The sequence below is a fragment of the Prosopis cineraria genome, unplaced genomic scaffold, assembly GCF_029017545.1.
Source record: "Prosopis cineraria cultivar Desert tree isolate PC_DT_omini unplaced genomic scaffold, ASM2901754v1 PC4, whole genome shotgun sequence".
NCBI lineage: Eukaryota > Viridiplantae > Streptophyta > Magnoliopsida > Fabales > Fabaceae > Prosopis > Prosopis cineraria.
The window spans coordinates 10,964,205-11,034,169 of record NW_026555335.1 but is presented as its reverse complement, the minus strand read 5'-3'; the positions used below and the strand labels follow the sequence as shown (position 1 = coordinate 11,034,169).

Below are 69,965 nucleotides of genomic sequence, written 5' to 3'. Positions count from 1 at the left end.
CATTTTACCGGTCCTCGTGATCTTGGAGAGCACGCCGAAGAAGTCGAAGATCACCCTTCCTTAAAGCTTGTACGATGTTACTGTACTGTCCAAAAGTTGAAAAGAGTAACTGTATAAACACTTGTACGGCACATAAATTTGCCAATACTAAAAATTTCAACTACCGGATGGGATCCACCATAATGGATTTCAATTTGGTTTGGTTCTTTTGATTTAGCTCACCAATCAAGCATATCAACTGGGTTGGCCTATGAACTTTACTTTCACACTAACAAAAACAATATAAAGAAGAATCCTCACTAGGTCAAACATACCTCAGGTAGGTTGTACTTCTCCAAGAGCCAATCTCTAGGTAAAATGCCAAGCGAAAGCTTCACAGGAATTAGATATTTAAGAATCATCCTATGTTCAAAGAAAAGAAAAGAAAAGAAAAAATTATGAGGCACACAGCGTGGAACAGTGGAAATATAATAATTCAGGAAAATCATATGTCAAGGTATTCACAAGTCTTTGATGCAGCAAGGCTATCTAGACAAAGTAGTGATCATCATATTACTCCTTAAAAAATCAAATAAAACAGCAAGATGCATCTCAAAATGATCTATCATTATGAATTCAAGGTGAACGTTTATTTACACCCATTTAAACCTCTCACATCTGACATTCCATAATTATCTGTCAATATTCATCTATTTATTTTTTGCCAACAATTAACTGTAATTATTAATAATTAATTTAATTATATTAAACCAATGGTGATAAACAGTCATACAAGTAAGGTGCAGAATAAGTGGTGTTGAACATTGCAGTCAAATCAACTGGCAATCTGGCAACCGGTAAGTATATTTCCTATTTATGAATTGTAAGATTCAAGAACAAATTGAAAAATAGCCTGAGACATATAATGTAAAATCTGTCTACATATGGCATAGCGAGATATCCTAAATGTTTCGCTTATAGATTTAACATGAATAATTAACAGAAAGCCTTAAATTAGTCTCCACTTTTCTCCTGGGGCTAAATCTGGTGGCAAAGGGTGTGGTGGGGTAAGTTATAAATAGTGATCAAGGGTTCAAACTTTTTTGACATGCCAAAAACCATAGCATTGAAATCCAAGTTAACTTAGCTGGCTAAACAATAAACCATTGAATTAATGTCTTGATCAGTTTAATGAAAGGTTTTGCTCATAACCGGTTAAACTATGGTTTGACTACGATTTTGACTTTTAATTTTTGAACTAGTTCCTTGATTGGTTTGGATTTGAGTACCTTGCCAAAAACAATACTCACAACTTTGAAGTTGAAAGTCAAAATTTTAAAACAAAAAGGATTTCAGGATTGCAAATGTATCTAATCCTAAGCATGATTAGAGCAAAAAAAGAAAAAAAAAAAAAACAATTCAGTTCACCCAACCTATCTGTATTTCAGGAGGTAAAAGAACTGTCACATATCGAGCACTGCTATTTTATAAAATTTCAGGAGGTAAAAGAATTTTTGTACAATTTAATTACTGATGGGCTTTAATTAATAGCTACTCACCTTCCGAAAGGTTAACCAATCTAACTATCTAACTAATAATTTTGTTTTACTAGGCTGAAAAGAATAGCAAAATTTAAGAATAAACAAATATTTGTAATGCATCACCGATGGCCATATTTAAAAATCTAGCACACATCAAACTAATCAAGCTTTACCCTATCCACAAAATATGCATAGCTACTGTCCCATGGATGCATTATTGCAAGCAAAGTGCATTGCAATTTGACCACTAAAAATCCCCCACATGCAAATGCCATATACCCAGTTAGCACACCAGGTCCAAACCTGATATTGGCTTCACTCTGAGGGTTGCAATGCTCCAAGGCATACGATAACTTATGATCAGCCTGTCAAGTCATTTATGTAAAATACAAATAAAGATCTAAAAAAGTTGAAGTATATCGTTAATGCTCTTTCAACTGCACAATATAGCTAAAGTAGGATTCAGTTGAAAATGGAGATGAAACATTGATTAGGTAAATTAATAAAATTTAAGCAATACATTGATCCAATATAGCTCACAGCAATGGTACAGTATTCCATTGAAAATAGTATTGCCTAGATATGGGCATAGTGCTGTAAGGTAAAAATATACTGAAATTAGTAGATATCTAGCATGCAGATGATGTACCAGACTCAACATGCAAGTAGCTCATAATGATTTAGAGGAAATTGAAAAAACTTACAGCAGGGAAATTTTCATTGAAAACTTCAAGGCGACCAGTATAGTACATGTAGGTGACCTGGAGCCAACCAAAAAGGTAAGCACATCTAGAAACACATACATTTATTGATTGAATTACAACACTAACCTTGTCTCTTTTAGGAAATTCTTCAAAGTCAAATATGCGTGCAGTTTCAATGCTTCGTATTACACTGCGGCACAGGTGAACTGTACCAAGCTGTACGGCAATTATAAAAAAAAATATATATGTATATATCTCAGCATTAACTTCAATAACAGATATCATTCCAGTCCTAAACCCCACCCTTACTTGAACCCAGCTAACATGTCACAAATTTCATAGGCTCAGGTAACACCAAGTTCAGTTCAGACTGGTGTCATTACATGTCAGCATGATAGATCAAGCTGACTTTCAATAACCGTTAATGACTAATATTGAAGCAAAATGCACATTAAATTTTACCTTAAAGTAAATCTTGAATAACTGACAAGTTACATATAATGCTCCAACACGCTTTGGTCCTTTCCCCTAGAACACAAGAAAAGCTATGAAAGAGTAAGCAGAGCTGCTAAATATCAAACTCCACATAAACACCTTGACGCGTTGCAGCATAGAAGTAATTTCCTCTTGTTTTGGTGACACAAAGAGTAGAAGTATATGTTATACAAAGTTGACTATAAATGAGAAGAAGTGTTAGACCATGCTCTGGGAAACACTAAATATTTCTTAAGAAGTGGCTAATAAACAGGATTAATAAATTAAGAAGTTAATCTGCTACCTGAAACAGGAGAAATTAAGGCATGTCATGTTACGTTGTGTTAAGTAATAAAATGGCATCAATAGGTAGCACCATCGTTAATTTTCAAAGGACTATTGTGCCTGCCCACTCATTGTTGGGTTTTGAAAAATAAAGGATCAACGATTAAAATGACTGGATTAAGGTATGAAAAAGATTAACATGTAGAAGGAGTAACACATGATACAACAACAACAAGCCTTTATCCCACTAGGTGGGGTCGGCTACATGGATTGCAAGACGCCATTGTGCTCTATCATTTATTAAGCTTTTAGAAATATTATTAATTAAGAGATCACGTTCAACAACTTCCAAGAGTGTTCTCTTAGGCCTTCCTCTACCTCTCTTAATCGGACTCAAAGTTATATGTTCCACTCTTCTCACTGGTGCCTCCCTTGGTCTTCTTTGTACATGCCCAAACCATCTCAACCGATTTTCTACCATTTTTTCCTCAATAGGTGCCACCCTCACTTTTTCACGTATGTGCTCATTTCGAATTTTATCTTTACGTGTATGTCCGCACATCCATCGTAACATTCTCATCTCTGCTACTCCAACTTTATGCTCTTGCTGTCCCGTTAGAGCCCAGCATTCACTACTATATAACATTGCCGGTCTGATAGCAGTACGATAAAACTTTCCTTTAAGTTTATTAGGCACCCTACGGTCACAAATAACTCCTTTAGCTTTTCTCCAATTAAACCACCCAGCTTGAATTCTATGTGAAATATCTCCACTGATTTCGCCATCATTTTGAATAATGGCTCCCAAATATCTAAACTTTTCCACTTGAGGTATAATTTGATCTCCCAATTTCACTTCGAAATTATTTTCGAATAGTCCTTTACCAAATTTACAATATAAATATTCCGTCTTACTTCTACTCAGACGAAAACCTTTCGACTCCAATGTCCTCCTCCATAACTCAAGTTTGCAATTAACCTCTTCTCTTGTCTCTGCTATAAGAACTATATCATCCGCAAAGAGCATACATTTCGACTCCAATGTCCTCCTCCATAACACATAATGTAGTGTTAAATTATAAGATAGCAGCAGTAAGAAGCATCATCCTTAACTTTCAAATAGAGCATCGAGCTTATAATCATAGCTGGGTTTTAAAAACTCAAAGCATCAACTATTAAATAGATCGAAATAAAATACGAAACCTAAAGGTGAAATTAGATTTCAAAAAACAATACGTTAATGCCAAGAAAAATTAGTACTATTAGCAACATACATTACTAAGCATCTACATCTGCAATAGGAAACATACCGCAAGTACACCAAAAACTTTCATAAGGAACGAACCAGCTCCTTTCAACTTCTCGGGAGATTTCCCATTTGAAGCCAGTTCCTTGTCAGCCTGAAAAGGGAAACAAAATAAAAATCTTGGCACGTCATCTACGCAGCATAAAGTCTGTGAACTTCAAATCAGAGAAACCCACAAGTGAATCTTTCAGAATCATACAACTAAATTCCATATCATACCTTCTCTGCAAGAACCCTAATTTCGTAAACAATCGCGTACAACGCTTCCAAGGCCCAGGCGGATTCCCAATTGCGAAATTCCTGGATGAAAGCACTGAATTCCAGCAATTACAACAACCGTTTTAAAGTTAGGATTTTTTTTTTCCTGAACAACATATGAGAATCAATGCAGAAAAGAGATGGGGAGTAGAAATACTTGGCAGATTTTTCAAACGATTGATAAGATTCAACCAAATTGCCCTGCTTATAACTTTGCAAGGAACGGAAAAAAGTAACAAGGATTTCTGCGTACTGATAGTACTTCTCGGACTGTTTGATCAACCTATTAGCATCCTAAACAAAAACCCAAACATTGTCCGATAGATTAATAATTCCCTTGGTACCTCCATCAATAAGCTAAATTCACAAGAGAAAAGGAGAGAGGAGAGGAAGAGACCTGGAAGAGATTGAGGGCGTCAGCCACAGAGAGAAGGAAGGGGGAGTTAGAGGAGAGAGAGAAGAGAGACTTCAAGTAAGCTCCGTCTTGAGAAGATATGGAATCGCAGAAGTGATCGAGATAGTCCGTTATCCTTCTGTGTGCTTCTCCCATGCTCATGTAAGCCATGGCTGCTTGCTTGCTTCTTCCACCCTCTTCAAATTTCGATTCAAACCAGCTTCGATCGGTGTATCATGCTTCATGACCATTTTCCGAGAACTCTCCTTGGACTTCCAGACGACATCGTTTCGAGCGTCGACATGGAAAGTTGGGCTTGCTTATATAGGCCCAACATTTATTAGGCCCGAATGCTTTGAAGTCTCCAAAAAGCTGAATGTTGCTTTGTCTCGCTGAGTTTCATCGCACGCACATCGCTGCGGAAGCCATACCATTGCTGAGAGGACAGACTGGAGAGGGGAGCAGGGGACTGAGCAGCAAGGTTAAGGGGCCCTTTCGGAGGCGGAGCTTCTGTTTCTTCGACGTTTAACGTGGTATGCAGAAGTTCATAGAGTTTTATTCTATTCGCACTTCCACATGTTATGACTACGGCGGCGTCAATTTCTTCTTGCTCTTCTTTCTTTCCTTTTTCTCATCTTTCGTGGTTGATATTTGAGCTATATTTCTTTGTGTTCTTTAAATATTGGATGTGTTTTGGTTTTGTTTCGTTCCATCTATTTATTGGTATGAACCCCTCTTTCCACTGCAGATTGTTATGGAGGGTGAAGATAATGTTTTAGATGTCATTGACGAAGAGGAGAGGTTTGACAATGTTGATGACGATGTTGAGATGCTTGATGTTGAAGAAGGAGAGCTGCTGGACCATGATTCAAAGACCGATATGGGGCAAGGCAGTAGTGTAGATATCAATGTAACAAATCAAGAATCTCAGAGTAAGAATCGCAAGCATAGAGCTAATAAGAAGAAGAATAAGAAGAAGAGGAAGGGTTCAGGATCCATCGACATAAACAGGTATACCTACTTCCTAATAGGAACACACACACACTAAAGTTTTCTTGAATTGCAGAGTCAATTGAAAATAAAATAATTGGTCGTACCTCAATGCCAAAGTGTTGTTCATATAGGAAGGCTGGACCCAGTTATTTATTTATTATTTTTATGCCCAATTTCACTTACTTAGATTCTTAGTCATACATACAGGCAAACATTAAAAACTACATTCAATAGAGTGTTATGGAATTACTTCTCAACCTGCACGTTACACTTCTTAGTGACGTAAGCCCCACGACTTGGGTTATATGGAGTTCGGAGGAGAAGGGAAGGGAGTAAAGGGGAGGATATGGTGAAATGAGGATTCCTTTTGCTCATGTTTGAGGAAAGTTTCTTCGCTAAAATCCCCCAAATTGGGGACCTTGAAATAAAGAAGGAGGAGGACTTTGGAGGATTTGGGAGGCTTAGTTGAAAAGCCATTTCCATACCACCAGTTATTCCATTTTTAGGGTTTATTTGGGATTCGGGATGGGAAAGACTCTAAAGAAACAGAAAGGGTAGAGAAGGGAGGGGAAGGAATGGTTAACTTTTCTTCTGCTTGACTGGATGTTTAAAATTACAAGGTAATATACTAAATAGCTTCAATCAAAGAAAATGGGAACTTGGAATTATATAAAGAAGGGAGGATTTTTGAGTGTTCATTAAAAGTAATTCATTCTCGCTTTCTCCTTGTGAAACACTCCCAAACAAGTGAAAGTTTTCAACAAAACATTCCATTCGCTGTTATTACCGTCCATTATAGATGATAAGTGAACCAGGCTGCCATTGCAATTCAATAGTTTTTAAAATTCTATTAATAGAATTATTAGGCATTAGTGATTTTATATTCCTTGCTTCCCTTTTGTTTTGTTATTAAAAGAAGCATAAGTGACTGCTATTTTCTTATCGTTACTTTTAAATAATCCCCTAATCCAACTACGAGGGAGAGGTATTTTCAAATTTGTTGGCCATCCTTTCCATATTGTTGAATTCTAATAAATTATCTGCTTTTCAGGTTTGTGTTAGATACATGTCGGCGGTTGAAAGAGAAGAAGTCATACATGGTATACACAGCTGTGGGTTGCCTTGGGGTCGCAGCATTAAGCGACTTCATCAAAGAGGTATTAGAACCTTTTATTTTCTGCTATCTTGGTTTTGGTTTTGGCTTTGTGAAATATTTTCTGGTATTTTGCTTTCATATTGAAAGCTCATTTCCTTAATCAGTTTGCCTAATAAAGTAGGGCTTTCTGTGAAAACATAATGCCAATTTGGAAGTTGGAAGTTGAAAAAAAACCTTAAGAACCATGTACAGAGCAATATATTTCAAGGCTCTAACAATATGCACCACTGTGCTTAATGAAAAGCTGGGAGAGGCTTTGTTTCTGATTCATATCTGTCTAGTTGAAGATATAGTGTTCTTAATTTCCCTTTTTCTACCCAAAATTAGAAGTTTTACTTTTGATGTTGATTTTGGTAACCAAGTACTAAAATGTTGATGTTACCTAAATGTCTCGTCTAAATTTTCCAATCCTTCTCTGTGTTTCTTACACAGAATCACCAATTTCTCAATTCTAAATCCTTTTATGTCCTTGTAGTTCTATGGAGGCTTTTGTTGCTTGGGTTGATTGGCCACTATAAGTTTGCTGTAACAACTCTGTTTCATTCTTTTTTCTTTTTTAAGACCCACGCACACACGCACAACTTTGATCCTTGATGTATTAGTGTCTGCAGCATGCACAGTTGTAAATGTTATTTTTTTTAATTTTCTGGTTCTTCTTATATCTAGCACTTGAACATCTTAGAGTATTGTTTCTACAACCATAGATCCAACCTAACAAGAGTTGCTGGGTTCTGTTGTATCGTCCTATAGCTGCTATCTGGATATTCTTCAGCTTCACTTACTGGGTCTTCTATTAGTTAGTAGTTAAAATGTGCTTTGCATTTTTATTAAATAAAAAAGATTCCTTTTGCAATTAGTTTTTGTTTTCTTCTGCTTCTTTCTCTTTCTCAATGGGCGCATGCTTTGTACTAGGAGCAGACGCAGTTAACCTGCTTTTTCTAAGGAAAGGTGAGAAATTAGGTTCTACCTGATTTGGACAAGCCTAGAGCTGATGATGCTCATCCACTCTTCTATAGAACCACTCAACCTTTCATAATTTCTGATGCACAATTTTGTGTCCCTAACCTTGCAGATTTTTTCTTCCAGAAGCTTGTTTGCCCCTTCCACATCTATGCTTGAGACCTGAGGTTCCTGGCTGAACCACTTCATCATTTGTTAATTGTAAAGGTTGATTTTCATTCTTTACTTCATCTTGCCGGGCACGGTGCACATGTAAAAACTGTTTTAACTCGAAGAATTGAATATACTGGCTGTAACTAAGTGATGTTTGCTCAATTAACATAGCCAGCCACTGATGTTCAAGCCAAAGTTGGATAACATCGCATACTATCTTATCGTCCTTTCACTGATGACAGGATATCTGTTGTATGAATTTGTTACTTTTTTCTTGTGCAATTTTTAATTATAATTTTTTGCTTGGACAAATCCCCTACAATATGTACCATACTCTGCTTGCATATTGGTGGTTTTCATCATCATTGTCATTGTCATTGCAGACATTTCAAAAGTTTTTGTTGTTGGTTTTGGTTCTTTTTTGTGTCCAATTTGATACGTCCCAAACTTGTATGATGACATGTTCAAGCCACAGGTTGATGCTATCCAAACTTGCGGGGGCCAGATGACTGCTGATGGTAGCCGCTTCCGGAATGGTGGTGGTATATTGTGGAATATCATTAAAGCTCGAGAACCAAAAGCCTACAAAGAGATAATGAAGAAAGCAAAGGACTTTGAGGTGTGATTATTTTTTTCTAATGCTGAGTAACTGTTCAATTTCTAGATTCACCTGGTAATTTAGGCAGGGAGGGTTTTAGATGATGGTGATGATAATAATGATGATTTTGTTTTGTTTTAATGTTTCTCCAATATTAGCGAATTGTTTGGAGCAACCTCTTTCACCAACCGTACTATATGCAGCTTTTGATTTGTTATGTGTGTGGTTTAGCTTAGAAGTTTACATGTTCCATTATGAATAACCATGCCTATGCATTATCTTAATTGAAGCATAGATGCTAACTTGCTTAGTCATGATAAGTAGTTCGTATTGCTTATTCAATGATGCAGAGGCAATTCAGACGGCCAATTGCTGAGAGACCATTCGAGCAAAAGAAAGTGGATGCTCCACAACAGGTGACATTTTCATTTGCTAAAGGAACGGACGACAATGTTTCAGACAGCACTTTTGTTGCATCCCCTGAGCAAACTCAAAATGAAGCATCTGCTCCTGAAGGGAAACGCAACTCTCTGCATGATAGATTGAGGATACCTGTTTCGTATGATGATGACCTGCTCGCAGAGAGTGCAAATGATAATAATGCAGCTTGATTGTGGAACCAAACAGCCATTCATCCATTAATATTTTCCCAGAGATGGAGGCCCACCAATGCATTTTTCACATTTTATTTCATTCACTGAAAGGGCTAGAGTATTTTTTTTTTTTTGGAAGGATGTTGCTGTTCCTTTTTTGTTTTTTTTCTTTCGGTAAGAATAGAGGTGCCTATTTGCTTTTCGGAAATCAAATTACAAAAGCTTCTTTGTGAACATGGATGGGGCATATATCTATTTTCTTTTCAATAGTGGATTTTCGTTTGGTTGGAATATTATGTTGAGCTCCAGAGGATTACATAATTTTTAATTTGAAAAAATTATGATTGTGTTCTTACGGCTGTAAGAGTAGAAATTATCAATGTTCTATTAAAATTTATTAAATGATTAAGTTAATTGTGCACTATCATAATGTTAAATGTGCATGATTCATGTCAATTTAATAAATGTTCACAAGGACTCATGCCTTGGGCTCTGCGATGGGAATTACTCTAAGCAGATCACAGTATCACACACACACAAGTATAAAATGTAAACAAGCGTTGTTGTAGTTGTTCGCACCTTTTTTATTTATTTATTTATTTTTTTGTGTGTGTTTAAGTCTCCAGTAATAGGCTGGCCACATAAAGAGGGTACAATAATAAGGGTAATAGTTACACGAGTTTGTTTTTAAATAGAACGACATTTTTAGATCCTTACATATTTTGATATTAATAATATAGATATTAGTTTATTTGATATTAATAATATAGATATTAGTTTATAGTATAATTTTCAAAATATAACATATTTTGGGTCATCTAAAGTGCAATTAATAAGATATCAAAAATATCTTAAATTAGTGGTGTAATTAATAATTTTTATTGAGATAATCTATTAAATAAGAGTAAACATGAAGAGAGTATAATTTTAAAGACAATTAAGTAAATTGTTAGAAATTTATTTTATTTTTGAATATAAGGGGTATCATAATATTGATAAGGGGTAATGTTGTATTATTATCCTTGAAGTATTTTCTGAGGAGCACCTAATACCTTAAAATATTTATTAGAACATTTTCACTCATAAAGTAATTAAATTAGAACATCATCTACTTTGCTGTCAAATTTTCAAAAACACTTGTTAAATTAGAGTTCAATCCAACTTAGTTTTTCCTAACGAACTTTTATCAGGATTTAATGACAAGGTAGAAGATGCTCCAATTTAATTACTTTAGGGGCAAAAATGTTCTAACAAATAGTGTAGGGTATTGAGTGCTTCTTGAAGAATATTTCAAGTCAAAAATGCACTTTTACCTTATTTTTGAGTAATTAGATAATTTTGTCTTGTTTTGAAAGTGGGAGAGAATATTAGTTGTGTACTTTATTGCTCATCACTACAATATTAATTGTGACATTATTGGAGGTAAAACTAAAAAATTGTTATAATTTTATGTGCTTTCAATTAAATAATAAATTTTTAATGATTTGTGGAATTGAGTTAAAACACCTTATATAGGGAGGGAGAAGAGTTTGAACTATGAGTTGGGTTATATGAGTTGGCTTAAATAATCGATTATGAAAGTTGAATTGGGTTGACAAAAATTGGCTCAACTAAAAAAAAAAATTCTAACCTGAACCATATAACCCATGAATTACATAGGTTAACCTTGAAAGGTTAGGGTAGCCTATTTAACCCGTATTATTTTCAAAAATAAAAAAATAAAAAAGGAAAAAAGGTGGAAATTTTGCCACCAAAGAGGGATTTAAACTATAAGGGAATTTTCTTATTTAACTAGCTTAATTCATATATTTTATACAAACATTATAGGTTAAAATATTTTTTTTTGAACAAGAACATGTATCCAAATACCAAAAGGTATAATAGTTAATTAGTATCTAAAGAGAAGATTCTCTCGTCATCCACCACCTTAATATAATAAGAAAATAGTTGATCAAAAGTAGCAAAATAACCTATCATTTTCCCTGCATTCCTAGCGAGATTGTAAGCACAAAATTTAGCCTCCCTAAGCGAAAATTGGATAGATATATTCCAATTCCTAAACAATAAGAACCTGACATGATCAATCACATCTTTAAAAGGATGACAACCAATATCACTTCTGTATATGAGGTTAATGGCCTCTGCACAATCAATGTAAATTTTGATATTCCTATAGCCTCAATCCCAACAAGTACAAAACCTTTAATGATACCGATCAATTATGTTAAAGTAACAAAAAAGGTGCCAACACAGGCATTAAAACTAGTTACCCAATTTGCATTGCAGTCTCTAATAACCCCTCCACATTTTCCAATACTGTTGCATAATGATCCCTCAACATCTAATCAAACTTCACCCGCTTGTGGTCTAATCAATTTCTCATAACTTCGCTTTGCCTTTCTTCCCAAGACGTATTACATCTATAGTGTGTTCAAGTCTGGCTTTGCTTTTTGGAGAGTAGCAAAGCCATACCCTGTCCACTTCTTCTTGCTTGAATAATATCTTGCACCTGCTGCACCATATGTCCCAGCAGACATATCCAAGCAGAATGTTCCAAGGTACTTGTTTTGTGAAATCCTGTCCAGCTTCATGTTTTAGGTTCCGTGCCAACTAATCATCTCTGTTCCTGGATTTGAAGAGATCCCGGTGTTCAGGTTTCTCCAGCCAGCTCCACCAGACCTGCGCATGATTGCAATCTCGAAGAAGATGCATCACATCTTCACTTGTGTTGCAACCAAGAGGGCACATGTCTGAATAGAGTAATCCTCTCCTAGCTCTTAACTCTGTTGTGTGCATTCTGTTGTTGGTAGCTAGCCAAAGTAGTACTTCGATTTTCTTAGGTCCATTCGATCTCCAGATCTTGCTCCATATTCCTCCTGTAGGACTTGCTGTACTTGTGACAAGAAAGTAATATGCAGATTGGATATTAAAGTCTCCATCATGTGATGGTTTCCAGACAAACACATTCCCTACTCTCTCAACTCTCGGAATTGGGGTACAATCTATTTTATGAATAACATGACTAGGCAGCCACTGTTCCATACAGTTCACATCCCACCCCCACTCCTTGTTAAGAAATTTGCCATACAGGCTTTAGGATCATACGAATTGTTAAAAACCACAGGAGACTAGTTTTCTGTCCAAAACTTTATATTAAGTCCATTTCCAATCTGCCTTCCAATTCCTTCCACAAAACGACCCCAGCATTTGTGGATGCCTTGTCACGTCAATGAAGAAGTAGCTCTCCTTCTCACCTCTAGAATACAGTTAGTATCACATTTATACTTTGATTTTAGAACTTGAATCCACAAAGCATTCTCATACTGTAGTAACTTCCAGCACAACTTATAGATAAAAGATCTATTTTGTTTATCCAAATTCTTGATGCCCTAGCCTCAATTTTTTTTATTACAAAGACTTTACTTATTAAAGAATATTATATTAAAACTCATCGTTTAAATATATATTTTAAAAAAATTATGAAAAAAGTAAATGAATTGATAGGTTATCTCTTTAACCTACCAAATTGCCAATCCTGAGAAATTAGGTTAGATTGAGATTTTTTAATTCATTAATGAGTTGAATTTAACCCACTCCATGTTTCAAATGGAGGGAGGAAGCTTAAGTAATATAAATATAAATAAATAATAAAAATTATGGTTCCTATTTCGATGTCAGGAGCCGCAGTAGAAAACATCTAATGGCCTTCCATCCAAAGCCTGTTCCGTTGGTTCGGTTCAGAACACGGTGCCTGACCTTGTCCAGCACTGCAACACGAGAATGGCCTGGCTGGGGAGACTCAAGGCATCGTTCGGTACTTTTCCCCTTCTCTATGCCGACCTTTGAACCTTTATCGTCCACCAGACCTCCCTTCATGCCACATCGTAGTTGGGTTGTTTCTGCAAGTGCAAGCACTCCAAAGCCTCTCATTCCCACTTCTAACGTCAACGAAAGGTTCGTCAAGTAGTCCCTTGTTTTACAGCCACCCTCATTTTTCAAAAAGTATCTGTATTTGATGAAACCACTTAGAATTCTTTAACATTGGCGAACGATTAGCAAAAGATATTGGGATGATTTGTTGATATCTTTTTTTTTTAATTAATTATTATCGCTGGGTTGTCTTCCTGGATTTCTGCATTTAGTTGGATGGTACCAGCATCATCGCTAGTTTGGACATGGGTGATCATCAAATTTGTTGATTGTTGGCCGTTGCTGATAAAGATGAATCTGGATATGCTAATCTTAAATCTAAACCGTTCAACTTGCTGTGTGGGACTATTGATGTATTGAATGAGAAATATTCACTGTTTGATCTTTATATATTTCAGCTTCTTCTTAGCAGCTTGTATTTTGTGAATGATATTGTTTTGATTATGTTGTATTATCGTTCTTCAGTCTTTCCAATTTAGTTCATTATAACCTTCTGCTTCCTAATCCCTTCTCCCCTCCCTCTTTGATTATCTAGGTACGGAAGCTATGAAGCTAAGGGTTGTTTTGTCATTAGGAGATGGTGGGAACCGCCGGGGTTAACATGTTTTAATGTCACATGGAGATGGCTTTCTCATATCATCTCCTTTTACTTGCTATTTCTCAATCTTGTTGCCAATGCTCAGGACAATCCAGCTTCCTATAATTTTGCTTGCGAGGATATTACCACTTACTATTCCCACGTGAAGCATTTAAGAGGGGAAGCACTCAAGAAAAAGTTGAATAGCATTGTTGCCCCACATCATTCCTTATCCTATAAAGAGGTCATTTCGGGTTTTTATATTATATGCTGCTTTTATTTTGATTAAATCTTTGTACAACTAAAGTGGTTTTACTTTTAAATTCAGTATGGATTTTTAAATCTGGAGATCTAAGATGCTTCTTCGATTAACAGGTGTGGGATGCCCTCAAGTTTCTTGATGCTGCTATGGTTGATGAACCTGATGCTTCATCAGGAGTGTATGGATTTACCCTAAATGATGTTGCTTTAATCTTTCAAATTTTAATATCTTATATCACCATACCAGCTGACTTTTATATCGTTGATGGTTCATGCCATGCAGAGTTGAAATATACTCCTTGAGAGTTGTCCCAAAACGCTTGTCTGGAAAGCCTCAGGGATGGAACAGTGAGTCAACTAGTCAATTTTCTGCAGTTACCATGCCTTGATGTCAGTTACTAGTCTCAATCATGTTCTGTTTTTGTGGCTATTGCTTCTAATATTCAATTTTGCTTGTTTATTATGTTCAGTTGATTTTTTTTTTTTGGTAAGAATGTTCAGTTGATATTTTGATACCAAAGCCTAAAATGATAACATTATCAGTGAGAAAAATGCATGTCTATCAGATTCAACTAACAGGTTATTTTGAAATATGCTTAACTTCTTAACCAGATCATATTATTAACCAAACCTACTGGAAATATTGATTCATATGTAGAATCGTCCTTGAACATGGAGTATGATTATGACAATAAAAAAATGAATAATTACCGTGAAGGGGAAGGGGGACTGATATTTATCATATGCTCAGGGTATTGAAGTTGAGTACTAGACAGCAAAGTTTAGAATTCCAGAGTCTCTTATGATGGAGTTGAAGTTATGGAAAGTTTAGAAAAATGGTTTGGATTATGTGTGACAAAGGCTTTAGTTTCGAGTCAACTACAGGGTTTTATCCAAATGGATCTTGATACCAGTGGAACTATATAGACTATAAAGCAACTTGGTATTGATAATGCCTTTGTCCAGTAAGGTTTTTCTTGGACGGACTGAGGACATAATCTGGTATTGATATTGAGAGATTGCAAAAGCAAAATGCAAGATATAATTAAGAAACTTGGGATCTCACAAGTCTTACCTGGATCAATTGCTTTGCAGCAAATTGCTCTGATTGTGCTCAACCTTTTTTCTTTCTTTCCTTTTTTTATTTTTTTTGGTTTCCTTGCCATCATCAACCTTCTCAGTTTCTTAGATGGCTGGTGGCTTGATCATGTCGTGACACTAAAAACAAGAAGGTTTTCTCCGGAATTTTTGTTTTGTTAAAAAAAGAAAAGAGAAACCCAAGCCTCTTGGAGACAGGAATAAATAAAGTAAATTTAATAGCGAGTTATAGCTCCTGAAACAAAATAATATGCAATTGGGAATTACTCATTTAAAAAACATTTTACAGGAGAGCATCTATGGCCTCGTTCTTATGGACTAACAAATGGTCCTTCTTTAACTGATCTCCATAACATTCGGCCTGCTGATGCAAACGGTAAGGCAATCCACCACTCACTATATTTGTACATGAGACTCTATTTCTATTAATGGTACATGTTTCTCTCAGTCAATGCATCAAGAGGAAACAAGTATTATGGAGAATGCGATGCTAAGTCCACCAAGTGTTTGAAGCCAGCAAACAAAGAAGCTGCTCTGGACACTGAAACAGACAAAGAAAGATGGACTCCACCTAGGCAGGTAGTGTACGCGTGCGTGCGTGTGTGCATATGCATATGCGTTACTCTTTTCTTTTTAAGCTGTCCTTTCTGAACTTTCATAACTGACTGTTGATCATGCGAGAGATTTGTCTGTGGTCTAGCTTGGGAATTCCATGTATTTACAAATATTTGGGTTCCCCTATCCAGTTAAAAAGTTATGGCTTCCTAGTTTGGAGCGTTGAATTATATGCGTCAGCTGTAGAGTTAAACTCTATTTTACTGGATTTGATGGGCAACTCATACCCAGAGAACAACTGAGAATTGGTAAAAGAATCACGTAAAAATTGATGTCTCTCTGCATGGACAATTAATTTATTGTTAACTCAAGCTTTTTTGTTGAGATTGCACCTCTTTCATGGATGTCTTGAAATTAAAATAACTTCAGGTTAGAGGGGATATTGCAAGGGCATTGATGTACATGGAAGTCTGTTATGGAGTTCAGCAATCAGGAAGAATTCCAGGTCTTCGCCTCTCAGATGCTCCCAGCACAGGTATGTTAAACAATATCTGGTTATCTGGATTCTTGCCTGGAAATCCTGATGTGGAGGATAAATCCTCTTAATGTACTTGTCAAATCCAGTGCTGATGCATGGGTTCATACTCGTCTACTTGAATGGTGATTAGAATATTTGATTTTTCATCTCATATATTTTATCATACTAATCATGATATGTAGTGAAGGATCTAAAGACACAGTAGTAGGTTGAAATTTATGATGTGTCACTTGTGTGCAGAGAAGAAAGAGATGGGACTTCTGTCAACATTGTTAAAATGGAATGAGGTTGATCCGCCTTCGAGAGAGGAGAGAATAAGAAATGAAAGAGTATGCAAGTTTTATCAGCATAATCGGAATCCTTTTGTTGATCATCCGGAGTACGCCAACCTCATTTGGAGCCAGCCTGTTTCAAGACGTCCTCCTAATAGTAGTAGTAATCAAATCACCGCCTCAACCACCAAATGAAAGTCTCTGAAGATGCCAATCATGACAATGTGTGTGTGTATTCTTTTATATCATATGTTTATTCGGGAGGAAATAGAAAAGAAAAATTATTTAAATTAAAATTTAAACTCAAACACTTTGTTATTTATTTTTCAATTTAATTTATATGAAATTAACACGTGATAACAAATTGTTCATTGTATTTTTATTAATGCACTATATGAAAAGTTATAACTTATACTAAAAATATCCTCGTGTGATTACAAGAAATAAAACTAAGAAAATTATTATTTGCACATTGATCATTACGAGTATTTATGTTTGGAGAATTGCTTGTGCATTAGTGCAATTCATGTAAGTGGACTTCCTTTAATAAGATAAGACTGATTGCTGTTATTATATTTATGTCCAAAGAATAAAAAACAATTAATTACGATTTAAATTCACCACGACATGAGAGACTGAGTTTGTATAGGTACTACAATTTATCACACCAGCCTTGAAACTCCCCGTGTGACTAGATCATGGTTTTGCGAAAGGGGGAAAAAAATTGATAAAAATAGAGCAATCAGGTAGCGGAACAGTGCCTAGGGTTTTATTTCCAGTGGACCGAACAACACAGCACCACACAAGAAATACAACGGCGACCAAACCTTTGGCATTCCGCGCTCTGAAAATCTAGTTCCGTGCAACATGTTCCGGTCTCTCTCTAGGTTGTTCCATTAGGGTTCCCCCAACCCAATCTTCAACCTCGAAGCTCTAGGGGTTCCCAAAAGAAACTGTGCATCCATCATCTATCGGCTTCCTAACCGATGGAGAACGGGTCACAGCTGGGTCGCTCCCTCATCAAGCAGCTTGCCTGCTGCAACAAGGCCACTCGAGACAAGGCTCTTCGTCTTCTCTTCAAGACTTGGCTTCCTTCACAATCCCAACTTTCCGATGACGACATGAAGAAGCTCTGGAAGGGCCTCTTCTACTGCGTCTGGCACGCTGACAAGGTCCCTGTTCAGGCTGAACTCGTTGATCGCCTTTCCTCACTCCTCCAAGTTCTCGATCTCGGCCTCTCTGAGCACTACCTCTCCGCCTTCTTCCTCACTATGCGTCGCGAATGGTCTGGAATTGACGCCCTCAGGTTAGACAAGTTCTACCTCTTGATTCGGAGATTTCTCCACAATTTTTTTGTTCTCCTCAAAAAGAATTCGTGGGATTTGGAACTTACCCGACGGTTAATGGGTGTTTTGGATGAGAGGACATTCTCTGCCGAAGAGAAGTTGCAGGGCAATGGAGTTAATTACCACATTGCCTCTATTTTCTTGGAGGAGCTTAGGCCTTTCCTCCCTATTCGGTCTCAGGTGCTTGAGGTTCTCTTCAAGCCCTTTATTGCTGTTGTGGGCAAACTGCCTGATAAAGTCTTGTTGGGAAAGGTTAAGTCTAATCTGTTTGATGCTCTGCTAAAGATGGGAAAGAGATTGTTGGAGATTAAGAAGGCAGGGGATGAGATCGATTCGGGAGATGATGTTGTGGTGCTTGGAACGATAGCATTAGTCATGGGGTTCTCGATGAAATTTTATGAGTTGGGCTCTTCACCTGGATGCTGCCAAGGAAATAGAAAGGTATTGTTTGCTCTGCATGAGGATTTTAAGAAGCTAGAGAAAGACATGGCGTCTTCAGGATTTGAGTTCTCAATTCCTGATGTAGATGATCGAGATGAAGACGAAGTGCCAATTTTGGTTCCTATTGCGACCACTGTGGAGGTAGTTGCTGCAGAAGGTGGTTTGGAATGTAATGAAGATGTTCCAAAGGTTTCTAATGGGGCCGCTGGTAAGCAGTTGAAAAAGTATAAGAAGGATAAAAAAGCCGCTATTAACAAGGAGAAAAAGGCTAAGAAGAAAAAGAAGAGTGATCCCTCTGAATATATGAACGAGGAGAGTCTTACTGAGAATGAGAATGAAGTTATAGTTGGTGAAAATGGTTCAAATAATGAACAAGCCAATATATTGAATGAATCTGTGATTTCAAACCTCCAAAAGCAGTTTGAGATTATTGCTGCTGAAGCAGGTTTGCATGATGGAATTGCAGGGGTCTCTGATTCTCCTGAAGCTACAACTAATGGAACTGTATCTAAGAAGAGAAAGAGAACAAAGACTTTAAAAGGACAGCAATCTCAAGATTCTGAGGTGAGTGGTGGAGATGCTGATGGCATCAATGCTGTTAAGATTGGGGAAGGAAGTAAAAAGAAAGTAAGGTTTTCCATGAAAAATAACTTGGTGTGGAAGCCACAAAATCCTTTACCTCCTCAGAGCTTGAGGCTGCCTCCCTCTGTTGCACCCAGAGGAAGTGCACTCAAGAAAGGTGTACCACCAGGTCCCATCAGGGAGATCCCGCTCCCAACTAAAAAGCTGAAACTGAAGAAGGCCAGGAAGGCAATAAAGGGTGTTTCCCCGTCTGTGAAACGATTGAGAAAAATAAAATCCCCTCCTGCATGACTTCTATGATGTTCGTTGGCTACTAAGTTTGTTTTAAGTCATAGGATATGATGTTCGGTAACATGATTGGTGGACTCTGATTTATTTACTACCCTGGAAATCCTATTGTGGTGTCAATTTTGTTTTCTGCACAAGTGAACATGGGAATTGAGAAATGTGATGCTGAGATTACTTATTTTTTTCACTTACATCATGAATATCTATCACTGTTTTTCAGTTCTTGATGATAAATGGTAATCTGGATTTAATTTCCTGCTGAAAGTTTTATTATCTTATATGATCCTTACGTTTGAACACCTGTCCATGATCTTATGAAAGCGTTATTGTTTTTAACACGTTTTTCTTTACCATGGTACAAGAGGATCTATCTTTAATGATTAATGATCAAGCATAGGGGTTCTTTCCTAAATTCTCAAGGTCTTGGTTGGTGCCTGCCCTTTTGGATGGGCTTGATCGCAATTGTTTTTCATTGGTAAATGCATGAGAGCCCGCAAGTTGAGTATAAGTTAGGAGTTTATTTTGGATAAGCGGTGACTCTTTCTTGGGTCTCGTTGGGTGGTTTTTTGCCGTTCTTGATTTAAGGTGGATGATCGTGATAGTTGATTGTTGCATATTGTTGGTGTTATTTGAATAATGCCCTGTTTCTGATGGTTAACAGGGAAGCCGAAGGGATCCATAAATACGACAAAGAGCTTGTGCCATGATGAACCCCTCTGGCGTGGTTCTTCAGGGAAAAGAGGAATACTGGGCCTTTTAGTTGGGCAAAGCACAATCGCTTTCCTGGTTGTTTGTTTCACCTTGTTGAGTTAGCATTTATTTTGGGCCCCAATAGACTGTTTTGTGTGCCTAGTTAGTTTTCTCTTGTAAATATGCTTGCCGCTCTTGTGTACATGAAAATAGGTATGAAGCAACCTGTTTTTTTTTTTTTTTAATTACTATAGCCTTCTATTTTGTTAATAGCTATGTCGTTAAATTCCATTAGCTTGTAATGTATGTGGTTTCTGGATTCTGAACAAATTCCATTAGCTATGTCTTTAAATTCCATTTGGACTTCAAATTAAACGCAATATGCTGGAGAGAATACTGATCATGATGAAGAAATACTTTTGTCAAGAGAATTTGGACAGCACAGAGCACTAGAGATTTCAAGCTTTCCTTAAGAAGAGGGGTCATTCTATTTCAAGTGAACGTTTTGGGTTTCTTTCAACTAAATGCGTTGTTGTCATCTTTGGACTTTGACGAACCTCCCGTCATTGCCTTTTCCATTCTTTTTTTTTTTTTTTTTAACGAACTATTGCCTTTTCCATTCAAAAGATGGTTTTTCTGAAATGCTTCTTATTATGTGCATGGAACGAGTTAAAGAGAAACTAGGGTGTTTTTTTTTTTTTTTGACCGAGTAGAGAAACTGGAGCTGGAGAGCTTCGTCGTATTGGTCCTACCTATCACTCATTTTGGCATCATGATTTGTGATCGGGAATTAAAATGGCTATCTGTTGCTACCTGCATCGTTCTTATACGTTGAGGTTTTTGTCACTTAAATTATTGGGGATTAGAATTGTTGTTCTTGTGTATATTGTATAGTAATTTAATTGGAAGAGGTTTATGTATTTATAGTACTTGAAGAAAGATACTTGAAAAAATAAAGTTCCTCTAAATAATATAAATGATAATTTGGTTTCTTAAATTATAATTTTGTTGAAGTCTCCAAAGACTTCTATGTCAATAAATTTTAAATTAAAAAAATTAATTTATTTTTATTAACAAGTTATAATTTTTTATTCAATTCTTATAATTTTTTGAATAAAAGTTATTATGTTTTAAATAAAAGTTGTGATTAAAATTTATTATTTTGAGAATATAATTTTTAATAATAGAAATTATATTTGATAAGTTGTTTAACTCTTATAATTTATAAAATAAAAGTTATTATTTTTCAAGTAAAAGTTGTGATTGAAATTTATTATTTTGAAAAATTTTTCAATTAAAAAAAAATTATACTTAACAAGTTATAATTTTTTATTCAATTTTTATTATTTAGAGAATAAAAATTATTATTTTTTACACAAAAGTTATGATTGAGATTTGTTATTTTTAATGAGAATAAAATAATCTTTTTAATTTAAAATTTATTAACACCAAAGTCTTTAGAACTTTAATGAAACTATAATATTTTAAGAGATTATATTATCATTTATATAATTTGAGAGAGTTTTATTGTCATTTTTTTAAGATACTTTGTCGCTAATCTTCTTATACTTTTTTTTTTTAATTCTCTTACATTTCAAACTCCAATAGAATGCCCAAGTGTCCAACTGTCCATTATTCATGAAGAGACTATCTTTAAATATTCCTCTAAATTCTCAACAAAATTAATTTAGTAAGAATTTAACTCATAATATATAAGAGATTATTCAATTTTGTTTTCTGTTTTATATGTTCAAAATAATTTTGCAGAATAATCTTGCAGAACAAGTTTTAAAAACAAAAAAAAATTGTCTTTGAATCATTATTTTAAAAAATATATCGAATTTGGTAAAATAAATGGTGAAAGAATAATTTATTTTATTAATATAATTATTATTAATATAAAAAGCATGATATTTTTGGCATTTTCTTTAGTTTTATAGAACAAAAATAACAAAACATCTAACAGATATTATGATTACAACATTTTTAACTTTTTTATTTTTCAAAATGCATAATAAAAAACACATTTTCAAACAAGCTTTTTCATTTTTTTAATTTTTCAGAATAAAAAACTATTCTGAAACAAGTCATCTGTCTTAAGATTTTGAGATTAAATATATATGTTAGATAATTTGATCTTAAAAGTGAAAATAAACTAAGTTGAGTTAAACTTTGATCAAATAGACTTAAGTTTGTGTGATAAATTAGAAGGCCGAGCCTATCTTGAAGCCTATATAAGGCTTTTCTCATGGCTTAAACCTAAGCCTATATAAAGCTAGCTTGCTTTGAAAGCCTATTTAAAAACATATTTAAAAGTAAGCTATCTCAATGTTATAAAGTATATTGATTTAGGTAAGGTTCCTCAATGCCTCTCCTAGGCAAACTCGTGCTGCTTTAGGATTCTCAACCCTTTAACATTTCAACCCACAGATCTCTAGGTGTAGTGACATGAGTTCACACACATGGATTGTCGATCAAATTCTTTTTGGTATACAGGTTCCTTAGAGAGACAAGTGGAGAGTATTTTTGAAGTTTATTATAACAAATTTAGAATATTAGAAAATCAACCTTTCAAGAGAGACGGAATTTAGATAGACATGATTGGAAAAACACACTAGACTTTTGCTAAATGAGTTCTACCTTATAAGAGAAATTGAAGCCTCCTTTTATAGATATGAGATAGAGGATCATGACAAATGATAAAATTATTAGTATAAATATATAACTTAATTTATCAATTATAATATTATAATAATTAAGAGGACTTACTAACTATAATAAAATATCATAATAAAGTAATAATATTAAAATTAATATATAAGTTCAATCTAATTGAAAATATAAATAGAAATAAAAAAGAATATATTTCTCAAAAATCAAATGATAAAGTTGATGTGTGTGTGATATATTATTCAATATATATATATATATATATATTAGCCTGTTGGGCTCGTAGGCTAGACCTTGAAAAATTAAGCATAACTTATTTAACTAAATAAACCTAATTAAAGGCTTGAACCTGGCCTCAGCTTATTTAATAAATAAGTTGGGTTAGGCCTGAAGTAGGTTAAAGTGTAGACTCTTGATAAGGGACTGGCCTATTTCCATCCTTATTTCCCATACATGAAAGCAGCAGACCTTAGAGTTGATGAGGTGACACTGGGTAAGTGGAATTTGGCATAAGTATTCAAGAATCGAAGAATTAAAGAAATAATTACACAACATTGTAGTTTCGCATTGGAGGTTAATCTCGTTTGGCGATTAATCTTCTTTCTTATGGTCTTGGAAATTAATTAGCACTTGTAGAGGCTGACCGATATGGTAAATTACAGGTTCATTGTTTATCATCAAGTCATCATATATCTCTCGATTCGATTATAAAATTTAAATAAATCACAAGAATATATCATCTTGATCACTGGTTGTAGGTTATATATATCACCAATTCTAGATGGAACTGGAGATTTTGTTCAACAGTAATGCTACATTATTAATTCCCACATCAGTAACAAGACGAAATTTGAACATAATTTTTATTTTATTTTATTTTATTCATCTTTTTGAAATGTCTATCCTTTTGAATAAGAACAGCATAACGACCTCCAATTATTTCCCACTTGCATGCATTTCTACAGACTGGACTGCATAATTAACTGCAAATTAAACAAACTATCCAATTTACTATTTTCGGAGTTTGACGAATTGCAGTTTGAATAAAAATGCAAAAATGATCATCATCATTTACCCACGACAGAAGAAAATAAGCTTATGCGGATATGTTGCAGGGGGCCAAAAGCGAGGACGGATCGGGCATATTGATTCAAGGCGATGAACACTCAGGAGGGAAGCCACGTGGGAATCTCTGGGTATCAGTGCAGTAATTGTAAATCATGAAGTTTTTCTGAACCCAATTGATCATGGCTTCCCCAGAGGCGTTGAGTGAATGTTTCATCCATGGTTGCTGCTGGTGCGAAGAACAAGAAGAAGAAGAAGACGAAGAATTAGTGGAAATACAAGCATGAAGAGCATTGAAGTTTCTGTACGAAGCAACAAACGGAGCTTGAGTCCAATCAGTCTTCACTGCACCACCCCTTGTGGCCCATTGATCAGCGTTCCAAATGCTCGAGTATACCCTCATCGCCTGGCTCTTTGGGTATGGAATCCTTCTTGATTCCATGTTCTTGAACACTCTTATTGGCGTCCCATCCACGTACAATCTGATAACACATCACAGCAAGTTAACAATATCAGACAAAAATTGTGTTCCCTGTGTGTACGTGCGTGACAGATTACTTACATGATGTTGTGTGGATTCCAAAGAATGGAGTAAGTGTGGAAATTCTTGGTGGGGTCGAACCACAAATAGAATTGTTGTTCTCTGTCGCCTTTGCCTTGTGAGTATATGTTTGTATGAACAATATAAGGCTCCCCACTGAGGTTACCCAGAAATTCAAAGTCTATTTCGTCATGAGTTAAACCCAGCGAAGATAGCTGAAGACACAGGCATTAAAGAAGAAATTATACATGATTACGAAATGACACACACACTCAAGATAGGCATCAACGAGAAACATGAACTTACATAGTAGGCAGTTACAGTACCAGCAGAGTTACCAGGGACAAGCTTGATCTGAACGTCTATCTTCCCGAACAGGTACTGGTTTCTGGATCGAAAACCAGAGCCAGAATCTCTGTCAAGAGACAGCTTCAGAATGTGCCCATCATTATCATTATTATTGTTCCCAACCATCCTGGCCCGACCATCACCCCATGTTATTTCTAAATCTCTGCTCAAGTCTACATCTGCCATTGCTGCCATTAATAAGCTTCCCACAACAACAAAACTAATCATCACCATCTTATTCCCCATTTCATAACCACCCTTTAAACTGATCTCTTTATTTAGTCCCAAATAATTAACCAGAAATTCAAGGGGGGAGAGAGAGAGAGAAGGACAAAAAGGCAAGAGAATACTATCAGTTTATAGAGAAGAGTCGTGATCAGAGTGCATGCGAGTTTGAACAAGTAAAGGTCATATATAGGGATCGAGGTGGTTGACTTGGTTATGGTGGAGGCCTAATTTTTTGGGTCTCAATTCTCATTTTTTACCTACTCTAGTTTGTGTGTATATGAATCCACATTTTAGTGGTTATTGTTAGTATCACATTTACTTTTAGTTAATATTAATTACTTGTTTCACGAATTATTAAATTAAATATGCCTTTGAAATATTCTTAGATGACGGATTGATATTTAAAAATAATTAATAAGATCAAATCAATAATAAAAGTATAAAAATGTCAAATGTTTGATTATATAACTTTTTTTGTTTGTTATTGGCTTTATATATAAATGATATGTTTGGCTGTAAAGAATGTCCCGTTTGCTTTCATTTTGGCTCCTTTATTGTCATTGATCAATGGAGCTTTCATAATTAGTATCTTTCAAGCTAACCAAGCAACCAATCAAACGTGGCTTTAGCATACACTAGCAAATAAATCCCAAGCTGGAGCGAACTGAATAAGGTTGTATGTTTGTGGCAGGATTTTAATGTGCTGTACCAAAATAAAGTGTTAAAATCATGTATCACTTATTAGATTGGGGGAAAAAATGAAGTGATACGTAAAGGAGATAAAAACATGAGGTCGGTGGGTTTGTAGAAAGAGCAAAAAAGCAATATATATATATATATATATATATATATAATTGGAAAGTTGGAAAGTTGGTGGAGGAGTAATTACTCAGATATGTTATCAGATTTAGACATTTAGTAGCTTATCTGTCAGTTTCATGCCAAAATGGGCTCTTCTTTTCTATAGAATTGATTAAAAATTGTTTAAAACGTTATTATGAATTAGATCAATTTAAAGAAATAATTATAGTTTTTAATTTACAAAATTCAGTTCAATAGACGTGATTTTTATCTTTTGCTGCCCTTTTTCTTTCTCAAGCTGATTGGTTTGAATCGTAACAGGTCTTAATAAGAAGTTTTTGGCTTGATTTGTTGGAATCTCTAAATTCATGAGTGAAGCTATAAATTGACTCACTCAATAGACATTTTAATAAGAGAATATATTCATTTGGTTGAGTAGGTTAATTATTGGTATGTTGTAACTAGTTAGGTTTCCCTTTGTACTTTTGTCATTTGTGTTAAATTAAATGACTTCACTTGATTTTTGTTCATACATTTATTGCTATTGTGTAATTATTAATTTCTTTTTCAAAATATTCTCACAGCTAGCACTTATGAGATTAACTTCTCAAGAAATATAAAGGTCATTTAAAAATTTGTTTTTTTCAAACGATATTCTCTATATACATCTCCTAAAATCAAACTTTAAAATAATAATTAAAGAATTCAAATTGTTATCATATTTGTCATGGGCACTTGGTTTTTAATTTGTTATTATTGCCCAAAAAGGGATGTTCCAAAAGGCAAAGTCTGTCCAAACTGTTATGGGCTTCCTTACTAGTAAGGCCCAACAATATGGGCTTTCATATTACGTTCTTGTTACAATTTAGTGCTTAGTTTAGTTTTTCTATTTTTTGTGAGTGCAAGCTGTCAATAACAGAAGTTTCTGCTGTAAGGGGGAGGATTCGAATTTTTAATTAGGTGTTCAAGTGATGAAAGTTCTATCCTACTCACGTGCAACTTGAGGTTTTTTTTTTTTTATTTCTAGTGTAATTTGCCAAACCCTAAAAGGAATGAGTGTAATCCAAATCAAACATTTTACCAATAATGAAACATAATCTCTGCCCGCCACTAACAATTGGCAAAGGTACCGGCTGGTAAGACCTTAACCAAAAAAATTATAAAAAGAAGATAACAATGAAGTGGACATATGCAAACCCTTTATATTTATAAAAATAAAAAATAAATGTATATAATGCACTTAAATAAGGACGAGACATGATAAAGGTGAGAGAATTAAGTTCAATACACAAGGACACAATTTTTTTTTTTTTTGCATGATTTTCTTTTTAAATACATAAATGCATATGATTTCATATTGAAGTGGACCAGAGGCCTGCATAGGTGATAGAGAGATATTCCCTTGCCTGTAATAATATTATAAAAGTTGCATTGGAACCAAAGAAGAAGAAGACAAACTCTGTTTGGATGTTTCTATTTGTCACGGTTGTGCTCTAATTGCCTAATCCCAAGATTCCTCTGTTTCGATCACATCTATAACACATCCTTAGTGTACCCCTCCCACCCTGCTCACATCTCTATACTTCAACAATAACAATGGCACCAAGTAAATTGATATCAACATAACAAGGACATGCCTTAATATATGTCCATCAACATAACGAGGATGCTTGAATCACCCGACATGCCTTCCTCCTCCAGGCTATCTCGCTCAGCATCCATGGTTCACTTCTCTGCTTATTTCTTCAATTTGTTTTATCAGCCTATCATTCATCTTTCTTTCATGTGATAGATGTATTGTGAGCAAATGCAGATACATGTTTCTGTTATGAATCCCACATCGGGAAACCTAACAATTGAAATGGGATTAATAACTTTCAGAGGCTTTTTCTTCTGGTGGCCTAATTTTTTGGAATGGATTTTCTATTTGGACTTGTGCTCATTACAGTTCCTTGCATTTTGTGCCTTCTTTTGTAGAGATTGGGACATTTAGCAGTATAGTTTTCTCAAATTGCCTAGCTTGTCAGATTGGCTACATAATGGGATAGGGTGATCTTTTACATATTTAGATTTTCTGACCAAGATGAGAATTGAAGTCTTGGCTTTATCAGACCTCACCTTTCATGAATTGATGCGTGAACTTACATCATTTTTTTTATTGTTATTGAAAATGACTCATGAACCAGAGGACTAATGGTGAGTTTTGAGACTTTAGTGGAGCCTCCTTCACATTCTGAAGTTATCCAGCTTCCAATGGCCCAGCTCAGTGGCTTCGGAGCAGTTGAGTTTTTTGTGGTAGTGATAATAATGCTCATCATATTGTTGATCGTTGTGTTTCTCTGTCGGAAGCGTATCAAAGCAGCATTATTGCAGACAAAAACGAAACCTCCAATAGGTATATATGACATCTAAATTCTAAAATCTTTAAACCTCCAATAGGTACATATGAAATCTAAATTCTAAAATCTGTAAGAGTTCACTTGTTCAATGGAAGTATAGTTGTGTTAATAATGTTGCCGTTGTTTTCATTGGCAGAGGTAATGGAGATAATAGCTTCTTCGACGAAGCAGCAAGGTAACTTGAAAGAAAGCATCAAACTACCTTGTACTTCAAAATATAATAAACCCTTACACGACCTCAAGTGTTGTGGTTGACTGGTTTCTATATGTTTACAGGATCTAAGGAGTTTTTTAGCGGTGGTGTTCATGAAATGAGCTATTTTGACTTTCAGACCCTTAAGAAGGCAACAATGAATTTTCATCCTGATAATCTTCTTGGAAGTGGTGGATATGGGCCTGTTTTTCGGGTATAATAAGTTATACTGAATCTAATAGAACTTGTTAAATAATTACTGTAATGATTAAACTGGTTAAATAGTAAAGGGAAAAATCATTTCTGTGAGTTGATCAGGCTTGCATATGCATGTCCTTGTAAAGGCAGGTCATGATGGTATTCTAAATTGCAAGTTATGTTTTGACAGGGAAAGTTGGCAGATGGGAGGCTAATTGCAGTGAAAACATTGAATCTGAACCAATCCCAAGAAGGAGAAAAACAATTTCTGGCAGAGGTGAGACTGATTACAAGTATCCAACACAAAAATCTTGTTCGCCTTCTAGGATGCTGCACCGATGGGCCTCAAAGGATACTAGTGTATGAATACATGAAGAACAGAAGCTTGGACCTCATAATCAATGGTATCTTTCCTCTTATCTATGTGATCCTTTTCATTATTAATGAAGCCCAAGCAGAATTAGTTCTTGACAGTGACCTATTCTTTAGTATTTTACAGAACTTAAGATTGACTAATCAATTTATGCAACTCAATATGATTGCTGTGCAGGACAGAGTGATCAGTTTCTGGATTGGAGCACTAGATTCCAAATCATCCTTGGAATTGCACGGGCATTGCAATACCTGCACGAGGATTCACACATGAGAATTGTTCACAGAGACATCAAAGCAAGCAATATTCTTCTTGATGACAAGTTTCACCCGAAGATTGGAGACTTTGGACTGGCTAGGTTCTTCCCTGAAGACCAAGATTGCCTCAGTACTCCATTTGCTGGAACATTGTGAGTCCTCATTCGAACTATCGATACTGTGCTGAAAAACATAGTTGTCAGTCCGCCATGGCCAAGTTGTATTATCATTTGTTATGCATCGTAATCATTGCAATCTAGATATTCAAAGCAGTTTATGTCCATATGATGAAACTATATCAAATTGCTTTGATAGCCGTAGTTAAACATGTATATATGGATGATGCTGTTTCATGGTCTTGTTTGGTCAGGGGATATACTGCTCCTGAATATGCTACTAGAGGAGAACTGTCAGAAAAGGCTGATATCTACAGTTTTGGAGTTGTATTGCTTGAAATCATCAGTTGCAGAAAGAACACAGAGTTTAGTTTACCGTCTGAAATGCAATACCTTCCTGAATATGTAAGCTCTCCTAGTTTCTACCGGACTTGATTATTTATTTATCACCAGAAATTAATCTGAACTTGAACATGCAAATCTTCAAATTGCTGCAGGCATGGAAGCTTTATGAGAAATCAATGCTGATGGATCTGGTAGATCCGAAACTGCGAGCACATGGATTGGTAGAGAAGGATGTAATGCAAGCAATTCATGTGGCCTTGTTGTGTCTGCAATCTAGTGCTAGCCTGAGGCCTCCCATGTCAGAAATTGTAGCACTGTTAACCTTCAAGATCGAAATGGTTAAAACTCCAATGAGACCAGTATTCCTTCATCTAAGGCGTAAACAGGCTGCTGCTGATGATAATGATAATGATGAGACTTGATGAGAAGCATTCTTGAGGAGCCTTATATATATATATATATATCCAAGGCTACTGTTGCAAATTTTGCAGTCAAACAAGAGAAAATTCCTTGTGTCCTCTTGGTGGATCCCCTGAACATATTAAATGTACTGATCTAGATTGTACATGATGCACCACATGTACAGCAGAATTATGATTTCTTCAATCTGTGAAATGTCACTAACTAATAAGCGAAGTACATATTTATTTGGGGACATAATATAAGTTGCAATCTTGAATGAATAAAGCTAAGCTATATATGCAAAGGCAGGAGGATGTGAACTAGTTATGTATGGGAATGGTTTAGTTTTTTGTGCGTTCTGTATTGTCCTGAAGGTTTGTTGTGTAATAGCTTTTGGGATGCTGCTATCTGATCTCTTGACACAAGCAAGAGACCTTCATAGTTAATCATGCTAAGCCATATCCAAGAGCGGGGAAAAAAGAAGGGTAATTTTAGAAACAAGTCATAAATAGATACAAATTTTGACTATTCCATGGAACCAGGTGCAAAATAATTTGGACTAGTGTAATTTTGTTGAATGAAAATAGAATTGATGGCTGAGATGTGGAAGAAAAAAAGGACAGTAGTACGTAATACAATTTCTCAGAGGAACCTCGAGATATACAATGTAAGGAAAACAGAGCTTGAAAACAAGACCTGGAGAAAGAGAAAGTGGCACATTCATTTATGCCAAATCTTTACTTTTTTGGGTGCAGGTCCCTGTGGGGTGAAAATAAAAAACCAAAAATAAAAAATAAAACATACTGTCCTATTAACTTTTCCTTTCCTCTTTGGCCCTAGTGTATTGGCCTCTTTTTTGCGTCAGATTTTTTACGTTTGTAAAAGGAAGATATGTATATGTATTAAAATTAAAAATAGAAAACGGATGAATAAAAGAATCTGAATCTAGTAATTAATAAATATACTATATTTCAAGCATTTTTTATGCAAAAAAATTCACCTTGACTAGGCAGCAGCAGAAGCGACACTGCACTAAATTAAAGCTGCATGGCAGATCTCCCACGCTCCACACCCACTTTCATAACTCACAAGCAGCACATTAACTTCTTGCTCTATTTTTTTTTTATTTGTATTATTTAACTTCTTGCTCTCTGTTTTTTTTATTTGTATTGCAGAAATATTTTAGAGCTGAGAGATTTTTTTTTTTAACAAAAAAGAGCTCATCCAAATGTTGCCCTTGTCTTTTTTAACTTCAAATGGTCAAAATTTTCATGTCTGTTTGTCGCTGCATTCTTCATTATTGGCCAAAAAAAAGGCTGTTACATTATTCATCCAAAATAAACGAGTAACCAAGTACTAAACCTAATACTCCCCGGCCTCATTTATAGGGTAGAGAGAGAGAAAAAAAAAATTGATCCTATCCACTTGTCAATTTTCAATGCTCTTCTTTATATTTTTGTTTTGATTAAATACTTTCAATAAAAATATTAATAATGAGATTTAAAAATATTTATATGGGATAAAGATAGAAATTTATTAAATTTAAGATAATGTTAATGAGACTTAAATTTTTTTTAATTTTGATGAAATATGTTGAAAATGATTTATAAATAGGATTAAAAGAAATAATGTGTAACTTTTAATCTTATTTCTTCCGTGAAAGACGTCCTGACCCTCGCCCACACTAACAATAAAATGAAAGATTTGTGACGAAATTTCCAATAGAAATTCTATTATAACATTCATTGCACAAATTCTGTAACATTTTTATTTGCATCGAAGTTCAATATTAAAAGATATTTTTCAAACTATGATGTTAAAACATATAAGATATTATGGATCTTTTAACGCATAACTAATAAATTTTTCCTAAAATTTTTTAGTAAGGAGTGTAATTTATAAGTTTGTTAACTAAGAGACTCTATTTAATAAGAGTAACTATAAAAAAAATATAATTTTAAAGATAATTAATTAATTAATTTATTAGGATAATAAAAATGTCTTATAATATTAAATACAACGGAGGAATAGTTGATTGCGAAAATCAATACAATTAAAATGATTTTTCCTGATCGACTTCTATCACAGGTTTTCATATCGCAAATGTATTTATTTATTTGAATTACTCACACATGCCACACTTTTTTCACAGGAAAGCTCACACACACACTTAACCTATTTACATGAACTCTATCCACTTCGAACTCGCAACTTATGCCTTTGGCACAAATTTATTTATTTTGGGGGTATTTAAATCTCACATTCGGTAAAAGTAGGGGCAGTCTAATTAAACTGAATCTTTCTAGAAAACAAGAAGGCATATAACAATGCTTCCTTTGAAATAAAAGAAACCAAATCAGAACTTGTGTAGAATTACAAGTAATCATCAACAAAGATATATCTAAGCTAATTGGCAAGAATATTGCGAGATGGCAGAAACAAATTAAACAAACTAATCAAGAAGAAAATTAGTTGAACAAGGTTTACATTATTGCACGTGTCTTGGTGATGAATCTACCTGTTGTGCAATGGATTTGGTCCCGTAGGAACCATTCTTTTGTCTGGTAAACTAGTCTCGTTAACGTTGTTCTTGTAGCTGCGCAAGTAGCAATAATGGCTTCTGCATCTGCTGGCATCACCACCATTTAAATCTGTTGTTGACTCGTTCGAGCTCTTAATACTCTTCTTCTTCAACTCGTTCATCAACTCGGTCACAAGCAAAGTCTTCCTCGCCACTGTATTATACCCAAAGCAAGCCCAGAACAGAATGCAGAGCAGAAATGTGAGCTCAGGTAATCTCATTTTTCATCAGCTTTGACTCACAAAGGAGGGACTAATGGTTGAAGAAGAAGACGTACCAACATTATTATATATACCTGAAAAGCAACCAGAGAAGAGAGAGGCAAAAGGAATTGAAGGCGATAACGATGATAATGATATTAGTGAAAGGGTGGTTATGTTTAGGGTATTATGGTTATGGGACATTAACTAGGGTTCCTCGGATTTGCAGTAAAAGAGAGTTTGATACATCACATCTTTGCGGTCAGATATTTCACCAAACCTCATTAATGGACTCGAACTCTATTGGACGAACATATCTGTATCAAATTAATCAAAAGCTTCGAACTTAATTGGACCGGGAAACAGCAACATTCTGTTCCCCTCTCTCTCACTCTCTCTCTCTCTAATGTGTTCACTGCGCAGGCTAGAGCTACCATGCATGTTTATTAATTAACTGAATGGGATTTAAATATAAACGCTGCAACAATGGAGGATGACCACGTGCTGTTGTTAAGGGTCTCAAGTCTCAAGGGGGGTGCATGCATGCATGGAAAAGCTGACGCTCATTAAGGGAAAAGAGGAATTATTGCAGGAACATTAAAGGACGATTTAAAAAAAAAAATTGACTGCAACATGCAACGAATGGTCAGGATTTGCTTTAGAGGCACGTCTTCTTGTTGTTGTTGATTGAATGAATGATGGTAAGTGTGATAGCTAGCTACGTATAGCACGAGTAGATAATTAGATATAGTATATGCATTTGGGGAGGAACAGGGACAACCTGGGAAGATGCAAGTGACGACGCTTGATTCATGAAAAACGACAGCTGTGGATTCGTTAAAGCACGCCACTTCTGTTAAAACAAGAAGGTTTTTGTTGTGTCCATCATGTTTGCTCAAGCCATGTACGTATGAATGGGGGGTGATAGAATAGTGCGGCATAGTACTTCATTTATAGAGTTAACATTTACTGTTCTGGTTTGTTTAGCATGTTTCACTAGAATATTAAAAAAAAAAATTCTCATTAACTATATCTTAAAATTTAATAAATTTTATATTTATTCCTAACACACAAAAAAATAATTATTTTTAATAATTTTTCCTAGCTTTAATAAGAATAAAAATAAATATAAATATAAAAAATGACAAAGTGTTTTATAAATAAAATTAAAATTTTTTTTTTCTTTCTCTTGTAAAAGGACCAGAAGAATAGTATGATATATGTCACTTTCAGTCCTATAACTGGTTTCTGTAGGCAAAACTTGTTGGGTAATTTTTATTGAAGAAACAGGTAAAAAGGCTAGGGCATTAACTGGACCTGTCTTAATGTCTTTACACCCTTGTCTGTTTGGTTTCCCTTTTTCTGGCCACACAATAACAATGGGTTGAAAACAACATGTTCTTTTCTTTTTCTTTTGGCGAAGAAATTCCAAAACTGTGACTGATATATGATGGTATTATCCAAAAGGCAAGAAGTGGGGCATAAACCCACTTCTTGCCCTCTTACCAATCTCGCTTCCTCTATTTGCTGCCCCTTGATTTACTCCTTTGATCCATAACCTCGGATATTTCCTGCAAGTTATTATTGGTCCAAAAAGTATGACATTTTGTAGTTTTAAGAAATATCATTACATTATCCCTTTGTTAGTTAACATGGACACAGTACGTAATTATGAAGAGAAATTTAAGTGTAAGTGTTAGCCATGTGGGCAAGGACAAAACTGAAAAAAAAAAGTCAATTTTTTATGAGATTTATAAAAAATTGAATTTTCTTAATATGTGTGATATATGTTGGAAGTGTCTTACATTATGGATTGGAAGGAATACATATTTTAAAATTTTTGGTTATTTATTTAATTTTTTTAATTCTAAAATCTCTTGCTTCTCTGGTTGTGTGCCAAAAATTTAGTCCTTCCACCATTTTTACGTAGGGATGAGGAAGTGGATATTAATTTGCCATGTTTTTATAATTCAAGGGTCATTTGATTGCAAACTATCCGAGATAGAGAAGACCGCATATCTTTTTGCTCTGGGGAACCAAAAAAAAAAAAAAAAGCTTCACATCGAGTAATTAAAAAATATATCAGGAATATATAAAAGTTGAAACGTATATATTTAAAATAAATTAATTAAGGCACTGATTATTGAAAAAATTTTATTTTTCTTTTAAAATAAATTTATTTACAGCACATTTTATGACTCTGTAAATCTCAAAACCATTGAATATGGGTTGTATATCTTTCCAGTTCTTATCTAATATAGTTACTAGAAAAAAAAAAATTTTGTAAGGAGTGTGAGTCGTTTATGTTTGATAGAATATTAAAAAAAAAAAAAAAGCTGCACAACATTGTTCTTGACTTATAAACAGTGCAATTTATTAGTGTTTTTTTATATTATATATAGATAATAATTTAATAAAAATATTGAATATGAACTTTTTAACAATTCATAAATGGTTCAAATCTGATCTACAACGTTGTATCCATTGTACTAGAAACTGCGAGGCATTTGCGCGGTACAACACTCATTAATGAAAGTATGAAACAAAACAGAAAATTGGAAACTCAAAACTATTCATAAAAATATAAGCTACTGTGGGACCTGAATTAAAAATTCAAATTCATATTACATTTTTGTTCTCAAAATAGATAAATATAATTTACATTCAATTCAGGGGGAAATTGTGATTCAACGTACAAGACACCCAGTTGTGTGAAAAACTCGAAATCCTGGCCGATTGGGTGTCATTTTCAACTTTTTTTTTTTTTTTTGCTTATTGTTTTAAATCGTTTGATGTCTAATTGAAGAAGAATTTTTAATTTTTATGGGATATAAGAGCAGGTCCGACAAATTAAGTGGACTTCACGGATGACCCAAACTTGGACTCTTTCAGAGTTCTAAATCAAAGCTATGGACCAGACCTGCTTGGTGAGGTCTTACCCTTGTGTGTTCTTTTTACACTTAGCCTTAGTTAACCCAATCCTCACGTAATTTTTTTAAATTTTTTTAATTTTTTTAATTTTTCCACCTCTAAATTTGAATCCCATTTTCATTTCCGATTCTAGATTCACTTAATTTGAATCCCAAAAGGCTTAAATAATGAGATTTAATTTCTAAAGTACACCTGAATCAAGAAGAAGGGAGTGGTAAAGTTGAAATGAAGGTATGCCATCATTTGACAAATTAGAGTAGACCAAGTCTCCCAATTGGAGGACATGTGGATAGGTTTTCTTTTTTTGCTTTTGGGTTTTGTCATGAGATGTGATATTCGTATATATTTTCAGTTTTTATTATAGGACTTTTAAAAGAAATTTTTGATTATTAATATAAGATATTCGGTGGGACATTAATTATATTTTTTTTTCAATATCACTCTTATTTAAACTCATTAATTATGAAAAAAATTAATATGAATTTTTAATTTTTTCATTTAAATATATGAATAAAATTGGAAGTTTCATGAGATATTTAAAAAAAATTGTCGTTCAAAAATAGAGGAGTGAATAAATTGATTGAGTTGCAAGTAATGATGAGGAGAGGAAGAGGGAGGCATGTGTTATGTTGGTTGACAAGTAGAAACTCGTGGATTGGAACTTGGAAGTGTTCCACACCTACTTATCTATATGTTCCCACCTTTTTTTCTTTTTCTACCACCTTTCACGCCACCATGTGAATATAATTATAATGTGTTACACGTACACATTCTTATATTTTACATAATCATCTTTCATTTCATATATACTACCAACTAATCTCAATATTATAAGTACGTATTATCTGTACATATTATAAGTACATAATCATCTTTCATTTCACATTCTTATACTTTAATCTCAATATTTTATAACTTTAATCTCATTGTCTTATATTTCGTACAGTCAGGAAAAAGGAAAACTCTTTTTTGTTTTTGTTTTTTGTTTTTTGTTTTTTGTTTTTTGTTTTAAAAGCGGAAGGGAAACTTAACTGAGAAAATAAACAAATAAATGATTGGGTTGTCTTTATGATTTCTCTATGGGTGGGGCCTCATAAGACGACCATCACGTCCCAAGTAACATGGTGCTTTCAGATTATTAGATTTGACAAGAAATGTGGTTGAATTTGTTTGCTTCTTCCTTAATCAACCTTCTATTTTTCCATGATTAAATTCTTGTTCTACGCTAATTAATTAATCTCTATTTCCACACAAGTCAATCCAATCATGCAAGCAGATTATTAACGTCACTTTAAGAATATCATATTCAAAGATCACCTTTTTTTCCATTCACGATCAATTATATTTCAAAAACAAATTAAGGTTTTCGCTGATCCTAAAAAAATGTAAAAAAAAAAATTGTCAAAAATTAAAGTGTTATTTTTCAATTTTTTATAACATCTGTTCTGATAAAAGGAATGGAATTAATTTACTTGCTCCTGTAAAATGGCCGATATTATCTCGAATATGAATGATATTTGAAAAAAGAATTTAAGAAGTTGTTGTTTAAGATAGTCTTTGCGTGTTATCATATGATTGAAAGAAATATCTATATTTTTTTTCCAAAAAGGATAATATTTACAATATACCTTTCAACCTTTTTTTTTAATACGTTGTTTTGGTTGAGCTGAAAGTATATGAATCTGACATCAGGTTTAGAAGAAGAACGTATGGCTCAAGAATTACCGAAAGAAAAATGTTGACTTCACTGTTTGCTGGTTGATTTGTTGAATTTGTCATAAAACCAAGTTTTTAATTTCCCCTTTATTAAATGCATCTGTTGTTACGCTAATAAAGTAAACATAGGAAAAATGTTGTGCTTATCACTTGTGATTATATTTCAGAATAAATTATATATAAAAATTTTCTTTAAAGTTTAGTTTCACTACCTTAACATTTTATCATTATATTGGTTGAATTATATACAACTTCTTCAAATTTTGGCTTTTACAAGTTAATTAGAAACCTCTTAAATTTTTATATATGTATAAATTAAATATAAACAGAAGAGCCCACATTAATCCCTTTATATTAGGAAAATATAATTTACTTGTATATATAACAATTTAGTTGGAAGTGATTTACTTATCATTCTTAGTTCTTTAGAAGAGATATAAGATGTTATATGTTGTCAGCAGAACTTACTTGTTATATTTATCAAAAAGAAAAAAATGTGATTTGACTAAGGAATTAAATGAGAAATGTCTTATTCCTCTCTAAAAAAAAAAAATTAAACTAGTGAGTAATTGAAATTTTATCATGAAACATAAACATAATATTAGTGAAAAAAATTAGCAAGAAATGTCATGTTACTCACCAAAAATAAGATGAGAAATTCTTAGATAAATTTGATACACTACATTATCTGTGGTCCAACTAATAAAAACGTAACATTTAAATAGTATTAAATATAAATTAATTATGGTATTAATGATAATAAAGTGAGAAGGAAATAAATTAAATAAGTATTTTATTAGAAAAATAAATTCATTAAAAATAATAACACATGACATTATATTTGATTGAGTTGGTATAATTTTATTGAATGGACCATAAATTATACAGTACAGTGAGTTTATCTAAGAATTTCTCAAAATGAGGAATTAGCAAGGGAAAATTTTGACATCTCCAAAATGACATTTAGCTTGAAAAGATGTTGAGAGATTTATTGTCTCGCTAAAATAAAATATGAGCGAGACAAAAAGTTTATCTAACATTAAGATAAAAACTTGCTAGGATTATTTATTTTAAAAAATAATGAAATAAAAATTAATCAATCGTTATAATATTTAATTTTTTTAGAATATGTGAAAAGCTTGTGTATAATACATACAATCAAAATGATTGGAAACTCTTTACCAAATAAAAAAGATTGGAATACGTGAAAAGCTTGTATATAATATATACAATCAAAATGATTGGAAACTAATAATTAAAAATTATTAATAATTAATTTATAATAACATATTTGGAATTTTGAAATTTTAATTAAAAGATATATTTAAATAAAATATTAATTACATATATATATATATATATAGATTGTATACTACCTTCATAAAAAGTATGGAACTGAATTTAAAAATTTGAAAATAAATAATTTTTATAATATATATAGTAGATTATGGAGATATGGAGATATTTCAAAAATAAAATAGGATTATATAAATAAAGTGGCCTTAATCATGGGCTATTGCCGACCCATTGGTTTAAACGGACAATTAGAAGAAGCTGATTTGGTGGGAGGTTGAAATCGAAAACTGTATATAATGTCCAAGTCAATTCACAGTTATGACCATGATTTTTCTTAACATTATAAGCGTGTGAAATATGTCAAGTTGTTTAGTTAAGTCTTGAATTAATTAGATATACCATTTCCTTTATTAATTACAGTCATTTTGATTTAATTGTGGCATTAGGACTGTGTGAATGTGAACAGAAGTATATCATATGTATCTAGGTTAAAATTTGAACCCCTTTAAATGAAATTGTCAAACAAAGTAGAATTGACATCATATTTGAAAACATAAATCTCATATTGTTTTCTTTAGCTCAAATCGCTTTCTTGGTTTGGTTCACGATTGAATTAAATTATAAATCAAAACAGACAAAATCAATCAAGAATCAATCAACATACAATAAAAATTTAAACTTTAACAATAACAAGGTGCGTTAATTCATAATATAAGTGATCATTTATAAACAGTGTGCCTCACTCTTTAGATTCTATACGAAAGATATCAAAATAGGTGTCTAATTTTTTTTTTCAAAAAATGACAACACCATTTTTTATAGTAGAAGATATTTAATGGAATTAAATGAGACAATTTATGATAAAATTTAATAATATAACTTACAAACAAAACTTAAAAAAACTTCCCCCTTCACTTATAATTTATAAATAGAACTGGAAGAGAGGGAGTAGTCATATTTTTTATATCTCCTTTTATAATATATGCTAGTAACTGAGATTTCGGATCGAAGTTTGATTAATGTTATATCCATGCAGAACAAAATATATGCATTCACTTCTGTTCCTCCTGTGCTTATATATAAAGTATTTTTTAAAAGTTTATTTAATCCCTAAATATAAGGAGTGACAGTGATATTTTTGAGTAATTAAGTAATGTTACCCTTGTCTTGAAAAATAAAATAAATCATTAATTGTATGTTTTTCCTACCACCATCATGATATTAATTATGATATTATTAAAAAAAATTAAAAAATTATTATATTTTTATATGATTTCAACTAAATAACAAATCTTTATTCATATATAATATTTGATTGAAAATATCCTATAGAGATGGAGGGAGTAATACATATATTAATAATATATGATATATAGTCATGAACGTATAATATTTTCTGTTTTAATACTATTTTCTCTGTCTATGACGGCGTTAGCATATGCTATCTATTGTCATTAATTATAGCACACTTTGGTAGACTGCGCTATTAGCCTACTATTAATTAATACTAGAGTCACAAATATTTATGTGATCATATTTATAAGTTATTTTTAATTTACTTAACTAGAATTAAAACAAAATCTTAAAAGACATTAACTCTATTTTAAAATTCAATAAGTTCTGAACTTAATCTCTATTAAATATGGGTGTTTTAATAATATATTTTCGCTCATCAATATTTAATATAGGGTAAAGAAGAAAAATTTGTGATACAAGTTTAATGACATAACTTATGTAACATCCAGGATTTTGACCTCTAGATTTAATTAATTAATTAATCAAAGATAAAAAAGTAAAATTGAGTGTTTAATATTTCAGTGATTGTTTGTGATGGCTAATGGGCCTATTGGTTTCAAAAACAATCTTAGGACCAAACCCAAAAAGGGTTTTAGGCCACTTGGACCCAAATTAAAGGTCAAAGTTTAGGGCTAGCTCATTTGTACTATTTGTGTTCGAGTTATAGAAAGGTGACAAGAATCAAAGGAGAGGGTGACGTGAGAAGTACAAATTCTACTAGGGCAGAACTGCACAAGTTCATTAGCATTTTGGAGGAGATTTGAGTTTGCTTTCATTTAGGTATGTCTTCCTTTTCCCTCTTCCTACCCTTTACTCGTTTCAGAATTGAATTTTATGGTTGGGAGATGAATTTTCGAGCCTTGAGGGTATTGAGTCCAAACCTATTAGTCCTAACGAGATTAATGAGAGTTGTTTAACTCATCTAAACTTAATTTTGAGGATTTTATAAAATTTTGAGGTTGGGGTTAGGGTTTTGGACAAACCGTTTCTATTTTAAAGAGAAATTTTGATTGTTGGGTGCTATAATTGTTTTATTTAATATTTTTGCCATAAATGGAGTATTAAATTAAGGATATTTTTTAAAATTTATATTTATATTTTAAAAAAATAAGATTGTAAAGCATACTTAATGAATTTTATTAGTATATTTGATTTTGGCTAAAAATATTTTATAAATTAGTATGGAGGGAGCATTATAATCTAGAGGGAGTACCTCTAAATATCTCATCGAAATTAATGAGATTTTGTTAAGCTATATATTAACTTTATCTTAAAATATAATACTTTTTTTATTTTGCCTGTATTTAAATAAAAATTTTAAATTTACATTGCATTTTCTCACCTAGTTAATTAATGACTTTAAATATGTAATACTAAGAAATATAATTAATATCTTATCAAATGACTTATAATAAAAATAATTAATATCTTCTAAGAGGCACCTTAAAATAAGAACATGAGAAAGTGTATATGTAAAAGATTAATCAGCAACTTTTCTGTTGATAATTCTAAGTAGGATTATATAATTATATATAAGTGTGACTAATGACATCCTTTGGCATAAAATCAATGATAGTTGTTTCTTGGATAAATCCTAACGGTGCTAAATTGAACACTGCAACTAAGATTTCAAAATTATAATTTTAAAAAGTTATGACTAGATTAAGATTAACTGGTGTTGATTGTAGTAAAATGAATTATGACTGCTTAAATATGAAATTTTAAGTTTGAGTTCATATGAATAAAAAAAAGTCCTTGAAGAAGAAGCTATTTCCACTTAGGTTAGACAATGTTTGAATCCAATCTAACTACATAATCATATAAAAATATTCTAACTAGAATAACAAGTTTTTTGTTGAGAAATTTTTGCATGATCTAAGAGTAATAGTTCATTCATGCTCTATCCAATAAAATTATATAAATTTAATCAAATAAAGTCTTATATATAATAATTTTTAATGACATTTTTTTTGAATAAAATACCTCTTTAATTTCTTTTTTTTTTCTCTTTCTATCATCATCATGAGGGGAGAGAGAAATCAGAGGCAAGAAAGCAAAATAATTTAAAGCTTAAAGTTATGTAAATAAAGGATAATATATAAAATTTGAGTATTAGACGTGGCATATATATATATATATATATATCGACAATATATAAATGAGGTGGTGAACGAGATTCATGTAATAATTAGTCACATATTTAAACAAGATTATAGGAATTGAAAAGATGGAATTAGTAAACCATAAAAGCAAGTAATTAAAAGATATGATGATGATAAGAGAGAGAAATAAAAAGTGAGAAGTGAAATGAAATGGATGGATGGATTTTGAAGGATGAGAAATACAAGTAAACCATACCCTATTGTGTAGCTAAGATGCACTGCTCTAACCTTTCTAATTAATTAGTGGACTCACTTGAGGAATTCTTTTCCTCTTTCAGTTTCAACCATTCAAAATCTTATTCCTTCCTTCCCACTGACTACCATATTTCTCATGTAATATTAGTCAAACCACACATCAAACTTCACTAAATATCATTTCATTTCCCAAATATCCCCAAGTGTCGCGTAACTTAACATTTCACCAGAACACTATATCTAAATATAAATGTATTCAGATTTACCCCTAACAGCAATCTCTCTCCAGTTTGTTCTTTTTATTGTTGTTGTTCTTATTATCATTATTATTTGCGTCATTCGCTTTGAATGGTTTCTGACATGACGAACAAGTCGTCGTCGTCGTCGCCGCCGCCGTCTTTGAGAGTTGAATGAACATCGGCGACGTCCCGATTTTCTGTGGACGTAACTCCTGCAACTCTTTCTTCAACCTTCGGTTCTCGTCTCTGAGATTCTCACAGCATTTCCTCAAGAACTCGCAGTCTATCTCCGTCTTCTTCAACTTGGTCCTGATAATTAAACGAGCATATATAGATATATTTATACACGACGACCGTTTAATTAATAATTTCTACAACCACTCTCATCGTCGATGGTGATTGGCGAAGAATATATGAAAACAAGTGAGGAGAGATGGATCCACACTATGTACGTACCTTGCTCTTCTGTTCTGGAACCAAACTTCGACCTGTCTGGGTCTCAACTTCAATTGCTCTGCGAGGGATTGTTTCTGAGCCTGCACTTGCCATCAAAACCAGCCAGTGAATAATCTCATAATTATGATATGGATTAATTATTATACATGAATCCGCATGGCACAAATTTCAGAACATGAGAGAGAATGAAAAGTATTACAGGGTTAAGAGTGGCATGGAGCTTGAAGCTTTCTTCAAGCAAGGCAGATTGATCCTTGGTGAGCCTCAGTTTCTTTCTGCAGTTGGTGGAGGTATCATGATCCATTCTCTTTATTCTGAACAATCCAAGATCTTCATGACGATCCATAGTTTCTCCGTCGGGATAAAGTTCAAAGGGCACTTGATTATTGCTCTCTCTGATCTGCTTCTTCTTCTTTGGCACATACCCTCCTATCCCCAGTCCAAGACACAGCCCCGTGTTGCATGCTCCAACGTCATCTTCCATGGCAGAGAACAGAGAGAAACAGAGAGGGAGGGAGGGAGGGAGGTTGAATATGGTAGAGAAATGGGAAAGTTGAGGGGTTTAAGAAAGAAGTGGATTTTAACACAGATTTTACGGTTGGGTTTGGTCCTGGGGTTGAATTTAAATCGTTATTTGTGGGATAATTGATGATTTTGATTATCAGAACAGAAAGAAAATGTAGAGTAATTATCTACTAATAAGGGATTAGCGCCTTAGCGGATCAAAGTAATGATAATAATAATGAAATGAGAAAAAAGAGGCAAAACATGCGTTAGAATTCTGACTCCTCTCAGGAAACAACCCAAAACTTCTTTAGTTTAATGACATGCTAAATAGTTTGGCCCTTTTTTTCTTTGTGGAATAATAAACTTTTGATCCTCAAGTTTGTATCAATTATCAATGTGGCCTCTTAAAGTTTTGATTTTTATCCATTAAATTTCTAAAGTTTCATAACCATAAACAATTTATCCTTATGACATTATTTTCCCTTCAAATTAAGAGAACTAATTGTGTAGGGTTTTGAAATTTTCAAGATTTGATTGATAAATATTAAATTTTAGGGATCACATCAATAATTAAGATAAATTTACAGACCACAAGTTTCATTATTGTTTTCAAAATGGTTGAATTCCAAATTCCAATCTTGTTTGAATCAGCCAGAGGGGATCTTTCCCAACACTGACCGGAGGGCAATATAGTAAAATCAGAAGCAGGGGATGATGCTATCAATCAGCTTTAATGGAGCAGCAACTGATTAGTGGGAGGACTTGAAACAGGGAATAATAATGGGGAATAGTTGCATAGGCTTGAATCTTAATTAGGGGTTGGACCATATTGAGATTAGCGTTTTGACTAATTAAGAAAAATGAAGTTACCGAATGAATCAACAAGAAACGCCAAAATTACCTGAGGCACAAGGCAAACTGTTGAAGTTAATACAGAAAAAATTAATGGCCACGCATGTGATTTTAATTAATCTTCATCATATTCATAGGCTTCTGATTGTGATTATAATTATTGTAATTTTCACCCACACAGGCACAAGTATTTTGATGTCTCATTGGCAAACTGCAATCTCATCTCGCCCAACTAAGTCTAATTGGTTCAGTTTGAAATCAATCGATAGTTATATTTCATCGGTTTGGAACTTAATTAACTGCTTCGTTATCCACATTAAACTGGATTATGGATCCATCTTGGTTGAATTGATTAGTAGATCCGACTTAATTTTGAGGGTAGAGATATTATTAAAATAAAATTAAATTGGTGTTATGTACGATAACATTTATAGTGAGATTACACAATAAAATTAATTAAAAAAACTAAAAATATATTAATAAAAGTTGTGATAAATAATATATGAAATTGTGTAAAAAAATGAAAGTTTTGACATTTATAAAACAAGGAATAATGAACTGCAGTATAACAATTTCTCTTTTATACAAAAAAAAAAGGTATCATGGGAAAAGACACACATTTTTTACATAAATAATTGTTGCAAACAACAAAAGGAAACTTTCTTAATATTTGTGAATTGGTTAAGTATAAGACAATATATATCTGCTTACATTAATAAGATATTTCCTTTTGAATACACCCACACACACCCACAGAGAGAGATTAAAAAAAAAAACTATATGGATGAGATCAGATGAACGTTAACTTTTGAATCTGTCAACATGCATGTATAATTGCATATTAATGTTGGAAGCTTGTGAGAGGTGGAAGTATTATTGAATATTCAATAAGGTAGAACTGTAAAGCTAAGCTTCCTGTCACGTGAAAAACTGGAGGATTAAGATTAGAACTGAGTATGATTGAAATCTTTCTTTTGTAGGATTTTGCAGCCAAATCTTGTGGACGAAACAAAAAGCAGAGAAGAAGAAAGCTTGTGGGGGATAATAGAGTGGTCGTGACTATGTATGTACGTAGCTCTATAATTTTTGTGATGGCCGTTCATTAAGATGACACACATATAATTCGTTCCCTATGCTTAACGACAATCATCAATTATATGAACAAATTAATTAATAATTACCACTCCTTTATTCATGCATTTAAACCCTACAACTCTTCAAGTTACAAACACCTTATAGGCTCAGTTCCGTATCAGTTTTTACATAACAATAATTGTTTTCTCCTCTCATTGTGGCTTGTTTGGTTAAGGAATTGAATTATAAAAGAATCATCAAGGATATTGAAGAGGGATGAATTAGCACCTTTTTTTCTTTTTTTCTTTTTTTTTTTTGTGGGGGGAAGAGGGAATATAGTTTTTTCTGGTAAAAAAATAAATAAATTTAAACTTTAAAGATGAAAGACCTCAGTTAGAAAAAAGGGGAATTCCAACGTACAGTTCGGTGTAATATTGGGCACATTTTCAAACTAAATCATGAGGTTAGTCTGACAGACGTGGAATTCAAATTCGTAGGGTCTTTACGATGATTGTCCTAATATGAATAACTTTTACAAATTTTTAATTTAAACAAAAAATAATAATCAAAGCAAAGCAAATATCAAATATCACATCAAAGTAGGTAAGTATTCATAATAAAAACAAGAATGGATACTTCAAATTTGGATAGATAGGGCATCGTACATTTTGAAATTCTACTAATAGTTTATTAATTTCCAGTCAAGTTAAATGAATGTGTGTCAATGAAAATCACTAGCATTGAACAGAAGAAAAACCTTACACTATCGTTTGCAGACCCGTCGCTGTCATTTTTTATACGTATCATTGTATCAACATGAATAAATAACTTGCTCAAAAACAATTGTATTTTCTATTAATTGAGATAAACCGATTCAAGAGTGATTACGCCTTAACTTATTGATCAAAATCTCAAATGATCTAGATGAAAGAGCCTGTTCTACCAAAGCATAATATAGGGTCAACCCTCACATGCAACAATTTCATTTTGGGCTCAAATTAAAATTACAAATTTCCAACTATTAGTAATCTGATTCATAAATCATCATCAACCTCTGTCTCGATTCCCAGAAGCTTTGCCAGTTTCCCATTCTGATAGGCTTCAACAGTATCTGGAGAAGAGTCAATTAACACACACACGTGAGTGATATTCCAAGGAAATAGGCTTTGTAGGAACAAATAAAAAGTCCATACTTGTTCTCATTAAGAAACACTTACCATCCGAGCCACCAAGGTGCTTTCCATTAATAAAGACCTGTGGCACTGTACGCCTCCCAACAGTATTAACCAAAATTTCCTGAATCTTTGAGCCATCGTCTGCAAGAAAGAAATTTTACTACCAGTTCCTCTTCTTTTGATAGACTGGAAGCCTCTTGGTACGAGGGAACAAACGGAAATGCAGAAACAATAAAACAAGACAAAAAATGTTTAGCATGTTTTTGTTATCATTACTGAACAGTACCTGTTTTTTATTATTATTCAAAATAGGAAGGAAAAATTATTTTTCATCTACAATATCACTATTAATCGGATAAAGCTTGTTGTTGTTGTAATACCACATGTTTATTCCTTTTTTCTTTCAATTTCTTTCTACGTTGTGTGTCAAACCACATGTAACTGTCCCTGAAGGAAACAAACTAGGTTCTTCCAAATATTATTTTGCTTCATTCCCCTTGATTTAAAGCTTTGTTTATTTCCTATTATTTTGCTTTACTGATGAATATACTTTGGACTCTTTCAGAAGAGATCGAGCGGCCACAGATCTAGAGGATTTGAAGCTTTTCCCTGCCATGAGTCCCTTGTTTGCTGTTTCACTGGAGGTTAAGCTTCATTGGGTGTCTTGTTCGTGCAACTTAGCTGCTTGAATGGGAGCTAAGGAGTCTCTAAAGGGATTGCAACCTCTTGGATGAGCTGTCAAACCTCCAATCCCTCTTGTTTTGATCTTTTCCTCAGTTAGTAGAGTCCCTAGATCTGTTGCTTGCTGTTATCCTTTTTCTGTTTTAGTCTTTTGGTTTGGTTTTGCCTTGTTCCTGTTTGTATTATGACTAGTTTGGTTCTTGCATGGGCCCCAAAATAAGGAAAAAAAAAAATCAGGCTAGAGGGAGATACTAGAAAGAAATGCTAACCCACCCTGCTTTTCAAAAATGCCTATTAAAGCCACACCATTTCATTCTCCCTATTAGAGATGGAACTAATTCTAATATTTAATATACGGAAAGAAAAGGGAAAATAATTAGTATACCTCTCTCATCAAGCTCAACGACATGTGGTTCAAGGTTTAGCTCTTTGAAAACACCTTTTGCTCTTCGACAGTACCTAAAATACCAAAAAGAAATAAGAAGCAAAATATAAACATCCGATACATCATTTCATGAGTGCTTTACTGCAGTAGAAAATTGAATTTATTGTCCGAAGTTAACATCTGCCCATCAAGCTTATGGAGGACACAATTTTTATAAGTGAGTGTAAAATTCATAAGAGGAAGAAAGAGTGAAAAATGAAGAACTTTGGAATTCACATGGAATCCCCAATCACATAATTATCAGATAATGACTAATAAGCTTATAGAAACATAAACAGCAGATTGAATGCAATTCTATCCTAAATATCAGATACATGCAATCTTGAAATTTAAAATCCAAGCAACCATAAGTGATATCTAATTAAAATGAAATGGTGACTGATATTGACATCCCAGAAAATTTAGATGGGACAAAGACAGCATATACCCGCTGGATATAAATTAAGCCTCCTACATACATGAAAAGCTGAAGACATACTATATGGACAAGATCTATATCAAGTTAATCTGAAGGTTGGCAGTTTAACAAAGGTTAATGTTAAGCAGTTTACTGAGGACGTGAGGATGTTGTAATTTAGGATCTCTAAATATTGTACTTCCTTTTGCATTTCTTGTACCATGATTAATTTTACTTGTATTTTCCCCGCAGCTAGTTTAAAATATAGCATTCAAAAATCTTTAGAACTTGTAATATTTGTAGAATATGATTTAAGTTTTTCCATAATTTGATTTAAAGCATTTCATCCCTCGGAAACCTTTTTTTTTTTTTTTTAAAGTTGCAAATGTAAACACCTCATACAAAAATTTGTATAAAGCATCAAAATAAATCCTTTACATTTCCTTGATTTTATCAACATTACACAAATCGTTATTTCTGGAAAGATGACTACCGCCAAAATGGTTTTCTATTATAATTCTCATGAATTGCTGCTTTTATATAGCACAATATCCTGGACCTTAAAGACAAAATGTAGACAATAATCAAGCACAAAGGCTCCCCAATCTTTACACTCATCAAGATTCAAGACCCAAATCAGAAGATAGATTCTCACTTGAGAAAAATACTGGCATTTACGGTATTTGATGGAAACAAAATTCTGAGTTTTGGGGTGAGATGATATTACTCGCATATGGCAACATATAGTTTGAAAGTAATGAACAGAATATTGAATCCACCTCTTCAGCCTCGCTCTTCCTTACCCTCCAACAAAAGGAGGCGAAAAAGGGGTTTACCATGCTATTAATTAAGGCAGCTTCTTATAAAATAGGCTATTAAGGCGTGCTTCGCAAGAGTAAAAACCGAAAAATTAAAGAAAAAGGAATGAAGATTGAAAATGTACTGATGCACCAACCAAGGCATCATTAGGCCAACATGCATAGCAAATTTCATGCCTATTCCTCAATCCCATCAATTTTCACTCTGATCAAATGCACCGAAACTGTATCCACGTTGATTGCCAACAACACAGATTTAAACTTATTTCTTTTACAAGGAAAAAGAAATTCGAATCATCTAGTAATTCTAAAAGAAGCAATGTACACGATCAGTACAAGACTAATTCGACGAGCCAGTGAAATCCAACACTTACAAATCGTCAACAGCTCAAAACCAATCAAAGCAACCGGATCATCATAATTTAAAAATAAATTCAATAGAATTCCAGTCAATTTGCGGAGAAAATAGCAAGACTACTGGCACCAAGTCAATCAAAAGATCAAGAAGACAAGAAGAGCGTGGATACGTACGGGCAGTAGGACTTGGAAAAGATGACGATCTTGTGGGACGTGATGGTGTTATGCACAAACTCAGCCGTAGTGGAAGCTTCAGCACAATACAGAGAGATTGCCCCTAGTATCACCAGCATCGCCGTCATCGTCATTCTCACAGCACCTGCCATGGAGATCGCCGAGCAAACCACTAACCAACCTTTCTGAGACTTCGATTAGGGACTCGCCGTCTGGCTCTGGCATTGGATTTTGGTGAGAAATTGAAAATTCCTTGCTTCAGATTTCGAATAATCCTGACCGTTTATTTAATTGCTCAACTACTTATTCTCAACCGTAGGATGTGCTCCAAGGATCTTAGAAAGGTAGCCTTAACTCCATGTTTATTTGCCAAATATTTAAAATCTTTTTAACAAATAATTTAACCTTTTTAACGGTATGCTGGTTAAAAAAAATTATTGGTATGCACTTCTTGATAAAAGTAGTCGTAACAATAAAATTTATTAAATACATTTATAATCTTATTTTTTTTACAAAACGCAAATATAAATTTTAAAATAAAAACCCTTCATTTAATATAATTTTATTTTTGAAACATAAATTGAGAGAGAAAGAGAAAATATAATAAGAAGGAAAGGGAAATATTAAAACATGAATATTTTTTTTAATCCAACAAAAAGAAAAGAAACATGTATAATTTCTATTTTCTTAAAGGTGTATATGGAGAACATTACTAAAAAGAAGACAAACCTTTAAACTACACTTATATTTTTTTAAAGATTAGTCTTATGATTGACCATTGCAAAATACCTTAGAAAACCAAAAAGAATACTGTAACATATATAATTAATGAATTTTCTTATTATAGTGTATTATATTTTAGAATATTGAATTACGTTTAAAAGTAGGGAGAAAGTATAGTAACAAGTTGATGGCCTTTACTCTCTGAATTTTTTGCTCTTATTTGAATAGAACAATACTGACCAAAAAACCAAAAAATCAAATGCACTCAAGAGTTTGAAAGTTCGGGTCAAAGACATTTGCATCGTGATTGCAATTGCGATTGGGATGTATGTATTTTCACTTATACTGATGCTAGAAGATTCAAATTACAGAAACTCATGCAACTAAGATTAATTTTATAATTTGATTAATTTTTTTTATAATTTGTTTATTACTACATTTGGGCATTAAAAAATTATCAAATTCTCTGAGCAGACTAATTAGTAAAACGTAGAGAACCACTAATAACAACAAAAACAAAAATCTCAAAGATTTTCATACGGACTCACAACATCTCCCTTACGTTGGATCCAAATTCGGATTCTCACGGTTTTTATGTTGACTTAAAATGGGCTTGCTTTAGGCCCAAGAACGTTTTATAATCGGCCTACTTCTAAAAACAAGCCCAGTAACTATAATATTATTTACATTGGCCACAAAGCAAAACAAAAGGGGGGGTAAGATCTCTATATGTACTTTTCTTTATAAAAGAAATTAACAGTGTAATTATATATAAACTTGCAACACAGACGATTTATATATGATTTTAAAAAAAAATTATCGAAAGAGATTAAAAAAGGGTATTGTTGATAAAAATGTTATAAATGAAGGTCTAAATAATGCACGCGAGTGATGAATGGTCTAGCTAGTGGGTGAGCATGAAAAGACAACTTTTATCAAGGAGTGAAGTGAGAAATAGAAAAATATATGTTGAAGGAATCCATTGCCTTTGATTTTTGTCAGAATTGACCGAACAGAGTGAGTAAAAGCTAATAGGTACAAAAACTCGGAAAGAAGAAGATGATGAAAGAGCAGATGGCAAAAAACAGAGCAATCAGTGACAGCACACAAGTTGTTAATTTGTAGCCAAACTCATATAAGCAATCACGGGATTCTTGCCTTCCTTACTATCAATGGTCCTATCCGATACTCCTATAAGCTACAAAATGTCTACATTTTTTTATAATAATTATTTAGAATTCAGCATCTCAAATATCTTCTACTTCATTTATTAAATACCATATGATATGATATTATCATATCAAGTGATTAGATAATTAATCACAGTTATATAAATGTGTGGCGAGTTTTTATTTTGATGCACGTGACAAGTTTTGGCGTGTCATTAATGCAAAAACTTTAATATAATATTAAAACCAGGCTGATTTGGGATTAAAAATGAAAAATGAAGGAATGGAACAAAGAATAATAAGAAAAATATTATTTATATATATATATAGTCCCATGTCAAGTTGTTAGAGAATTAATCATGATTATATAAATGTATGGTAAGTTGTTTCAAAGTAGCTTGAACTATTTTGATATGCTAAGTAACAAGTCTTATTATGTGATTAATACAAAAAATCTCATACAATAACCACTATATTTATTAATATTGGTATTATAAGCATCACCATCCAAGGGAAAAACTCTGGTATGCTGAGGCTTGCTCAGAAGTCAAAAGTGTAGTGCTCTCCTCCAAGTTACAACACATAGCCTCTGTTTTTTTTTTTTTGGTAATTACTATTGTCTAAGCTACCTTGAAAACTGATAAATGAAAGAGATTCTATGATTTTGCTCAAAAAACAGAAAGAGATTCTATGAATTTGTTGAAAGTGATTACTGAGAACACCATAACAAGATGATTGATCGAGCCCAATCCTGTGTGTATAATATTATTTTTGGAGATCTTTAGGCATGCATCTATTTTGAATTGTACATATCTACTTCGGGCAATTAAGGGCACTCGTAAAAGTAATTTGGATAATCATGGTTTTAAATCTTTTAGTAAAAGATGAAAATAACATAAGTGACAGCAAACATATTTTTTTTTTTCAAATTATAAAGTACTTTTGGAAGTAACTTACCATTCCAATATATAAGATATTTTAAAAAATTTAAAACTTTATTAAATAAATTTATTTCAATATTACCTTTTATCTCTCTATTTAATATTAATTAAGTGTAGATTTAACGTTATTAAATAAAAAATATTTTAAAAAATTTATATTTTTATTTTTAAAAAATAATTTTGTGAAATATATTTAATAAAATTTATTAATACGTGAGACTTTATATAAAAATATTTTATAATTTTAAAACGGGGTGGAAGATTTTTTATTTAAATGGAATTCAGAATGTCCATTGAGTTTCACATTTCTAAGAATTTTACTTCAAATTTAAACCCTGGTCAATATATCTAATTTTTAAAAAGGGTACTATTTATTACTTATTAATATTACAGTTGACTCTACCAACACCACCCCTACAATTTAATTCCAACAAAAATCATAATGAAAAATCCCATAAATATTGAATGAGCACATGGGTCGTGGCCATTTCTTGGTTATGGCTCCACTGGCATTGGATGGGAGATGCCATGCCATTTTTAATGGTATTAAAATAATGAATTTAATTTTTAAAATTCATATTAAATATATTTTTACATGATCTATTTTTATTATAATAATGCATCAAATTTTGTTGAAAAGCTAGATGTTTTTCTGTAATTTATGATAGAGATAATAAAAAATATAAAAAATTATAATATATTTCTATCATTAGGAATTAGGAATATATTAAAATGTGTGAAAAAAATTAAAAATGTGTAAAAAAAAAATAGTAATAGTATTATGGAATATTATGATCTACGGAGATCGGAGAACAATAAATGCAAAGTCAGCAGGTCAAAATGTAGTCAGGGACAATGTCAGATGGTCAAAAGCTGATACTTGGAATCGCACTCTCTCATTAAATATAATTGATGCCTCCAAATCCAACGGTTTTAAAAAGTGGACCCACCATTCCAATGTGTTTTCACTTTTTATGTGATTCTCATTGCCTCTGCAATTTATAATAATCGTCAAGTGTTCCACAATTAAAAAAAAAAAAAAAGATTAACAAAAATCCCATTGTTTTGATTTTTATCTGTCACGATGTCACTTTCATGTGTCTCCTTTCCTCGTGGCCTGAGGCTCATTTCTGGTTTCTTCTCATCCACAGTGTCTCACGGCAAGCTCATTGTCACAGATCACCCACTCGTTTCAATATGACAATCCAATTTTTGTTTCAATTTAATTAAAAAGTCGGCAATTCTGATGGCGAAAGCCACAATTCCTTCTTCAACTAACTCTACCCACACTAGATATTTCGTTCTTTCTAATTATTTGTCTTCTGATTCGATAGTTATCATGAATATTCTATAATAGTTTTGGATTGTTGATGATTGAATTATCCATTGTTTTAGTTAACATCATGTGCTTTATTTTTTTTATTTTGGGAAGACTTAGATACTAATTAATATTATATATTCAATATATTTTTATCAAACTAAATCAAAACGAGTCAATTTTAAAATGTTAACGATGATATTAATAACAAAAATTTGTTATAGAAGAAATAATATGCAAAAAATCTGATAATGTTTTGATTTAGTTAACAAGATGCAAGAAGATTTGGGTTCTTTTAATAGTGCCCTAAATTGCTAGAAAATTCGTTCTTAACTAGAAATAAATAAAATGATGGAGTTTAAATACAATTATACAAAGGCCACATTTAGGTTATTTATCTGCAGTTGTATATATGAATTGTTGGATTTAAGTATAGGTCACAACAAAAAGTAGAGCTATGATTTGATGTGTTCTCCATATTTTTGGATCTACATTCCCAAAACAACTGTTCGATTAAATCAACAATCTTTATGGTTTTATATAAGACACTCACTGTATGAGTGGACTAGGACGCTCACTTATTAATTTCGCGCTCACTTTAAGTAACATAAGGGATATTGGGATTAGGCTCTAAGCATATACTCCCTCCAATCTAAATTAAGACATTTTTTTTCAATTTATTTTGATTTAAAATATAAAACACTTTGTAGGATTTGAAATTTTTTTTCCCTATTTCATCTTTATATTTATTAACTTGATTTATTGTGTAGTATTTACTATATATTTCTCACTCTTCACAATAGCTAAAATTTTATTGGTATGCAAGGAGGATCACACATTCTCATGCCATAATTTTTCATTAAAAAATATTAGCTCTTTCATTTAATTTATTATTGAGAGTTAGAAAAAAAGGTAAAAGAAATTTATAATATTTTTAACTGAAAACAAGGATATAACTGAATTTTATTGATATTTAAATTATAGTTAACAAAATTTCATATTTTGGACCAGAGAGAGTGATTTTTTTTAATTATATTTTCATGCAAATCCAGGCTGTCATTTGCTGAAAAGAAAAAAAAAAACTTTAATTATCGGGATGACCGCAAAACGTGTTTCCCAGCTCCATCACCATGCAAGTCAATCTTGGTGCATCGACAATATTTTCTATACTTTTACTATTGTTAGTGTTTGACACGGAAGAAAATGTTTCATGTCAAACCAAGAAACTAAGAATAAAAAAGAGAAAGGGTGAGAAAGTTCCAGGTCCAATTTAGAAAAAGAGCCCCCCTCGTGCATGACTACAAGGTTCCAGAAGAATTTAATAATTTTTATTCATGTTTAATTTTTTATACGAGCGTAGGCAATCTGAATCTTTGAAAGAGGTTGGTTGATTACATATATTAGTTCTGTCCATATCGAAAATGATATTCAAAGGCCTGCTTTAGCTACCAAAAAAATTAATTAATGTCTGAAAACTGTTTGATTTTTATTAATATATTTTATTGGGAAAAAATTCATGGGAAGAAATTGTGACAGTGAAAGTCTATATTTATTGGATTCATTATCTATAGCATGATGGAAAGTAGGTGAAAATTATAGGCCTAGCTTCCATCATTCTTGTTAAAGGGGATGTATATTAACCTAAATGAGATATATGAATTATTGACAATGAATATGAATAAGATTTGGGGATAAATAATTGCTTGAGTCTTGAGATGACTTTTACAGTAGTTGGGATGGCATTATCAATCACAGTTTTCTTAAATTATTTCATTTAATTGTTATTATAAATCACCTATTATAATATCTTGACTTTTAATCCTCTAATTAATTAAATATAATTAGAGTAATTAAGTAAGTTAAAGTTGCGTGTGCAACCAGAAAGGTTTAATAATCATATTTAATGGTATTTTAACCCTAGTTGTGGATTCGATATCAAGGCGGGCCACTCGGATATCAAAAGGAGAAGAAAAGGAAGAGTTGATGTTGTTATGCCACAAGTTGTGGTGTGAAGATCATTCGCTGCGGCGCACAAACGATTCTGAATAAGGGAGGACCTCTTTGTGCCATACGCTGCGGCACATTGTGCATCCACCGCGGTGCATGGCCATTTTCTACAGTTTATCAGACGCAAAATGAGACAAAAATAAAGAGAAAGAAAAGAGGAAAATAGAGAGATGCACCAACACTTTGCTAGGGCACGACTTAGATAAGAATTTGAGGAGGTTTGAAACTCTAAATTATTCACGATAAAATTTTTGAGCCCTTTTCCTCCTTTCCTCTTCCATTTTCTCAAGGATTCGAGTTAGGATCTAAATAAGGATGGTGATTTTAGTCTATATAGAGTATGGGTTCAAATTTGTTGACTTAGTTAATATGAGTAGATTAAAGTATTTAAACCTAGGTATAATGAGTTTTGATATTTTGGGTTGTTGGACACCATTAATATCCGAAAATTTCATTTATTATGGGTGGTTGGAAGTTTGTGATGTCATTAATAGAGATTTAATGGCTCATTAATGCTATTGGGGGTCAAAGGTAATTATTAAACCTAATAGATATGCTCCAACTCTTGTAAAGTGAATGTTGGGCAATTTAGAAGTGGAGATTAAGGGTTTAAATGCTTGAGTTAGTTATGTTGATGAAATTTAACTTGGTTGATTGTAGTTTTGGCTTTTGGTCACCTATTGGATTAAAAATTCAAGCTTGAAAGCTAGTAGATTGAGGGGTAAACCTTTAACCTCTCAAAGGTTTGAGATAACTGGTGGAAAACTCTACTTTAAGTAGTTATATATTAATTGATTGTTAAATGTAAATTGTGAATGTTACATGCATGGGATTGACTTTTAAAGTAAAACTATATATTAATTTCAATGAATGTATGAAAAAGCTATTTTTGACTTGAAAATGCAAAATGTGAAGTCAAGAGGATTTTTAACTGTGAGCATGCTAATGTTTTTGAAAAAAATGATTGTGATTATGTGTGGAGGAATTTGTATGTTTATGAGAAGTAAATTTTGAAATCTGTGAGAATAATGTTGAGAAATGATGAGAATACATATTTGAGTAGCGCATGGTTGTGAGCCCAACATAACTGTTGTAATAATGAGTACATGAAAGTGAAAAGTGAAAATGAGTGAGGATTGATTATGGCATGACCAGTGGCAGGAGTTCGCCTAGGGATTGAAAGTAGAAAAAAATTCATATGGTATTTAAGTTGCCCTCCGGTGTATGAGGATATAGTCTTGTCCTATAATGTGTCAAGAAACTGTCCCATAATTTGTCGAGGGACTAGAACCTGACTATCTCCATCGGTTCAATGAGGAGAATAGCCTAGGATATAAGACATCCCAGGAATTCGAGAATGGAAAAAGCCGTGGTCCGAGAGTGAGTCCTGTGATTTTTGATCAGGTCACACTTCACGATTGGTGAGTTTGAGTAGTTTAGTCATACAGACGGAGCCCTAATTAGTGTTATAGCCCACAGTTTGAGTAGTTGATCATTGCCTAAGTAAATATATGAGGTGTCACACATGTTAAGTGGTGGCAAGTCGCATGAGTATGGCTCATGTCACATATCTGAGAAAATGGTGATAATGCACCTAATTATGAGAGTTAAAAAAGTTATTTAATGATAAATGGCAAGATATAATATATGCCAGCATGTTAAAAAAGTTATCAAATAATAACAGAATCAGTAGAAATTTTGTGCAACACGCTGCAGTGCATGGCGCCTGAGCCGTGGCGCATGGCACAGAGAGCAACATGCTGCAGTGCATTACCCTGTATTATAGCACATGTGTTGTTTTTCAATCGTTTTCGACTTCTTTCACTCCTCTAAAGTATCCCATGCTTTTAAAACTTATTTTTATTTTGATATAAAAAATTTTGATTGATTTAAACTCATTTTATTTAGAAAACTTGGGATCCCTTATTTTTAAATTAAACCTTAGTAATCATCCTTTCGAGTTAAGTTTCGGATTATCAAGAGTTATATTAGTTAATTATGATTTATGGAGTGAGAATATTTCACCTATAATTAGTAAGAACAAAGAAAAGTTAGTTATATTATTGAAATTTTCTAAAAATTTACTTTGATTTTCATTTTCAACCCTAACAAATATCATAAATTTAAAAACAAACATTTTTTTATCTTCCCATTAAAAATTGAGAAAGACAAATTTAGAATGTAAAACCATTAATTGTACATGGATTCTTGTAGAGTGAAGGGCATATCAATAACATAAGAATTTTTCAATATCAATGTATGCTCTCTAACAAGAGATGGGGAAGTATATGGGTCCCAAATTATAAAATATTTTTGAAAAAAATTATATACATAAATAAATTAAAAAAATTATATATAGGTCTTGTGAAGTAAGCGTATTCAGAAGTAAATCTCACAAAATTTAAAAATTATAAGCAAGTCCCTTAGGACCTAGTTGTGATTTAAAATTGGGATGAAAATATAATAATACCTTTATTAGACATATATACATTATATTAGTCACATAATTATAACTAATTCATCAGTAATGATTAATTTAATTATTGAATATATAAATTTATAATTGTAAAAATTTAAAATTATAATTGTAAATTATTAATGAAGTAATTATAAATAATTAATGTTAAACTTTGTTAGCAACATATAATTGTTTAATTATTGAATATATAAAATTATAGTTGTAAAAAATTAAAATTATAGTTATAAATTACTGACAAAATAATTATAAATTAATTATTTAATTAATATAATGTATATTTAATAGAGTTATTAGATCTCAAGGGACTTGGTTATGGTTTTTAAATTTTACAAAATTTATTTATAAATAAGTCTGCTTCGCCAGACCTATGTATAATTTTTTAAATAAATATCATTAAATATATTTAATAATTTTATTTTTTAAAAATAAAAATATAAATTTTAAAAAATAGTCTTCATTTGGTATATTGAAAAGTTAGAGGGACAAAAAATAAACGGAGAGAAGGAGTATCACTGAAATAAACCTATTTAATCAAATTATAATATTTTTAAAATATTTTATATTTTGAGACACGAAATTTTTGTTAAAAATGTCATATATATATATATATATACACATGACATTTTTTAAAAATGTCATATATATATATATATATATATTATCAATAACAAATAATTTGTAAATGATATCAATTTAAACAAGAATGCCCTGAGCAAATAGAGTCAGGAATAAGGGTCGGGCTTGGAAGCCCTATTTAAATAAGAGTTTGGGCTTTGAAAATAATTTTTTTTAAAGTAATCGGGCTTGAAGGCTTGGCCTTGATAAGCCCTGTAAAATAGGGCTCGGGCCCAAGTGGCCTTTCAAACCTTGTTATATTATTATTATTATTATTATTTTCTTTAATGAAACACGTGTTTGGAGTTAATGACCTGCTCACTTGATCCTACACACATTATATTATTATTAATTTTAATTTATTCTAAAATTAATTTAATATAATTTAATAAATATCAGTGTATAGTATAAAATTTATGATATTTTTTATTTTTTTATAATTATTATGTTTTTATATTTATAAAAAATAAATTATTTTTTAATCAAGATTTAAATTTTATTACTAGACTTCTAAATGTATTATTTAATTTCTAAAAAATTATAATGATTTTAATTTTTTAAATTTTAGAATATTTTAATTTATTTATAATATTTAATTTTATTTTAATTTTTTTATTTTTTTAAAAAAAAGCTTACGGGTCCGGCCCAAAACCCTAAACATAAGGGTTAGGCTTAAAAAATAAGGTTCAAAATAAAAAAAATTAGATTTTAAAGTTTAAATCTTTAAGGACTGAGTTTATAAGGGTCAAATTTTAAAAAATCAAGCTTGCCTGTATTTTCAACTCCAACAGCAAACAGGTTAGGGTGACGTCAATGTGAATACCGACGTCCGGAGGGTCCTGAGTTCTGACATGAGATAAGATAATAGTAACGGTGAGTGCCTTACCATTAATTTAGTCAAACCATTCCCAACAATTGACTGGAGCCAATACAGACGAAAAAAATAAAATATAAGGTCACTTTTTGTTTTGTTTTGTTTTCTGGGTGGGGCGTGGGAGGGTCGGGCATTTTAATCATGTCAAACTACTAGTCACCAATGGAATTTTCTCTATCTAACTTGAACAAAAGACTTATTTCTTGCTCTCTGATGTGTAAAATTGCAATTACCGTGCAAAATTCAATGTTATATTGCTATAGTATTTTCTCTTTCCTATTTATTTTTTTATTATAAAAAGATAGTTGATATTTTCAAATGGTTTTTCAGAAATATGTCTTCATTTTGGTTTTAGTATCTTTTATAAGTATATGTTCTTAATTTTTCATTTCCTTCCATTGACACTTTTTTTCCAAAAAAAAAATTACAATTAAATTTTAACTCCATATTACCTGCTTTTGGTATCCAAAATATTCCTCTCTCCGTTGTTTTTTTTTTTGGGGTGAAATCGGGCAAACCCAAACCCGTACTGACCCAGCACAATCCCACAAATCATAATGATCTCAAGTTGGTCAACAAGTTTAAAACTGTAACTCAGTCTGTGTATGTCGGACCATACGCGAAATCAAAATAACAGAAATTAGACAATTACCCAATGAATTACGAGATTAATTAGTAATATTTTTTTAAAAAAATCAAGACAGATATTAAAAGTTGTAATTACGTGTGCTTGTAATTTGAATTAGTCCGTATATTGTGTGTGTATGGATCATTGAGTTGCTTGTATTTTTGTGGGGGAAGTTCTGGGTCTTCTGGACACCACATGAGAAATTGATAAATATGGGGACTTTTAATTGTTCGGAATTTGTTTGATATGAAATTTCAACGCAGGGAGACTTGAAAGAAAGGACAAAGACGAAGCAAGATCTCTTGTCACTTGCGAGACTTTTTGATTTCAGATATTACCAACCGTCCAGCTACTTGCCACCACATCGCATTTCTGACCTCACAAAATAAGCTTTTTTTTTTTTTTTAAATTGGATTCATCATCTCATAGTCATTTGTAAAGCTAGACAGTTGGAGACTTTCAATTTCATTCATTGTATTTAAATAAATCACTCACACACACACGCACACACAAAAGACCTGAAAACATAAGTAAGTGAAAATAACACTTACCTTACGCACTTAATTACTCTAATGTATGATTTGAACTCGCGGACTTTTCGAGTTGAATGATTGATGTCACAAGGCTAATAGGCTATTCGCGGCTGAGCATTGTTGGAATTCTTGGGATTCCTGTAAGAGGAGAATATGATGAGGATGGGCGGTGAGGGGTGGCGCATTTGTGACTATAAAACGACACGGTTTGGCTTTTTAATGACAAGAAAATCAGAACGTACTCCTCCCTGTATATCCATCCATTTAATGTTTGGGTCCTTTCATTTATATATATCTAAACGAATCCTCAAGCTTTTTGCTTAACTATGGAGGTTTCATGATAAAGCTGATGGGATTGAATTACCGACAACATATCAATTTATTATCTTCATCTTAAATTATAAGATATTTTAAAAAAAAATTAATATTTTAAAATATAAAACACTTTAATAAAAATAAAGTTTTATTAATGATACTTTTTTAATATAATCTTTTTCATATATTCTCTTCCTTCAATATTTTTTTATCAATGGAATATTGAATGAAGGATATTTTTAAAAGTTTATATTTTTATTTTGAAAAAATAAGGTTATAAAGTATATTTAATGAGTTTTATTAATTGTAAAATTTTATTTAAAAATGTCTTATAGTTTAAAATGAAGGAAGTATCATTTTGTTGATTCACCCCCTAATTTTTTTTATTAAATATACTTTTTTTGGTATGTAAAAATTTAGATGAGTTAAGTTGATGGCTCACTAGGACTAAGGCGTGTTTATATATCCTTATTATCTGAACTAATTTATAGCTATTAAAGATACTTTTTAACTAAAATATATATACTATGCGTTTTGAGGAATCACTCAAATTACTGAATTAGTGTGTGTCTCGCAATTCATAAATACTTGCAAAATTATGTTATACTTGCTAATCAACGCAACGTACACACTGTGAGAAAAAGTAAAAGAATTTAATGATATGAGAGAAAAGGAACAAAATGCCAAGTTGCTGTCATGGGCAAGAGAAAAGAGAAGTCACGGGTTTCTTGATTCATCCACAAATTACATTTACAAAATTCACAAAAAATATTTCTAGAAAAAAAAGAAATAGAAACAAAGTGACAATATATTTGTTTGCTTCTTGTCCCCACACACTACCTTCCCCACCTCCTTACCAGTTACTTCAATACACCTGGATGCATGCACATGATTTTGCTTTATCTATTTATATTTAAATACATACACATGCATTATTCATATATACTATAGTTTTTATTTCAAAGTTATATATATATATATATATATATATATAGGGTACGTGAATACCTAACTGAATTTTGGATACAAATGGGAAATTTTTTATCTACGAGTTGTAGATAGATTCCTTTCTCTCTAGCTAGCTATATCCTTTTTATTAATATTAATATTTAATATAACTAATGTGTCACGAGATGCATGGCTACATGCTATATAGGCAGTACATTGGGTTGAAATAATTGTAAATTTTAGCAACTGATCGTTGCCATAATTTATTTACTTTTAATTAATAAATAATAATTAAGTGTATGATTAATTAATATTAGAAGAGGCCAAACTTTAGGAATAATAATAATAATACAGGCAAAATTAAATTGCAAGTAATTCTACCCAGGCCATTAACCCAATTGAAGTTTATTACATTATCAAGTACTGTACTATAGACATTATTACTAGAGGCCTAAATTAGACGATTATATTATTAATTACATAGGCCAATTTCGCAATTATATAGTTTTAGACTTTTAATGTGGCCTATAAAGGGATATTTTCACCAAAGTGGCTATGGAATCTCCTCAGAGAGGGATGCCCACTAAGTTGCATATATAAAGTTAATCACATTATTAGCAGCCATTTATATTAATTTAGTTTATATTATCATGTTAATCACACACATTAACGATCTTGCCAAAAAAGTATACTGTTACTAAATAATTTTATAATTTAATTTTTCTCAAAATCTCACAAAGTTATTTATCAAAAACTATAATTTTGAGAAGTATGCCCAAAACAAATTTTATCCAAATATTCAAATTTTGATTAAATCAATAATCTAGTTATGCAACCAAACATTTATACTTTGATTTTCAAAATGCATGGGTTTTCTCATAAGCAGCTTCCACATGCTTCTACATTTTGATTAAATTAATTTTTCTTAAAATCGTACTTGTAAACAAAGCAAGAAAAGAAATAGGTTTGGAATGTCAACACAGAATTTAATCCAAACACACAATGGGTCCGTTTGGATTTCAGTTAGATATAATAGATTATGAAAATAATTGATTAAGTGATAGATTTTAATCATAATTGATTATGTTATAACGCAATCTGTTTGGATACTGTTTTTCTAAAATTGATTTTAACAGAATTGAAGATATTTAGATAATTTAATTAAAATTAATTTTTAGCTATATAAATTACTATATAATTTAATTTTTAAATATCAAATATTAATTTTTTAAATATACAAAGTTTAAATTTTATTGAGGAAAAAAAAAGAAAAAGGAAGAGAGTTTAATTTTAGTTTTATTAAATTATGTGCTTTTTTTTGTAATTTTTTCTTGAGCCTATTTTTGTAATTTTCCCCAACATTTTTGAGAAACGTTTATCAGGAAGCTGACCCAAGGAGCTTTTGAAAAAACACGCGTTTTACTCCATAATCAATTTTTAATTTTTTTTGACTGTTTGGATAAATTAGTTCAAAAAATCGATTCTGAGGCAAAAAATCGATTATATTGCGTATCCAAACACACTGAATGTCAACAAAGCAAGAAAAGAAATGGGTTTGGGATGATGGAGAATATTTTGCATCTCTTTAAAATAGCTCATTGTTAATTAGATTACTCCTTCCGTTAAAAAATGTAAGATATTTTTAACTGAATCTTACCGTTTAATAAAGTAGTTATTTATCTCTAAACTAATGCTATCTTTACATATTTATCCTTATTTAATAGGCTATTTCACTCTAAAATAAATATATATAAAGTGATTTATTTATTAAGAATACTTTTAAAAAAATAATAATTACATCTTAAAATATTAAAAATAATACTTTACATTTTTTAAACAGGGAGTAACTCATTTGATAGGCGAGGCGATGGCAAATGCACCGCCCAGCTATCATATATCAATATCAATATTTTTCATTCACCATATACCACACATATCGTATAATGCATCGTACTAAACACAATTGATGCATCCATTTGTCAACGCTAATCTCTCTTTTGTTTTTTGGCTTTATTATTGCTAAAAAAAAAAACTGCCACACATATTATGACTATCACTCAATTTAGTTTCTAAAAAAGAAAATATGATGAAATTGGGGCCGGAGGCGGCGCCGGCAATTGAATACATTATTTTTAACTACTTTGTTTATCTTATTTAATCTATTTATCTTGTGATGAAAGCGTTTAGTTTGGATCCAATACACACATGCTGATGTTATGGTGAAGTTTTGTGATGATTTCCAATGTTGAAAAAATATGGATACAGTTATTGATAGAATTCAATTACGAGTTGGGCGCAAGGGAATGTGAAATTAGTTATAAGTCTTGTTATGGATTTTGAACTTGTTAGTTATATATAAAATAGTTTTAATGTAGGAGGGAACCTACATGTAGAGAAATACCACGTTATTTGTGGTTTATCCAATAAAAATATGACATTAATTAGATGAGATTATATATAAATTGATTATAATATTAATGATAATAGAAAAAAATAATAAATCAAATGTGTATTCTGTTATAAGAATAAAATTAATTAAAAAATGTTACATAAAATTTCATGTAGATTATTTGAATCATTTTAATTGAATAAACCATAAATGACATGGCAAATTTAGTCTACTTTAAGTGTTTCTCCCCACATATATCTGGTATCATGGTTTGGCCCAAAAAAATCTGGCAGGACTGGAGAGAGAGTTATATTATATGGAAAGTAAGGCCAAGATTATTAATTAATTTTCTGTATAAAAATTAAATAAATATTTCTCATAACGGTCATTTAATTAATTATGTTCAGCTAATTAATTTGCAGTGATGCTGGATATTAATTTTTATTTTTAGTTCACTTACATATATACTCCCACCTTTAAAAAATATAAGTCATTTTTTGAAGGGTTGGATATTAAAAAATATAAATTTTTTTAATATTTTAAGATGCAATTATCGCATTTTTTCAAAGATGCCTTTAATGAGTAAATCATTTTATATTTATTGTAAAGTAAAATACTGTATTAAATAAGGGTAAATGTGAAAAGATTGTGTTAATTTAAAAATAAATAACTATATTTTAAAAGTGAGTTTTAATTAAAAATTATCTTATATTTTTTAATAAATGCCAGTGAACTGGTTAGGAAAATTTGTTGTTATTGATATAGTAGAGAGGACTATATTCATTATTTTTGAGTCGCTAGATTTGACATCTGAACATAAAGAAAGCACTGCAAAGCAAAACCACAATTAATTTGATGTAAAATATCCTTCTCCAGCACTAACAAATCTTATTTCAAGACCAGACAGGTTTTCGTTTTACATTGTGAACATACAATCAAATTTTTGGATATAAATATTATTAATCAAAAGCTCTCATTTAATTAATAACTTCATCGAATGTTTTTTTAATCTTTTTTTATTAGTTTTTATTGAACTTAAGAGCACTATTTATTTTACTCTCTTCATTGATGCCTCCAAATAGCCTTTTTTTGTATTTGTTCAAAGTTCAAACAACCTTAAATATTTGCTATATTCCAATTTTATGTTTTGTCCCTTTAAAACCCAATGTTTCCCATTGTACTATATATATATATATATATATATAATATAACTTATCTTATAGCAGTTTTATAAAAATTTCCTTTAAGCCAGTGCTTTATGCATCTTCATCAATAAAATATCATGATAAGTAATTATATTTTAATGAAATTATAGATCTAACCATTTGTATTGTTATAGAATTAACACACAAAAATCATAGTAAAGAAATCAAAGTCAACCTTCCGTCGAACCAATACATAGTTAAATCAATGTTTTGAATGCCAAATTAATCAAGTGAGATGTTTATGTCTGGTTTGATCATGGTTTAATTATGGTTTTGATCTTTAAACCTTTGAACCAACACCTTAACTTGTTTAATAATTGATTTGATTTATAGTAACTTGTCAAAAATGTGGCACGACCTCAATTAAACTGATAAAGTAACATACGCATAATTTGAACATATATGATAACAGATAAAGTTGGCAAAATTTTTATGAAAAAAAAAGAGTTGAAGAAAATATTTGCATCATCAAGTAAATTTTGAGGGAAGAAAGAAAGGTCCAAAGAGCACCGCTTTGGGGCCCCTTCTTCTCTAAACGTCCTTTTCTGCCCTTAAAAGTTTAGAACACTCTCAACTCTCTTCCTCTCACTGCAGATTAAACTCAACCCATTTTCAGAGGAAAAGGTCTAAGAATAAATACAAATAAACAATTTTTCATGGACTATAATTATATATCGAATTAATCTCATATTTGCCCGCCACTAGTACACCCGCCAATTAATACACATAATCTTACTGTGAACCCTGTGGGTATAAAGCGACAATCTAATAATGAGTATACCGAACCAACCAAGGACTCGTTAACTCCTAATTTCATAATTAACTACATATATATATATATATATATATACTTGTATTCCTCGCTGATTCTGTGCATCATCATCGTTATCACTTTATGGCAATTGCAGCTTCAACCTCATCGTCCACCATGAAGATCACCCATAGCCACGACAGCCACAATATTAACTACGACAAGAGGAGGCCGCCGCCGCCGGCAGAGGTTGACGACGACGATGTCGACGACGGTCACCAGCATGACGTGGTCATGCCTGGGTTTCGCTTCCACCCAACAGAAGAAGAACTGGTCGAGTTCTACCTTCGCCGTAAGGTGGAGGGCAAGCCTTTCACTGTTGAACTCATCACTTTTCTCGATCTTTATCGCTATGACCCATGGGAGCTTCCTGGTATAATACCTTTCTCTCTCTCTTCTTTGTTTAGATATCTATATATCTATATATCTATATTTTATGTCGTAGCTTGATTCCCTTCTCTTCAAGGAACCTTCACATGAATTTAATCACCTCTTTTTGCCACACAGTCGTAAATATAAAATCAGGCTTCCCTCTTCTTGAAGGAATCAATTCCGGCATGTGCAGATTTATCCGATGTTATAAATCATTTTGACTTACGAATATTTTTTGATGGAGCTTTTGTTAATTTCATCATCTCTGAGGACTGAGGGTGTATGGTTTTGTGTGTTGAGAGCTGCAGGTTTGGCGGCGATTGGGGAGAAGGAATGGTACTTCTATGTGCCGAGGGATCGGAAGTATCGGAACGGTGATCGGCCGAACCGTGTGACGACGTCGGGGTATTGGAAAGCTACCGGAGCTGATAGAATGATCAAAACAGATGGGCTCAGATCCATCGGACTGAAGAAAACCCTAGTCTTTTATACTGGCAAAGCTCCTAAAGGGATCCGTACCAGTTGGATTATGAACGAGTATCGCTTGCCACACCACGATACTGAACGATTTCAAAAGGTATACACATATATATACAACTAATCTGAAAGAGCCTTCCGGTCTTGAAAACGATTTCAGTACCACAGATTTGAAGCTTATTGGTTAGTTATGATATATATATATATATATATATTCTTCTGTTCTCGTTTTATGGCTAGAATTTATCTTCATTTGGATCTTCGCATTTTTGGTTTGAAGCATCACTTCCCCTACATGGATCTAATTAAGCTATGATATAGCTCTCTAGCTCGTCAATAAGCTCAGACGAGAGCCATACAGACTTCATATATACTAGCCCATTTTCATGTTAATATATATGCATCCATTTTTCTCAGTGATTTATTCTTCAAAAAAGTCGAGTGGCATCCAATGAAATTTGCTTTAACTTTCAGGCTCTTAGCTAGATGCCGCTCTTTGCCATTAATGTAGGAGAGAAAAAGGCTGTGAATTACGTTGAGGATTGGATCCATTTTGTACTGATGATAATATATACTTTTCATGACTATATAGTTCAGATTAGATTTCATTCTTGTAATAATTAGTTTCACGGTTTAATTGCCCGATATTCGTAGTCTCTTCAGGATCTTTTCCTTGAGCCAAAGTGTTTCATTGTCTTGCCGTTTAAGCTCGTTTTTGCTCGAAGTCTCTCTAATTATATACTGTTTTAATTTGTAGGTTGAGATATCTCTTTGTCGAGTGTACAAGAGAGCAGGTGTGGACGACCATCCGTCTCTCCCTCGTTATCTCGCGACATCATCAAGAGCTTCGCATAATTCGCACAAGGACAAGCACAACGTCAACCATTTAATGGTTCATCAGAACATCAGATTCCTGGGACAACAATCCCATCATGATCACCAATATCAAACGGACCAGGTTGTGGATAAGATGAATCATCAAACTGATCGGGAAAACACTACTATTGATGGCACCAAGTACAACAATCTGGATCAGGGCGGAGGGTTAATGCTCATCCAGCAACCAAAGCAAGCACAAGTTCATCATCATCTTCACCAACCTCCAGAAGCAGCAGCATCCTCCTTCTTCCCCGAAGGCTCCAGTACTTCTAATTCTTCCTCGTTACCATCTAGTGAAAATATTAGCAATGCAATAATGGTGGATGATCATCATCTCCATCGGCTAGCGAGTTATAATCATCAACATCTGTTACAGTACTGCAATAACATTTATTCTGCTGCTGATCCTCCTCCTTCTCAGAGTACTCAGCAATATCACCCTAACATGCAGTTCTCTAATCTTCTGTTGCAGCCACAACAGTCAATAATGGCTCTTAATTCTCTTCCAAACTCTTTCTCTGACAGATTGTGGGAGTGGAATCAAATCCCTGAGGCAACAAACCGAGACTTCACCAACATGTCCTTCAAGTAATGATACATATATATATACTCGATATTTATATATATATGAATATGTAGACATTATATTATATGTGCTCATTTCTCAAGTATCAACACTATATATAGCATGTAGGCCCCTTCATTTTCTTACTCTCTAATTTGGTCTTGTTAGAGATTTGAATAACTTATTATATTGTATGACTCATATTGGTCACATTAATTATTGTTACAGACATTACATTAAGGTTGTAGGTTTGATGTTCTAATGACTGATTACTAGGTGTAATTTAGTTAATTTCTCATAAAGAACCATGAGTCGAGATTTGATGTACATTCGTCAAGCCAATGGAAGATGGACATTCGTTGAGAATCTCTTCAAACATTTTTCTGGCCCCATCTCCCATTGTCGTGGAGTTGTTTTATTGATTTGTGCTAAAGCAGTTGATATTACGTCTATATTGGTTAGTTTTTCTTATAGTTTTAAAAATAAATCAAGCCAATTTAAGATGAATATATATTGTTACTTCAGACATGTTTACAACAACGAAACAAAAATTTTGTGATGAAGTTTACGACAGAAGTAAATCAAGCCATATGAGAGTCACATTAATTAGACATGTCTACTACTATCAAAAAAAGAAATTCTGGTGAAATTTGTAACGAAAAATTTTCCATCACAAATTTTTGGGACAGAAATTGTGAATTTGTCACAAAAAAATAGACTCCCTTACATGCAATATGGGATAATCTATCACAAATTCGTTGCAAAATTAATTTACGATGGAATTTTTGCTCATTTCATTTCTGTTGTGGTATACACACACTCGTGTACATCATTGGCTTGATTTATGGACGCGAGGCCTATAGAATTTTTCAAGTAAGTTTTATTTGACATATTAATTTGTCCTCCACATTTGTCAGGACATTTGCTAATATAGTATTCACATGAAAATTGAAAGTATATGTAACCTCTTATCCATTTCACTGTTAAACCTATGGCCTCTCAAATTTCAAGGATTGGTCATGATTTAATTAACAGTCTTATTAGAAGCAGCGTACAGTGACAGATCGATCAAATGACTGTGGTATTTGGCATATTTAATAAATATTGGTTGGTGAGGGAGGGCTAACTAACCCCCTCACAAGACCAAGACCAATTATTACTCTGTCTTGTCTGTTTGTGGAGATTTAGATATCTTGTAATGATTTGCAAATCGGTCAATCTCTACAAGAGCTAGTAATTAATTACCCACAAACTTAA

At 32.5% G+C, this 69,965-nt stretch overlaps 9 protein-coding genes across 12 annotated transcripts in view; 5 read left to right on the top strand and 4 right to left on the bottom strand.

Annotated features, from left to right (window-relative positions):
• The window catches only part of LOC129308440 (enhanced ethylene response protein 5), a 6,065-nt gene extending 872 nt beyond the window's left edge, over positions 1-5,193 (bottom strand). The window contains exons 1-10 of the mRNA XM_054949550.1: positions 4,945-5,193; positions 4,705-4,841; positions 4,509-4,602; positions 4,294-4,383; positions 2,687-2,752; positions 2,351-2,440; positions 2,225-2,281; positions 1,824-1,885; positions 315-402; positions 9-85 (exon numbers count right to left, since the gene is read on the bottom strand). Of these exons, the coding sequence (XP_054805525.1) occupies positions 9-85; positions 315-402; positions 1,824-1,885; positions 2,225-2,281; positions 2,351-2,440; positions 2,687-2,752; positions 4,294-4,383; positions 4,509-4,602; positions 4,705-4,841; positions 4,945-5,112 (929 nt within the window). The 5' untranslated portion in view covers positions 5,113-5,193. The remainder of the gene's footprint in view (positions 1-8; positions 86-314; positions 403-1,823; positions 1,886-2,224; positions 2,282-2,350; positions 2,441-2,686; positions 2,753-4,293; positions 4,384-4,508; positions 4,603-4,704; positions 4,842-4,944) is intronic.
• A 130-nt stretch (positions 5,194-5,323) lies between these two features.
• On the top strand, positions 5,324-9,687 carry LOC129308441 (uncharacterized). Its single transcript, XM_054949551.1, has 5 exons — positions 5,324-5,474; positions 5,690-5,952; positions 6,986-7,091; positions 8,679-8,822; positions 9,152-9,687. The coding sequence occupies exons 2-5, from the start codon at positions 5,696-5,698 to the stop codon at positions 9,410-9,412; spliced, it is 768 nt and encodes a 255-aa protein (XP_054805526.1). The 5' UTR covers positions 5,324-5,474; positions 5,690-5,695; the 3' UTR covers positions 9,413-9,687.
• Positions 9,688-13,066: 3,379 nt separating this feature from the next.
• Positions 13,067-16,989, top strand: LOC129308515 (uncharacterized). Of its 2 annotated transcripts, XM_054949654.1 has the most exons (9): positions 13,279-13,348; positions 13,860-13,904; positions 14,008-14,145; positions 14,277-14,341; positions 14,446-14,510; positions 15,550-15,636; positions 15,709-15,839; positions 16,245-16,350; positions 16,594-16,989. In XM_054949654.1, exons 2-9 carry the CDS (start codon positions 13,902-13,904, stop codon positions 16,818-16,820), a joined length of 822 nt encoding a protein of 273 aa, XP_054805629.1. In that variant the 5' UTR covers positions 13,279-13,348; positions 13,860-13,901; the 3' UTR covers positions 16,821-16,989. The 2 variants fall into 2 exon arrangements, with proteins under 2 accessions (XP_054805628.1, XP_054805629.1); XM_054949653.1 differs by having other exon boundaries at positions 13,067-13,348; positions 13,860-14,145.
• A 336-nt stretch (positions 16,990-17,325) lies between these two features.
• LOC129308514 (uncharacterized) lies at positions 17,326-20,310 on the top strand. Of its 2 annotated transcripts, XM_054949652.1 has the most exons (2): positions 17,326-18,976; positions 19,944-20,310. In XM_054949652.1, exons 1-2 carry the CDS (start codon positions 17,612-17,614, stop codon positions 19,962-19,964), a joined length of 1,386 nt encoding a protein of 461 aa, XP_054805627.1. In that variant the 5' UTR covers positions 17,326-17,611; the 3' UTR covers positions 19,965-20,310. The 2 variants fall into 2 exon arrangements, with proteins under 2 accessions (XP_054805627.1, XP_054805626.1); XM_054949651.1 differs by lacking the exon at positions 19,944-20,310 and having other exon boundaries at positions 17,334-19,546.
• Positions 20,311-23,491: 3,181 nt separating this feature from the next.
• On the bottom strand, positions 23,492-24,989 carry LOC129307980 (xyloglucan endotransglucosylase protein 7-like). Its single transcript, XM_054948935.1, has 3 exons — positions 24,555-24,989; positions 24,270-24,463; positions 23,492-24,189 (listed from the first exon to the last, which is right to left on the bottom strand). The coding sequence occupies exons 1-3, from the start codon at positions 24,840-24,842 to the stop codon at positions 23,793-23,795; spliced, it is 879 nt and encodes a 292-aa protein (XP_054804910.1). The 5' UTR covers positions 24,843-24,989; the 3' UTR covers positions 23,492-23,792.
• Positions 24,990-27,176: 2,187 nt separating this feature from the next.
• Positions 27,177-30,239, top strand: LOC129307979 (probable LRR receptor-like serine/threonine-protein kinase At1g56140). Of its 2 annotated transcripts, XM_054948934.1 has the most exons (9): positions 27,177-27,348; positions 27,603-27,674; positions 27,812-28,020; positions 28,161-28,199; positions 28,301-28,431; positions 28,606-28,819; positions 28,966-29,197; positions 29,416-29,566; positions 29,659-30,239. In XM_054948934.1, exons 3-9 carry the CDS (start codon positions 27,819-27,821, stop codon positions 29,926-29,928), a joined length of 1,239 nt encoding a protein of 412 aa, XP_054804909.1. In that variant the 5' UTR covers positions 27,177-27,348; positions 27,603-27,674; positions 27,812-27,818; the 3' UTR covers positions 29,929-30,239. The 2 variants fall into 2 exon arrangements, with proteins under 2 accessions (XP_054804909.1, XP_054804907.1); XM_054948932.1 differs by lacking the exon at positions 27,603-27,674 and having other exon boundaries at positions 27,178-27,348.
• Positions 30,240-42,245: 12,006 nt separating this feature from the next.
• LOC129307836 (homeobox-leucine zipper protein HAT22-like) lies at positions 42,246-43,515 on the bottom strand. Its single transcript, XM_054948758.1, has 3 exons — positions 43,180-43,515; positions 42,981-43,060; positions 42,246-42,833 (listed from the first exon to the last, which is right to left on the bottom strand). The coding sequence occupies exons 1-3, from the start codon at positions 43,462-43,464 to the stop codon at positions 42,554-42,556; spliced, it is 645 nt and encodes a 214-aa protein (XP_054804733.1). The 5' UTR covers positions 43,465-43,515; the 3' UTR covers positions 42,246-42,553.
• Positions 43,516-46,242: 2,727 nt separating this feature from the next.
• On the bottom strand, positions 46,243-49,687 carry LOC129309720 (glutaredoxin-C4). The gene is made up of 4 exons (XM_054951402.1): positions 49,461-49,687; positions 47,655-47,728; positions 46,631-46,729; positions 46,243-46,524 (listed from the first exon to the last, which is right to left on the bottom strand). Exons 1-4 carry the CDS (start codon positions 49,610-49,612, stop codon positions 46,448-46,450), a joined length of 402 nt encoding a protein of 133 aa, XP_054807377.1. The 5' UTR covers positions 49,613-49,687; the 3' UTR covers positions 46,243-46,447.
• Positions 49,688-66,437: 16,750 nt separating this feature from the next.
• Positions 66,438-69,086, top strand: LOC129309516 (NAC domain-containing protein 35-like). Its single transcript, XM_054951119.1, has 3 exons — positions 66,438-66,788; positions 67,096-67,364; positions 68,022-69,086. Exons 1-3 carry the CDS (start codon positions 66,500-66,502, stop codon positions 68,733-68,735), a joined length of 1,272 nt encoding a protein of 423 aa, XP_054807094.1. The 5' UTR covers positions 66,438-66,499; the 3' UTR covers positions 68,736-69,086.
• Positions 69,087-69,965: the final 879 nt, after the last annotated feature.

Excerpts from the sequence above, each read along its gene's own strand:
- LOC129308515 (XM_054949653.1), top strand. The coding sequence starts at position 13,095 with ATGGCCTTCCATCCAAAGCCTGTTCCGTTGGTTCGGTTCAGAACACGG. Across the intron at positions 14,146-14,276 it reads ATTCCTTATCCTATAAAGAG|GTGTGGGATGCCCTCAAGTT; the intron begins GTCATTTCGGGT and ends TTCGATTAACAG. Across the intron at positions 16,351-16,593 it reads CTCAGATGCTCCCAGCACAG|AGAAGAAAGAGATGGGACTT; the intron begins GTATGTTAAACA and ends ACTTGTGTGCAG.
- LOC129309516 (XM_054951119.1), top strand. The coding sequence starts at position 66,500 with ATGGCAATTGCAGCTTCAACCTCATCGTCCACCATGAAGATCACCCAT. Across the intron at positions 66,789-67,095 it reads TGACCCATGGGAGCTTCCTG|GTTTGGCGGCGATTGGGGAG; the intron begins GTATAATACCTT and ends TGAGAGCTGCAG. Across the intron at positions 67,365-68,021 it reads ATACTGAACGATTTCAAAAG|GTTGAGATATCTCTTTGTCG; the intron begins GTATACACATAT and ends TTTAATTTGTAG.
- LOC129307979 (XM_054948934.1), top strand. The coding sequence starts at position 27,819 with ATGGTGAGTTTTGAGACTTTAGTGGAGCCTCCTTCACATTCTGAAGTT. Across the intron at positions 28,432-28,605 it reads GATATGGGCCTGTTTTTCGG|GGAAAGTTGGCAGATGGGAG; the intron begins GTATAATAAGTT and ends ATGTTTTGACAG. Across the intron at positions 28,820-28,965 it reads CTTGGACCTCATAATCAATG|GACAGAGTGATCAGTTTCTG; the intron begins GTATCTTTCCTC and ends ATTGCTGTGCAG.
- LOC129308514 (XM_054949651.1), top strand. The coding sequence starts at position 17,612 with ATGGAGAACGGGTCACAGCTGGGTCGCTCCCTCATCAAGCAGCTTGCC.
- LOC129308441 (XM_054949551.1), top strand. The coding sequence starts at position 5,696 with ATGGAGGGTGAAGATAATGTTTTAGATGTCATTGACGAAGAGGAGAGG. Across the intron at positions 5,953-6,985 it reads GGATCCATCGACATAAACAG|GTTTGTGTTAGATACATGTC; the intron begins GTATACCTACTT and ends TCTGCTTTTCAG. Across the intron at positions 7,092-8,678 it reads TAAGCGACTTCATCAAAGAG|GTTGATGCTATCCAAACTTG; the intron begins GTATTAGAACCT and ends TTCAAGCCACAG.
- LOC129307836 (XM_054948758.1), bottom strand. The coding sequence starts at position 43,464 with ATGGAAGATGACGTTGGAGCATGCAACACGGGGCTGTGTCTTGGACTG. Across the intron at positions 43,061-43,179 it reads TCCATGCCACTCTTAACCCT|GCTCAGAAACAATCCCTCGC; the intron begins GTAATACTTTTC and ends TGGCAAGTGCAG. Across the intron at positions 42,834-42,980 it reads TTCCAGAACAGAAGAGCAAG|GACCAAGTTGAAGAAGACGG; the intron begins GTACGTACATAG and ends TTTAATTATCAG.
- LOC129309720 (XM_054951402.1), bottom strand. The coding sequence starts at position 49,612 with ATGGCAGGTGCTGTGAGAATGACGATGACGGCGATGCTGGTGATACTA. Across the intron at positions 46,730-47,654 it reads CGTTGAGCTTGATGAGAGAG|ACGATGGCTCAAAGATTCAG; the intron begins GTATACTAATTA and ends TCTTTCTTGCAG. Across the intron at positions 46,525-46,630 it reads GCACCTTGGTGGCTCGGATG|ATACTGTTGAAGCCTATCAG; the intron begins GTAAGTGTTTCT and ends ACTCTTCTCCAG.
- LOC129307980 (XM_054948935.1), bottom strand. The coding sequence starts at position 24,842 with ATGGGGAATAAGATGGTGATGATTAGTTTTGTTGTTGTGGGAAGCTTA. Across the intron at positions 24,464-24,554 it reads GTACTGTAACTGCCTACTAT|CTATCTTCGCTGGGTTTAAC; the intron begins GTAAGTTCATGT and ends CTGTGTCTTCAG. Across the intron at positions 24,190-24,269 it reads TGGAATCCACACAACATCAT|ATTGTACGTGGATGGGACGC; the intron begins GTAAGTAATCTG and ends ATGTGTTATCAG.